We start from the raw sequence: 72,089 nt of genomic DNA, 5'->3' as shown, positions 1-72,089 counted from the left end.
GTCGTAGCGTGTTTGAGCCCACTCTGATTCTTCTAGGCCCGATTCCGCTAGTATCTTCTGGGAAGGGACCTCTACCTCAAATGGGAGTACCGCTTCCATCCCATAAACCAAGGAGTACAGCTTTGCCCCAGTAGAAGTTCGTACCGAGGTTCGATATCCATGCAGGGCAAAAGGCAACATCTCATGCCAATCTTTGTATGACTCCGTCATCTTCTGAATAATCTTCTTAATATTTTTATTTGCAACCTCCACAGCCCCGTTCATCTTCGGCCGATAGGGGGTGGAGTTATGATGCTGGATCTTGAAATCCTCGCACATTTCCTGCATCATTTTGTTATTCAGATTGGTGCCATTGTCAGTAATGATTTTCCTAGGGAGTTCGTACCGACAAATCAGTTCCCTCTTTATGAATTTGACCACCACACTCCTCGTTACATTGGTATAGGAAACCGTTTCGACCCATTTGGTGAAATAATCTATCGTCACGAGAATGAAGCGATGACTGTTCGAAGCCTTGGGTTCGATGGCCCCTATGATATCTATCCCCCACATGGAAAAAGGCCAAGGGGCGGACATGACATTCAGAGGATGTGGCGGAACATTGACATTGTCTGTGTACGCTTGACATTTATGGCATTTCCTTACATGGGTGCAGCAATCGCTTTCCATAGTGAGCCAGTAATAACCTGCTCTAAGGATCTTCCTGGCCATAGCATGCCCATTGGCATGTGTCCCAAATGAACTACTGTGGACTTCCTCAATCATGTAGTTCGCCTCTTTGGCATCTACGCATCGCAGGAGGGTCATGTCGTGGTTTTGTTTGTACAGGACGGTACCACTCACAAAGAAACCAGTAGCCAATCTCCTTAACGTTCTTTTGTCATTGTTGGAAATCCTTGGTGAATATTCTTTGCTCTTAACATACTGTTTGATGTCGAAATACCACGGTTTCCCATCTCGCTCTTCCTCCATCGCACAATAATGTGTCGGCTTGCCCCGAGATCTGAATTCAATGTATGACAGATCCCCGTGTGGGGCAAGTTGAAACATGGATGCCAAGGTGGCTTATGCATCGGCCATTTGGTTCTCTTCCCAAGGTATGTGGTAGAAAGAAATGTCGTCAAAAAATTCGACTAACTTCAAGATATAAGTTTGATAGAGTATCAACTTTTGATCCCTAGTTTCCCATTCTCCTCTCAACTGACGTATTACCAAAGCTGAGTCTCTATACACTTTGAGTAGCTTTACGTCAAAATCAATGGCAGCTTGAATCCCAAGGGCGCACACTTCATATTCAGCCATATTGTTGGTACAATCGAAACCTAGCCTGGCCGTGAAAGGAATACATTGATCATCTGGGGATACAAGGACTACCCCTACTCCATGGCCCAAAGCATTAGATGCCCAATCGAAACAAACAATCCATTTGTCTATATCCTCGTACGTCCGCTTCTCTTCGAATACATGATGTCTTCATCCAGGAACTCAGGGTGCATCGGCCGATAATCTTGGAGGGGTTGTTGGGCCAAATAATCTGCCAAGGCGCTTCCCTTTATCGCCTTTTGGGTGACGTACACAATATCAAATTCAGATAGTAGTACCTGCCACCTAGCGATCCGTCCCGTGAGGGCCGGTTTCTCAAAGATGTATTTCACGGGATCCATTTTGGAGATAAGCCAAGTGGTATGACTGAGCATGTACTTCCTAAGACGATGTGATGCCCATACCAAGGTGCAACACGTCCTTTCCAACATTGAGTAATTCATCTCACAGGCGGTAAACTTCTTGCTTAAATAGTAAATGGCTTGTTCCTTCTTCCCAGAGTCATCGTGCTGACCCAACACGCACCCCATAGACTCGTCTAACACAGTCATGTACAGGAAAATAGGTCTTCCTATCACAGGTGGCATGAGCACTGGGGGATTTGCGAGGCTCTGTTTCATTTTTTTGAAGGCCTCTTGGCAGTCGCTATTCCACATGACCGCCTGGTTTTTACACAATAGTTTGAAGATGGGCTCGCAGGTAGGGGTGAGTTGCGAGATAAACCTCGGGATGTAATTCAACCTGCCCAGGAAACCTCAAACCTGCTTCTCTGTGCGTGGCTCTGGCATTTCAAGAATGGCCTTCACTTTCTCAGGATCTATCTCTATCCCTTTCTAGCTCACGATGAAACCCAACAACTTTCCCGACTTTACCCCGAAGGTGCACTTGGCGGGGTTTAGTTTCAGTTGGTATTTCCGCAGCCTTCCAAACAGCTTACGCAGATTGAGGAGGTGTTCATCCTCGGTCCGAGATTTGGCAATCATGTCATCTACATAGACTTCTATTTCTTTATGCATCATGTCATGAAATAAAGCTACCATGGCACGTTGATAGGTTGCCCCAGCATTTTTTAGCCCGAAGGCCATCACTTTGTAACAGAACGTCCCCCATAGGGTGACGAAAGTGGTCTTCTCCACATCTTCGGGTGCCATATTTATCTGGTTATACCCTGAGAAACCATCCATAAATGAGAAAAGGGCGAACTTAATTGTATTATCTACTAGTATATCAATGTGTGGTAAGGGAAAATTGTCTTTAGGACTGCCTCGGTTTAAATCCTGATAGTCTACGCACATTCGCACTTTGGACACGTCATCCATTTATATTTATCGAAGTCTAGTACAAGACAGAGATCGGCTAAATCCAAGAAAGGATAGTTGCCGAGGCCTTCCACCGCTCTCAACCTCTCTTCAAGCAGATCGATTTTTCAATTGTCTTTTGAAATGGGAACGAGTTCCATAACGGGTGTGGATTGAGACGGGGCATGGCGGATTATGTTTGGTTGGGGCAACTCATGGGGGGCCGGTTCCTTGAGGGGAAGTAGAGGGCCTAAATGGGCATCTCCTTCATCATCTTCCTGTAGAGGATAGTCCGCATGAGGAGGGAGTTGCCCCTCGAAGGTAGGGGCTTGGCTCAAATCGTCTGGAGCGGTACGAGGACTGAAGTCTGGAGGTAAACCATAAGGGTAGGCTTGAGGACTATACCTCCGATTGAAACCCGTCGCGCTTCTATCCCGGACCAAGTTCCTCGCGGGTTGTAGCACCGGTTCTGCTTCCCTAGTTGTATTGGAAGCGGTTGCCGTAGCATTATCTTCTATTGATTTTTTAATTTTTAGCATGGCTTCCGTGATAGAAGCCATCTGATCTTTTAAGGCCATCATGTCAGCCTTCATCTGTTCTTGCACTCCCTCTTCGTTATCCATCTTACTTTTGGATCGGGTGTTATAGGGGTGCCTTTGCGCTTTTTTAGTTATGGTGAGTTCCCTAAAGAAACAAACTGTGGTGAGCATGCCACCAAATCATGAATATGCTAATGAATGATCAGCGCACTTAGATCCACCTCAAGGCCTTTTTAGACAATGTGATGAGTTTCAGAACATCTCTTTTTATAAAAAAGAACAAAAGCTTTCATCTAGCCAAGATTTTACAAAAGTGTTACAACAGAACCTAACGGTTTCTAATTATATGGGCCATAAAATCTATCATGTGTTGACAGTAATTGATTAGCCCGTGAATTTCCTCTGGGGCTGAACACACTTTGGCCATGGCCCTTGCTTTGGCTAGTAGTCGCGGGAGGTCTTGACTTCCATTTAAGGTCAAGGCGAACCTATCCATCCACATGGTCGCTTCTTGATGCAATGCATCAATCACCCTCCGTCTTGCTTCCTTCTCGGCGTATGCTTATGCGAAACCCTCTACTAGCTTTTGCTCATGGGTCAATGAATGGTTTAACTCTTCTTTGTACTGGCCTATTATAGCTAGCATGTTTTGCTCCATGGCTTCTAAGTGTCGGGCCAAACTCTTCTTGGATCTTGAGCAAGCAGCTAACTCCTCCTTTAAGACCATGCTATGTACTCGTGATTGGTCTCTCTCTTCCCTTCGAAGCTTGAGCTCATTGTTGCTGCCCCACAAAGCTCATCGGAATTTATCTCGGCCATGCTATTCCTTGTTATCCCTCTTGGTTTCTTGTCCAAGGGCTCTTGCGATAGCCGCATTTTCTTCTCGTAACTCGGCACACTTTTTCCGGACGTCTGTAACGACTAACTTGAATTTTTCTTTGGCGAGTCTTGCCTTTCCTAGCTTTGTTTTTAGAGCTCGGACTTCTTCATCCTCTTCCGGAGCTTCGAAGTTCTCCTCGTTGATATTTTTCAACTTGGAGAGCCAATCTAACCCTCATGTATGAACTTTCAGCCATTCATGATAACCACCGATGATGCCATTACAGATGCCCCTAAGTTCTTTATCTTTCCTTAACAGGCTTTCCCACGCCTTGTGGAATCTTTGAACAATCTTGAAACTTTGCACACCGAAATCTCTCACAAGGAAAGGCAAGAGGCTCTCTTCCGTTAGTGCTCCCCTCATGGGGTACCCTAACTGTCTTATAGAAAGTGCGGGATTATAGTTAATACAACCCCTCGTCCCTATCAACGGAATGTTTGGGTAGTCCCCACATGAGAAGAGAACTCCCTTCTTTCCTTCCTTCCATCAAGGAAACCAGTTGATTGTTTGGCCCCCTATCCCAGCCAGTTGGTCCCAATCTACTCTTCTCTTTTCGACACACGAGCGATAACTTCGGAGCGGACATGGGTGCCTTATGTCTTGTTGGAATAGGTGCGAAACCAACCACACACAAAGAGCGGGTAAGCAGCAAACAATCCGTGCGCTGTTCTTCTCGCACCTTCGGTCAAATGTATCAAATAAGTCCACCAAGATAGCTACCACCAGGCTCTCCTTGCTATGGTGATATGCAAGGAAAGCATCAATCGCGGCTAGGTCCACCAAACCGTCCATGTTTGGAAAGAGGACAACCCCAAAGATTAGCAAAGCTAGTATGTCCACAAACGGGACCCACTCCTCTTGATTCACCATATCCCTTGCCTTGCCTTCCAAGTACTTCCGCGGTAGGCCCACTACGCCGTTTTGAGGTTGCTTTACACGATCCAACTCTCTCGCTAAATCCCTGACCACAACTGCAATCTTGCTCAAGGAGGGAAGAAACCCGGAGAAAAGATACGGTTTTCTTCCCCCAAGAGGACATCCTAGAATCTCCTCAAACTCTTCAACAGTTGGTACTATTTGGAAGTCTCCAAACATTAAGCATCTCAATGGCTGGTCATAGTATTGGGTGAGGGATACAGCGGCTTCCGTGAATACCTCCGCTATGGTCAAATCTAAAATCTTTCCGTACGCCTTGTGGAAGGCTTGCATCTGGAGGGGTCCCATCAACCGTCCCAACTCCTTAAGGATGGTGACATCTAGGCCTATCTTGACTTGATAGAATCTTTTTCCGATTTGATTTGTCCCCATCATTTACCTAAAAAGGGGTGAATCAAGGCTCTGATATGAATAATGTAATGCGCATGCATGAAACAAAAAAAACAAGTGGTAATTTACATAGACGAGACCGAAAAAGATCCATCTTTTTTAATACTACGTTCTAGGCATTGCGGCGCCCCAATGTATGCATTAAAAAGTGACGCGTTGCTCTAAAGAGACAAGATATCACTAGATATACAGCAAAACTATAATTTATGTGCTATTCGCAGAAGCATGCATGAGAACAAATGGTACAGAGCGTGCTTGCTCCATGCCCCTATTTGGTAACCTATAGGATAATATCTAGGGGTCTCTAATAACTACTCCCAATGATTCATATCTCACATGGATGTTTTCTAGAGATATCATCACTCAAGATAATAATATTGCGGCGGTATGGAATACCAGCGACAACACATTATAAAGAGAGAAAGCTCTAGACGAGGTTTCACTATTATCAAGCAAGTCGGAGACCTAGCATGACCATAGATTCACCTCTACTCCTTAGATTTCCATGAACCTGGGTATAGGGCCCCTATTTTTACTCAAACCCGTGGGTGCTTAGAATGCAGTGCAAGAATGTGGAAAAGACAGCATTTATTATTTTTACACAGCTCAAGAAAAAACGCACACACAAAGTTACATAATTCCACACTTTCCTAAAACAGGCCTAACTCACAAAATAGTCCCTAGTGGTGTCGCCAACTGTCGCAACCTACCCTTTTGCGGGCGAGCGAGGCGAGGCTCACGGGTGCGTCTTCCATAGGAGGAAAATGCGCGGAGTCACCACCAACGTTTATTGAAAGGAAAACATTAGAAAAACCAAAGGAAACCAGTCATGAAGAATATTCCAGATTCGGGAATTGTATTTACGTTTGAGGAAGGTATTAGCACCTCTCACGTTTGTCCCAAAGGACAACAGCCTTAAATTACAATTGTGTGAAATTATGTATCTAGACTTTTTATTTCTTTTTTATTTTTGAGGTCGACAAAAGCGGGGCTCTTGCTCCTACGTACCCTCCATCGAAGAGGAAATCAGACCTACGTAGTTCTTTCACAAGATGCGGGGGAATTAAGTGATTCTTTTTTACTTGGAAGGTGGTCATTTAAGGCCTTGGACCTTAAAATGATCCATTTTTACTTGGTGAGAAAAGCTGAGGCGTTGGACCTTAAAACGTTTTTTTAGTGATTTTTGCGGACAAAACTTGATTTTGTGAGTTGATTTTAGCCTTAGTTTCACTTTAGTTATTAGTCAATTCAATTAAGAAAGAGAAATCCCAAAGAGAAACGTCCGGTTGATTTTTTTGTTTTATTTTACTAAAAGATATTTTTTTATTATTATATTATTACTTTACCTCTTTTTTGGTTTCCAACGTGGTTACGACATGACTGAACGGTCGGATTTCATTTTAACATAAATTAACGGATGTTACAATTCAAATGATCAGTGGAAATTTATTTTATTTTTTGATTAGGCGAGAAAATGACTTAAATAAATGACTAAAACACGTCAAAAGGGGGTACGGAAAGTAAATGAAATGAAAATAAAAGTATGCGAAACAAATAGGGACCACCAAGGGTACATAGAATGAATTAAAAAGTTCGATTTTGGGAACTTACCGGTTGAAGACCGAAGAACAACGAAGAACAAACGAAAGAGGGCAAAAAATCTTCACGAAATCACCCACGGAAATGTTTCGGACGCGTTACGGAAGCGCCTCAGCGTGGATTTTCTTCACGAAAACGATTTTTTTCACTAATTTCAAGTGATCCCAAGATACCAGGAGGGCTGAACGTTTTTCTCCTTCACTCCTTCCCTTATTTATAGGAAAATGAGGGAGGAGCTTGCCACCCAGCTAGGTTGCTTCCTCCAGAAACAACCGCCTTCTAGAGGAACATCTTGGAAGGCCCAAGTGGGCCTGGTTGCTATTTGCACCCCCCTGTTTACTAACTACACCCCTCCCTTTTTTTTGCTGATTCTTTTTCCGTAACGTTACGGAAATTTACAAATTCCGTAACGATACTTGTTTTCCTTCCGTAATGTTACGGAACCTTACAGATCACATAATCATCCCTTTTTTGGCTTTCAGAATGTTACGGAACCTCACAGATTGTGTAACAATACTTCCTTTTGATTTCCGGCATGTTATCGAACTTCACGTATTATGCAACAATGGGTGCCAAGTACCTCTAAGTGGTCAAGCAAAGGTTGTATGCCATCAAACAATGGTCCCCGGATGAAATTAGGGCATGGCAGGGATACAAAAGAATTCTCAGGCGGTTATTTCTTTTGAAATCTTTTGTATATGGGAAATGGAAGAATCAAATGAATTCTCAGACTGTGTCGTTTTGAATTCTTTGACAAGGGAGAAGGGAGACACAAAAGAATTCAGGCTTGTTCTTTTGGAAAAGGGAGAAGAGAGACACAAAAAGAATTCAGGCGGTTAGTCCTTGGCGAATTCTTTTTGGCAAAGGGAGAAGAGATGAAAAGAATGAATAGCACAAGTTTTCAAGGTTTAGAAAACCAGAAAACTTTTGGAATGCTTTTGGCACAAGGAAGAAAAAGAAGAAGTTCAAAAGAGACTCAGAAATCAATGTGGAAAAATTGCTTGTGTAAAGAATGAATTGATAGATTGTGAAATGCAGAACAAAGCCTTGCTTTTATAGACTCTTCATGTCTGGTTAAGAGAACCATTAGAAGAGTTATGACTTTTAGAAAAACTTAAAACCAATTTGAAAAAGTCAAAAACCATTTGAAGAGTTACATCTTTTGATTTGTTCAGAAACTATCACTGGTAATCGATTACCAAATCAGTGTAATCGATTACACAAAGCCTTTTTGTGAAAGAATGTGACTCTTCACATTTGAATTTGAATTTCAACGTTCAAGCACACTGGTAATCGATTACCAAAACATTGTAATCGATTACAACTTTTTGAAATCAATTGGAACGTTGTAAATTTAGTTGAAATATTTTACAAAAACATTTTGCTACTGGTAATCGATTACAACAATCTGGTAATCGATTACCAGAGAGTAAAAACTCTTTGGTAAACAAGTTTTGAGAAAAATCCATGTGCTACTCAGTTTTTGAAAAAACTTTTTCATACTTATCTTGATTAATTCTTCTCTTGATTCTTGAATCTTAAGTCTTGAATCTTGATCTTGATTCTTGCAACTTGAATCTTGAAACTTGATTCTTGATTCTTGAAATCAAATTTTCTCTTTGAACCTTGAAGTGTTATTGATTCAATCTTGAACATCTTGAACTCATTCTTTGATTCTTGAGATCATCACAAAGTGTTCTTAACCTTTGAGCTTTTTGTCATCACCTTTGTTATCATCAAAACTTCTTTGAATCATTCTTGATTCATCTTGAAGCTTGCTTCTACAAATTCGGGAGAGTTTGTTAATCGTTTTATACGACTAACTTTTGTATAGAAAACATTTTCCAAAACTTGTATAGTTTCCCTAGTTTATGGTTATTTTGTAAATAAATCTTGTTTTATTGTTAAAGCTGTCTCTAGAATATTTTCCATTGGAATTAATGATAAAAATCTGTGCAAATTTCATGTTAAAAGAGGCTAAGTAACGAAGTGGTAAAAGTGGCAGTTGAGCTAAGCTCTCCATTTTTGGGCTAAGCGTGCATCCCACGCTAAGCACAGCTTCAGCGCGCTTAGCGTGACAGAGAATCTTGTGTAAGGAACAACTATTCTCTACTCTTAATCTCAATTGTGTTAGGGTTTTTCTGTATGGCTGGAAAAACACTCTTGTTGGGAATTTCTAAGGAACAACTAATGTGGTTACTTTAATAACTAATTGATTGTGTGTTCTGTGTTGAATGCTTAATTTCTACATGCTCTTGGTCTGATCACCCATTTGTATGTTTAGTTAGGTGACTTTAGCATTGGGAAATGTAATGTTGCCTTAGAACTTGAAAGAAGTAGGATTGAAACATATTCTTAAATGAGGGATCTGCGGATTAAGTTGTAGTTTTCTTAATATGCTATGATGATAATGCTGTTTAATCTAAGCCTAGTCCAACAAGAGGGATCTAAGGACGAAGCTTAGATTAAATTAGTCTAAACTTACGTAAGTTGATTAAGCTAAGCCTAGTCTTAAATGAGGGATCTACAGATGAAGCTTAGTTTAAATTAGTCTAAACCTACAAGGGTTGCTTAAGTTAAGTCTAGTCCAACAAGAGGGATCTGAGGGCGAAGCTTGAGCTAAGCTAGCATAATGAGGGATCATGGTTTAGTACTTTAGGCTACAGCATAGAACACAAAAGCATGATTGATTAGAGAAATATCCTTATATGCATCAGCTTGTTTGTTAGAAAGACCCAACACTTTTACCTACTGCTTTCAATCTTACTTGCATTTTTACTGTTTTTAGCCTAGACTTAGTTTAATTATGCTCTAAACCATCCATTATCAATTTTTCTTTCAACAATGCCTTATTTTTGTATTTAACCCTATCTAATACTAGTTCCCTGAGTTTGATACTCGGATTCATCCGTTTTAAAAAATTTAAATACTTGATGATCCGGTGCGCTTTCCGATGTTTCATTTCCCTTGAATATAATTGTTGAGAATTGGAGAAAAAGGAACCATATGGGAAAATGAACAGGCGGCCTAAGAAAAAATTAGGGTTGAATAAAAATAAAATAAAATAAAACATAAATAAAAAGAAAAGAAAGAAAAAAACAATCAGGGGTGTGTTATTAGGGTTTTGTCCCAAAATCCAAACTACAAAGGGATCTAAGTTAGGATTTGAAATGACACATGGCCATGTTTCAACATCCCAAACACTAGTTTATCCTTAGCCTACCCCTCAGAGCCAAAGTATATTTGTTTTCTAAAAACAAACAAAAAAAAGCAAAATAGGAACGCTGAGTAGGAACCACCACTAAACCAGCGAGAAGAGCAATGCAAACAACACATGCATGAAGTTGGGCAACAATAAAAAGAAAAAAGGAAATAAAATCTGTGAAAGAAAAATGAAAAAGAGAGACAAAGATCTATAAGTTTTACAAGAAAGGCACAAAAGTGCCACAAAAGATTAATGTATAAGACAAAAGGAGTAGAGCCCAACCCAAGAGTTGAAAGGAACAAAAGTACAAGCAAGACTCTCAAGGTTCTTACTCAATATAACCCCCAAACAATCTTTGAGCCTATCTAATCCTTTCTTTCATAGCCCTCTTACCCCTGACCACGTTACAAGCCTAATAAAGCCCATGTGGATCAAGGAATGACTAATTTGCTTTTAAGTTGGGATTCTGGAATCAAACCCGCATACGCTTGTGATTGTAAAAAAAATATATGTAAAAAAAGAGAAAAAAAACCCCAAGGTTTCACACTTGCACGTTTGAGAAGAAAACTCATTTGACCAAGAGCTCGTGGAAGATGCCCAAACATCTGATGTTAGTCTCTCATGCTAGCTCTTTGGGATTCTTTTCGAATCCAAGGGGTAGCTTCGTCATATAAATTTTTTCGTGATCAGCCCATGTCATCAAACTCCCAGTGGGATCAACAAACCCATGGCATCACTCTATGACCTTAAATCATAAAAGTTTCACTAGGTCATATACAAAAGTGCAACGATCCATTGCCATCCTTCAATGGTGCTTACTGTGTAGAGTAATCGATGTTTTAAACAAAAAGGGGGGGGGGGGGGGGGAGGGGAAACCTCAGGATCAATATTTCAATTGGTGATTAAATGTCAAATGGCTCCATTGCCATCACTCCAAAATTGTCAAGTGACTGAATCAAACAGAACATACGCTCTGAGGGAATCCTCGAAGAGATTTGCAAAAAAAGATAAGATGAAGTTGCATGAGTTATCACATCTTTCAAAAAAGGACAGTCAATTTGTGTTTTCCAGAAAAAAGGAAAAAAAATCAAATCAAATCAAAATCACAAAAATAGGAAAGAATGTCATGAAAATTGTACAATTTTCCATTACATTGCATTGTTGCATACATAGCCTACATTTCAGGATAAAGGTTGCATGCATCTGCATCCCAAAAATCATGTTCATGTTAAGTGCATAAATGAGAGGCCCTCTCAAAGAGTCAACCTCTTGCTTTCTCATAAGGTTAAAGTCCTTTGGTACTTGTACCTATTGGCTCGCCTTCATAGGACTCAAAGTCCTCACTTTTATCCTTTATAAGACTCAAAGTCCTCGCCTTTATAGGACTCAGAGTCCTCTTTTTTCAATAGGACTCAAAGTCCTCGCCTTTTATAGGACTCGAAGTCCTTTTTTTTTCATAGGACTCAAAGTCCTCGCCTCGCTTTCATAGGACTCAAAGTCCTCTATCATTTACTTTTCGAAGACTATTACAGTCTTCTTTGCCATCCAGAGACATGCAAGTCTGTTGGCACGCAGAGACAAATTATGGTCATCCGCACCTTTTGCCATCTAGAGACAACAGAGTCTGTTGGCACGCAGAGACAAATTATGGTCATCCGCCACCTTTGCCATCCAGAGACAATCAAGTCCGATGGCACGCAAAGACAAATTATGGTCATTTTTTCCCTTTTCGAAGACTTCATTGTCTTTCAACTGAGACTATTACAGTCTCCCCTTTGCCATCTAGAGACAAGCGAGTCCGTTGGCACGTGGAGACAAAACATGGTCATCCACACCCTTTTTGCTATCTAGAGACAATCAAGTCCGATGGCACACGGAGACAAATTATGGTCATCCACACCCTTTTTGCTATCCAGAGACAATCGAGTCCGATGGCACGCAGAGACAAATATGGTCATCTGCCCTTTTGTCAAAGACTCAAATGTCTTTCGATCGAGACTATTTTAGTCTCCCTTTGCTATCCAGAGACAAATAGAGTTCAATGGAACACAAAGACAAATTATGGTCATCTACCCCTTTGTCGAAGACTCCAATGTCTTTCGACCGAGACTATTACAATCTCCCTTTGCCTTCTAGAGACAAGCAAGTCCGTTGGCACGCATAGACAAATTATGGTCATCTACCCCTTTGTTGAAGACTAAAATGTCTTTCGATCGAGACTATTATAGTCTCCCTTTTCCTTCCAGAGACAAGCAAGTTCGTTGGCACGCATAGACAAATTATGGTCATCTACCCCTTTGTCGAAGACTCCAATGTCTTTCGACTGAGACTATTATAGTCTCCCTTTTCCTTCCAGAGACAATCAAGTCTGATAGCACACAGAGACAAATATGGTCATCTGCCTTTTTTGTCGAAGACTCAATGTCTTTCAACCGAGACTATTATAGTCTCCCTTTGTCATCCAGAGACAATTAAGTCTGATGGCACGTAGAGACAAATATGGTCATCTGCCCTTCTGTCGAAGACTCAATGTCTTTCGACCGAGACTATTACAGTCTCCATTTGTCATCCAGAGACAATCAAGTCTGATGGCATGCAGAGACAAATATGGTCATCTGCCCCTTGTCGAAGACTTCAATGTCTTTTGACCGAGACTATTTAAGTCTCATTTGCTATCTAGAGACAATCAGGTCTGATGGCATGTAGAGACAAATTATGGTCATCCGCACCCTTTTTGCTATACAGGGACAATCAGGTCTGATGGCATGCGGAGACTATCATGGTCATCCACACCCTTTTTGCTATCCAGAGATAATCAAGTCCGATAGCATGTGGAGACCATCATGGTCATCCACACCCTTTTTGCTATCCAGAGACAATCAAGTCTGATGGCATGCCGAGACCATCATGGACATTCGCTTTTGTTGTTTTCGAGACTATTTTAGTCTCCTTTGCCATCAAGAGACAATCAAGTCTGATGGCGTGCGGAGACAATTATGGTCATATGCCTTCATCTACATTTCAAAGACGACAATGTCTTCAAAAGGTGACAAATTCCTTCATCTACATTTCAAAGATGACAATGCCTTCTAAAGGCGACAATTCCTTCATCTACGTTTCGAAGATGACAATGTCTTCAGTCATTACTTGCTTTCAAAAGGCAACAATGACCCTCATTTACATTTCGAAGATGACAATGTCTTCAGTCATTGCATGCTTCTAAAAGGCGACAATGACCTTCATTTACATTTCGAAAATGACAATGTCTTCAGTCATTGCATGCTTTCAAAAGGCAACAATGACCTTCATTTACATTTTGAAGATGACAATGTCTTCAGTCATTGCATGCTTTCAAAAGACAACAATGACCCTCATTTACATTCTGAAGACGACAATGTCTTCAGTAATTGCATGCTTTCAAAAGGCGACAATGCCCTCATTTACATTTCGAAGACAATAATGTCTTCAGTCATTGCATGCTTTCAAAAGGCGACAATGTTGTCATTTACACTTTTGAAGATGTCAATGTCTTCATCTCAAAGACTTCAATGTCTTTTGTCCTTGTGCTTCATATGACTCGATGTCCCCTGTGTCTATGCTTTTTTTATATATAAAAAAGAAAAAAATAGATATATAGAAAATGAGAATGAAAAAAAATAAGAAAATGAAAAAATAGAAGAACTTCAATGTCTTCATGCTTTCACGGGTTTTACTGCTTGGACTTCCGCTAGTGGCTGGTTGGATGGTGAGATCCCCCGAACAAAATTAGTGTCTTTATCTCTGCTTCCCTTTTATTTCCAAAAAAAAGATAAGTAAAGAGGGGCAACTTTCATACCCTAATTTCATCCGGGGATGATTATTTGCAAACATTTGGATTCTTGCCAGCCAAATTGAGCTGCTTAACACCAATTGTCGCACATTCCGTAAGGTTTTTCGACGTTTCAGAAGGAAATGTGCAAAATACTCAAAATGAGGGAAAAAGGGTCACTTTTGGGGCATTTTTCAGCTGTTGGGCCACCTAGATAACTTCATGATGAAGTAACCAGCTTGCCTGGGCGAGCAAGTTGCTTCAAGATGAAGTTATCAGCTCACCTAGGTGAGCTACTGATGGAAGCTTGCTTGTGGAGCTTCTATGGAGGCTGGATCTTTGAGCTTCAATGAGGTCCTTCAATGGTGATTTTCCACCATGGAGATGCAGCGGAAGGCAAAGGAGAAGAGGAGAGGGGAGGCACCATCCACTAGGGAATAAGCCATGGAAGAAAGAGCTTCACCACCAAGAATGTTCCTTGGATAAGAACCTTGAAGATGATGCTTTAATAGAGGAAAAGAAAGAGAGAAGAGGAGAGCACGAAATTGAAGGAATAAAAGAGGGAGGGAAATGGAACTTTGAAGTGTGTCTCATAAGACTTTCATTCATCAAAGTTACAACAAGTGTTACACATGCTTCTATTTATAGGCTAAGTAGCTTCCTTGAGAAACTTTCTTGAGAAAGCTTCCTTGAGAAAACTTCCTTGAGAAGCTAGAGCTTAGCTACACACACCCCTCTAATAACTAAGCTCACCTCTCTAATAGCTAAGTTCACTTCCTTGAGATGAGAAGCTAGAGCTTAGCTACACACCCCCTATAATAGCTAAGCTTACCCCCATGATAAAATACATGAAAATACAAAAAAAGTCCCTACTACAAAGACTACTCAAAATGCCCTGAAATACAAGGCTAAAACCCTATACTACTAGAATGGCCAAAATACAAGGCCCAAAAGAAGAGAAAACCTATTCTAATATTTACAAGGATGAGTGGACCCAACCTTGGTCCATGGGCTTAGAAATCTACCCCGAGGTTCATGAGAACCCTAGGGCTTGCTTTAGTAGCTCTAGCCCAATCCTCTTGGAGTCTTCTATCCAATACCCTTGGGGGGTAGGATTGCATCAGCTACCTTCATCCCAAATGCCTTGTTTTGCTATAAATAGGCATGGGAAGGCTGAAGTAAAGGATCCTAGAGTTCACTGAGGTCCAGAGGTCCAAAAAGAAGAAGAAAGAAGAGAAAACTAGGTCGAAACACTTCCGAATCGCATCCGTGATCGATTCCTACAACGTTCATCGTTCGTTCTTCACTCATTCTTCATTTGTTCTTTGTTCTTCATTCGGTTAGTGCTTGCTTTAAGGATTTGAATTTGATTTATGGACCCTTAGGGGTCCCCTTTATTGTTTGTGCATCTTCATCTCCTTCTTCGATCATCGGTGATATTTTTCTTTGTTTAAAGCAAGTTTCGACCGATCGTTCATACAATAATCTCGTTTAATCACTGTTAAAACAAAATTCAACCGATCGTTCATACCATAATCTCATTTAATCACCGTTAAAATAAAATTCAACCGATCATTTGTGTGTAATCTCACTTAATCACTGTTTAAATGAATTTCAACCGATCATTTGTGTTGTAATCTCACTTAATCACTGTTTAAATAAATTTTGACTGACAGTTTGTGTCGTAAAATCTTTTCATCAAAGTAAAATAAGTTTTAATCATTCATTAACGTTGAAAGTTATCTTTAAAAAAGGATTGAAGATTAATGAGCCAAAACCAAATAAAACCAATTCATAAACTTCTTGATGTAGCTCCATGTGGAGCTTGTAGGCCTTGGTTCCTAAAGCAATCCTACCCCCTAAGGGTATTGGATAGAAGACTCCAAGAGGCATGGGCTAGAGCAACTAAAGAAGGCCCTAGGATTCTCATGAACCTTAGGGTAGATTTTTGAGCCCATGGGTCAAGGTTGGATCCACTCTTCTTTGTAAATATTAGAATAGGTTTTTCCTTCTTTTGGGCCTTGTATTTTGGCCATTCTAGTAGTATAGGGTTTTAGCCTTGTATTTCAGGGCATTTTGAGAAGTCTTTGTAGTAGGGACTTTTTTTGCATTTTCATGTATTTTGTCAAGGAGGTAAGCTTAGTTTTTAGATGGGTGTGTGAAGCTAAGCTCTAGCTTCTCAAGGAAGTTTTCTCAAAGAAGCTTCTCAAGGAAGTTTTCTTAAGAAAGCTTCTCAAGGAAGCTACCTAGTCTATAAATAGAAGCATGTGTAACACTTGTTGTAACTTTGATGAATGAGAGTCTTGTGAGACACAACTCAAAGTTCAACTTCTCTCCCTTTTTCTTCCTTCAATTTCGTGCTCCCCCCTCTCTGTTTCTCTCCCTCTTTCTTTTCCTCCATTGAAGCATCCTCTCCAAGCTTCTTATCCAAGGCTCATCTTGGTGGTGAAGATCCTTCTTCCATGGCTTATTCCCTAATTGATGGCGCCTCCTCTCACCTCTTCTCCTTTGTCTTCCGCTGCATCTCCATGGTGGAAAATCACCATTAAAGGACCTCATTGAAGCTCAAGATCCAGCCTCCATAGAAGCCCTACAAGCAAGCTTCAATCAAGTGGTAATCAGAGCACAAGAGCTTCAAGTAGGTGCTCCTTAAACCTCCATTAATTTGCTACTTTACCTTCTCTTCCATTGTTGTTTCTTCATTTTTTATCCATGTATCTCCTCACATGTCTTGTGCTAAATGTTGTTAGCACATGAGTTTTTGACAAAACCTTTACCAAAGAGTTTTTACTCTCTGGTAATCAATTACCATATTGTTGTAATCGATTACCAGTAGCAAAATAAGTTTGAAAAAGTTTTCAAACTGAATTTACAACGTTCCAAATATTTTCAAAAGGCTGTAATCAATTACAATGTTTTGGTAATCGATTACCAGTGTCCTTGAACGTTGAAATTCAAATTTAAATGTGAAGAGTCACATTGTTTCACTCAAAAGCTTTGTGTAATCGATTGCACTTATTTGGTAATCGATTACTAGTGTTTGTTTCTGAAAAATCTAAAGATGTAACTCTTCAAAAAGGTTTTGACTTTTTCAAATGGGTTTTAAGTTTTTCTAAAAGTTATAACGCTTTTGAATGACCTTCTTGACCAGACATGAAGAGTCTATAAAAGCAAGGCTTTGTTTTGCATTTTAAAATCAATCTTTCGAACAACAATCTTGAATTCTTTTCCAATCATTTTTCATTACAATCCTTTACAAGCCTTGAATCTCTTTGAACTTCTTCTTCTTCTTTGTACCAAAAGCTTTATGAAGTTTTCTGGTTTTCCAAACCTTGAAAACTTGTGCTATTCATCTTTTCATTCTCTTCTCCCTTTGCCAAAAAGAATTCGCCAAGGACTAACCGCCTAAATTCTTTTTGTGTCTCTCTTCTCCCTTTTTCCAAAAGAACAAAGGACTAACCGCCTGAATTCTTTTGTGTCTCCCTTCTCCCTTGTCAAAGAATTCAAAACGACACAGTCTGAGAATTCTTTTGATTCTTCCCATTCCCTAATACAAAAGCGTTCAAAGGTTTAACCGCCTGAGAATTCTTTTGTATCCCCATTCACAAAGTATCAAAGGTTTAACAGCCTGAGATCGTTGTCTTAACACATTGGAGGGTACATCCTTTGTGGTACAAGTAGAGGGTACATCTACTTGAGTTTGACTGAGAACAAGAGAGGGTACATCTCTTGTGGATCAGTTCTAGTGGAGGGTACATCCACTAGGGTTTCAAAGAGAACAAGGGAGGGTACATCCCTTGTGGATCTTTGCTTGTAAAAGGATTTTTACAAGGTTGAAAGAAATCTCAAGGACCGCAGGTCGCTCGGGGACTGGAGGTAGGCACGGGTTGTTGCCGAACCAGTATAAAAACTCTTGTGTGTTTGTTTCCTTCTTCCCTACTCTTTTACTTTCCGTTGTGCATTTAATTTCCGCTTTTACTTTCTGTTAAGTTTCTCTTCTACTCCATATTCTCTTAACAACAAAAGTAAAAGCCTTAAAAGAGTAATTTTTTAATTAGTAAAGGTTTAGGAATAATTAATTCAACCCCCTCTACTTAATTATTCTGAGGCCACTCGATCCAACAATTTTGAGTAGTCTTTGTAGTAGAGACTTTTTTTTTGTATTTTCATGTGTTTTATCAAGGAGGTAAGCTTAGTTTTTAGATGGGTGTGTGTAGCTAAGCTCTAGCTTCTCAAGGAAGCTTCTCAAGGAGGTGAGCTTAGTTTTTAGATGGGTGTGTGTAGCTAAGCTCTAGCTTCTCAAGGAAGTTTTCTCAAAAATGCTTCTCAAGGAAGTTTTCTTAAGAAAGCTTCTCAAGGAAGCTACCTAGTCTATAAATAGAAGCATGTGTAACACTTGTTGTAACTTTGATGAATGAGAGTCTTGTGAGACACAACTCAAAGTTCAACTTCTCTCCCTTTTTCTTCCTTCAATTTCGTGCTCCCCCCCTCTCTCTTTCTCTCCCTCTTTCTTTTCCTTCATTGAAGCATCCTCTCCAAGCTTCTTATCCAAGGCTCATCTTGGTGGTGAAGCTCCTTCTTCCATGGCTTATTCCCTAGTGGATGGCGCCTCCTCTCACCTCTTCGACTTTGTCTTCCGCTTCATCTCCATGGTGGAAAATCACCATTAAAGGACCTCATTGAAGCTCAAGATCCAGCCTCCATAGTAGCTCTAGCCCAAGCCTCTTGGAGTCTTCTATCCAATACCCTTGGGGGGTAGGATTGCATCAGTTCCCAACAAAACACTCACAATCCTAAGGGACAAATTGCCTAAAATTATTACACACAAATGGAAGTAGGGTGACCTATTGGAGGCTCGCAATTTACTTACAATGAATGGCCTTTTTGTTACAAAATTTGAAAGCAATTAAAGTAAGTAAATTGTCAATTACAAAATTACAAAAAAGGTCCTCAATTTTGGTGGTTGTTCTCTCTTTGGTGATTCACTCAATTTGGAGTGCTTCTTAGTCCAATTGCTCTTAAGGTGTGACATCCTAGAATTTCTACCCGAAATTTTGTAAGTGTTACATCTAAATAATTATATATATATATATATATATATATATATATATATATATATATATATATATATATATATATATATATATATTGGGGGAAAGATACGCGGGTTAGACTAATTAACAAAGAGTAACCCATAACCGGGCGGTTATAGATTAATTCGCAATTAATTAGTCTAAAAATTATCCTTTTGCGTGCAACTTAAAATTTAACAAAACCAACCTCTGAACTATGCTAAGGGTCTCATTCTGAGCGTTTTGATATATATATTGCCTACTTTCAAAAACGGGCCCTGACGCGTGCAGAGAAACGCGAGAAACTGGGGTTCAATTTTTTCTTCCTTGTGGCTGAGTATGAGGTCAAATCAAAGGAAAGGGTGGCCCTTTTGCTCCAATTAAAATAGGACATGTGGCAATTGCTAAAAAAAAGAAGAAAAAAATCATTTTTTTTATAAAAAGCCCAAATCTTCTCTCTCTTTCTTCAGAAAATTTCAGCAGCTCTCTCTCCTCCCTCCACGTTACTTTTCTTCCCTCTTCTTCTCCACCATTGTTGCCTCCTTTGAAGCTCCAAATTCCTCTTCATTTACCCCAAATTGCAAGGAAAAGATATTTTCGGAGTCTTGGAGCCTACCTCTACTTCGTGGGGCTTTAAATTTCAGGTAAGGGTGGACTTCTTCTCACTTGAAATCTGTGGGTGTTGGGTTTTTGGGAGCTATAATGGGTAGTTCTACTAGGTTATTGCCTTAGGGTAGTTATTTGTGAAGGAAATTGTTGAAATTATGCTAAACTTGACATGTTGATGTAAGCAAAACTACCCATGTTGATTCAGGGTTTAATAATGATGCTTTGTGATATATGTACGCTTAAAATGTTGACATAAAACTGGTAGAGAGGATGGGGAGAGTTAACTTAGAGTTAAATGTGAGAATGGTAGTGTTGTAGGTGGAAAAGTGTGAGATTTTGAGGGTCAGAAAAGCCAAATTTGGGGTTAGTGGAAATTGGAGTCTAAAGTGAGTTGATTCTAGTTTAGAATGTCAATTAGGACTTGTAGGAAAGCTTGGGCAGAGCAAATGAGAAAAATGAGTGACAAATGTGAAAGAAAAGAGCCATTTCTAGGGTAAATTGGGTGTTGAGAGGTCAAATTTTGAATAGGAGGAGATTTCACCTTAAAACCAGTTTGAGCAAGTCTAAATCAATGTTATAAACTTGATGAAGATGAGAGTTTACCCCAAAATTACCCAATTTTCATTTTCACCTTTCAAACCTTGAGAATGCACTAAATTGGTGGGTTTTGGATACCTATATTTTGCTTTACCTTGGTTTGAAGTTTGTTTTTGGTTTGAACATGATTTATACATGGTTTAGGACTTGTAGGATCCAATTTGAGTGAAATTGGATACAAGCAAGCTAGAATTCGAAGACTACCAAATTATGCAGCAAAAGCTGTCAAATTGTGCAGCAAATTTTGCCAATTATGCAGAAAAATGGTTGTGCAGTGCTAGTCACGGGAAAGGTATCTCGTGTTCTAGATATTTTCTAGCAGACCCCAACAGTCAAAACTTAGATTTCTGTATTAAGAACCCTCAGTTAAATTTTCAAGGCGATCCAATGGTTAACGAATCAGAACGAAGAGAATGTTACTGGGGTATGTGAGTAGGAAAAAGTGTGGAATTTGAATGAGTTTTGTGCAGAGTTTTCTGCCTCCACTCTGTTTTTCTTGGTTTAGGGTAGTTTCATGACAAATGAAATTGAATTGTTTGGATATTGTGAAAGCTTGGAGGGGTTGATGGGGACCCAGTGCAAAGAGGAACGAGGATAAGGGCTACATAGGAGTGCGTGAGCTCAATTTAAAGGTGGGCAACTGGGGATTGTGTGCTTATGCCTGACTTGTGGAAATGGGAGAGTTGATTTGCGCCATCGCCCGATCACCACCTAGTACCACATATGACGGGCGCCCCATAATCCAATAAGCTTGATGTGAGAAAGCGTGGAAGAGTTAGTCTTCCTACTTTTGTTTGTTGACCACAGAGTGGTACCTGGAGATATGTCGCGGGGGTCAGGAGACCTTGGAGACGTCAGGTGGGGTGCTATTTCCCAAAACCAAGCTTGGCTAATCCCAACCCAACCCGGGCATAGTTAGTCAGTGAGAACCTGTGACGTACCTAAGCAGGCGAGCTCCTAGCAGTCAACCAATAAAAGAACAAAGTCCACGAACCAATGAGGCTTGTGTGGCGGCTGGCCAGCTATTTATCTTGGGTGTTATCTGAAAATTACCCTCTGGTAATCAATTACCATTCGTGGGTAATCGATTACAGGGTTTAAAAATGGAGACAGGATGTTAAGTAGCTTCTGGTAATCGATTACCAATTGTGTGTAATCGATTACACAGTATGATAGGGCACTGGTAATCGATTACCAGTTATGTGTAATCGATTACATAGTGCTACCTGCTACTGGTAATCGATTACCATTTATGTGTAATCGATTACACAATGTAACTTTTAGATTCCACTGTGCCAAGGCTGTGTAATTCGTTTTTGGGCACTGGTAATCGATTACCAGAGAGGAAATCCCTTGAAAAAGACATGTTGACTATGCGTAGCCGTTATGGGACGCATTGTATGGTTACCTGTGTAGTTAGATTTCTTGTGAAAGAGTCTACCCTCTTTCTTTTATCTCTTGTAGATTGCGATGGCAGTGCAGTTGATCCATGATCGCGTTGTGATGGAGTGCCTAGAGGGTGTTTGGGAGACCCTCAAAGGCAATGAGAGGTGTCGATTCCGTGGCACAATTCGACTCACTGCTACTTCACTAGTACATCCGGAGCAACCCGCACGCACACTTCAGCAGCCTGTGGAGTGAATACTACCTACACCTACTCCATATCGACTAGTTGAGCCGGTTCAAGTAATAGAGGTGTCATCCTCTAAAGAGGATCTTGAAGAGGACCCAGAGGAGTTACCTCCTGAACCTGCTGTGGATGCCCCTGACTTCCCAGAGGATGATGAGGACCCACTCCCTATGTTGATTCTCTAGAGGATATTATGTCAGCATCTGAGGTAGACTCTACAGAGGAGAGTGGCCCTGGAGGGACAGCGATTAGTGATGACTCTTCATCGTAGCAGACAGCTCCTTAGATTAGGTGTACATACTTTTTGTGGGTGGGTGTATCTGGTTCAGACTGCTAGGTTTTACTCTTTTGATTTTTGGGTGGGTAGACCTCTTGTATAGAAATTTTGATGATTGTATATATTGTGGCTGAAGCCACCACAGTTGTTACCTTTGCTCTGGATGTCACTGTGTTATTTTGCAAACTCCCATATTTTGGGAAGTTTTAGATGTTAAAAACAATTATGTTTTATCTTGTTATTTGAAAAGGAAATGTTAACGACCTTTATCTGAAAAGAGTTTCCCGACCGCATCTTATTATCTTTCACGTGACGACCTAAAATGATGGCTGGTATTTTTTTTTAAAATAGAAAAATAGTTTGGAGGTTATGAATGTTCAGAAAGAAATGAATCCGAATAGAGTTGTGAACTGGCCATTCAGGACTCTATAGTGACAGTTTTCCTTCTGAATTTAATTACCGTGAAATGAATAACAGTGCAAAAAAAAAAGAGAGAGAAAAGAAGAGAAAAAAAAATTTCCCATGGTTTATGCGATTTGATTTATTACTATTAAACCAGTCATTATTTAGGGATGCCACATAAGGTGGCTTTCCCCTTGCTTCTTGACTCAAATTCTTCAAGGGATAGCACCAATCCTCCTTTCCAATTCCCTATATGGCAACTCACAAACAAGGAAACAAAGAGACAAGCAATAACCAAAGTCCAAAAAAATGAAATGAAAGCTAAACCAATAGAGTTTTAACAAGAAAAATTTTCAAGGATTATTCAACAATTAAAGCAATGAAAAACACATAAAAGCAAGCTAGGACTCGAAGAGAAACTTAAAATGGCTCAAGAGTAGAGTAAAAAAACTATAAAAAAAAATGACTCAAGAAACCTCTAGTTTTGGAACTTGTTTTCACACTAATTTTCAATTGAAATTTCAGAACTATAATTGGTATAAAATAGCTACCAATTATAGGACAAATTCTAAGCCAAAACAACAAGCATACTTTCCTTTCACTTTTTTTTCCTGGACACTGATTTTTCTGCCAACTTGTGTGATTTTTCTTATTTTTTCCTTTAATTCAAATCGGTTGGTTCTTTTTTATTATTTTGGTCCAGATGTCTAGAAAATTAAGTAAAATTTTGCAGCTCAAAATTCGTAGTGACCAATTCCCAGTAATTTATACAAGTTCATATGTTCAAGCTGCCATCACCAGTGATTTCAACCTAGAAATCAAGAGTAGTGTTTATGTTGCTTAAGGCTTGGATAGTTACAATTTGTGTTTGCATATGCTCAATTATCTTGAATAAAAAATTTCAAGAGAGCTTAAGACTTATTTGATTCACAAATCCAGCCACAACTCAACTTCATCATACGAAACTTAGAAAACAAAAAAAAAAGTTCAACAACAAGACTACTTCTAGAAATTGATTTAGAACATGTTATGAACTAAATAACATGCATGAATTAGACTCAAAATTCAAAAGATATGCTAAGAATGACAAGAATACATGAACAAATGTATCTAGAATTCAAACAACAAAATAAAAATTCAACACAAACTTAGAACATAATGTGACAATTATTATGACTAAACATAACTCTAAGACAATAAGGATTAAGTGATTTTCACATAGATTTTTATGTTTTTTTCTAATCAATATTTTGGAACAAAATTTAGATCTAAAGGTTCAGCACAAGAAGATTATGACTGAAAAATGATAGAACCTAAAATCAACACAAAAACATGATTCAACAGTAGATCTATAGAATTTGAACCATAGAATAATATGAATAACAAGGAATTAAAGTGAATTGACCAAATAAAAGATAGAGGAAGCAATAGAACATCACCTAGATGTAAATCCCACATGATGTAGCTCCATATGGAGCTTGTAGGCCTTGGATCTTCTTCATCAATGGATTTCTTGGCTTCTTGAGGTCTGATTTCAGCGGAATGGAGAAGGAGAAAGATGAATGGAGACACTATTTGCTTCCGACAAGTGCACCGAATCGCACAAGTAGTATAAAACGGTAAGAATCGAGTATCGAACTCTCGGGGAACTTGTGTTACTTGGTAAAACTATTTCAGTGAATATGTGTCTAGTGTGAAAAGAGATATGTTTACTATGAATAGGTGTTTAACCTAACTATTAAAAGGAAAATCACGTGAGTAATGATGTGTAAAGACAAATAGACGACATGTTAGTCTTCCTAATAGGTGCTTGATGTTAAAAGGATATTCTCTACTTAACAATGCTTATGCGTTGATCTATGGTGTCTTCTGAAATGCTAAACCCCGATTCCTCATGATAGTCTAGCCTAATCCTGATCAAGCATCATCCGCAGATTCCTCTTGTTGGACTAAACTCGACTAGGACCGCATTAAGACAAACATACAACAACTAGGTTATCATACCCAGATCCCTCGTGATAGTACGACAAACTAGACCTATCCTATCAAGTTCTAAGAATCAGACCAGTTTCCACTGTTGAATGACCCTAACAAAGCATGCATCTACGTGATCAAGGTAAAAGCATACTAGAACGAAATACTGATAGCACAAAGAACGCACAAAACATCATTAAATAGATAAAAAGATATTTACATCAAGTACCTACAAGGAAGATCCAATAGAGGATTTAGCTTTCCATAACTGGGAAGCATCCTTTACAACAAAGAGAAGAGAAAGATGAAAGATTGTGGAAATACAAGTAGTGGGGATGTCTCCTCCACCTCTAAGACCTCACAATCACACACAAACTCATCTCAAGCTCTCAAGACGACTTCCTCTTCAAACTCTGGTCTCTGCAGATCTACACACAATAAAATCTCTCAAACTTTCTAGAACATGGACCTTTCTCTCTCTAGAACTCTCTAGACATGCAGAAGTTTTAAGAAAAGGCCAAAATCCTCTCCAAAATCTGATTTCAGGCTTAAATAGGTGGCCTTGTTTGTGCTCATGCGCTTAGCACAATTCTGATCCGCTTAACGCACATTAGTGAATTTTGGCTTAGTGCGGGCTTTTCTCGTTCAGCGAATGGACTGAAGCGGTGCGCTTAGCGGGATGGCCCTTTGCTCAGTGAACATGCACAACTCATCCTTCTTCCAGGTTCTTCCTCGTGCTCAGCCGAGGAGTGTTGCGCTTAGCGGATTGCTCGCTCAGCCGACAGGTTTGCTTAGCGAGAGGGTGAAGATCAGCACTATACAAACTCCCCTAATTAACCTGAAATTGAGAGAAAATGATTATTAAACACACAAAATGGAGGTAGTAAGTATTTATTACCTATCTTTACCCAAAAGTAATTACAACACTACAAAATAACCATAAATTGGAGGAGTTTGATACAGTTTACGCAAGTTTTATACACAAAAGTTAGTCATATTCATCGACTAACAGATGCCACTTCAAGTAGAAGATGAGTCTAGAAAAAGCTCACCACCATAGGAAGCCATGGATAAGAGCTTGAAGGTAGAAGAAGATGAATGAAGGGAGAGAAAGAGAAGAGTACGAAATTTAGTGCCTCTAAAGAAGTCTGAAATTTGAAGTTTAATTCTCAAATGATCAAAGTTGGACAAATGCACACACATAGTCTCTATTTATAGCCTAAGTGTCACACAAAATTGGAGGAAAATTTGAATTTCTATTCAAATTTCACTTGAATTTGAAATTGAATTTGTGGAGCCAAAATTTCACTAATTATGATTAGTGAATTTTAGATATAGCTCAGCCCACTAATCCAAGATCAAGTCCAAGATTCTCCACTAAGTGTGCCTAGGTGTCATGAGGCATGTAAAGCATGAAGGACATGCATAAAGTGTGACTATATGATGTGGCAATGGGGTGTAGCAAGCAAATACTCACCTCCCCCTCTAAAATTTAATTGGATTGGGCTTCTCCCAATTCAATTAAATTTATTTCCCAACACACACATCAAATATTCACTTAATGCATGTGAAATTACAAAACTACCCCTAATACAAAAACTAGTCTAGGTGTCGTAAAATACAAGGGCTGAAAAATCTTATATTTCTAGGGTACCCTACCTACATTATGGAGCCCTAAATACAAGGACAAAAGATAATGAAATCCTAATATGTACAATGATAACTAGGCTTATACTTAGCCCATGGGCCCGAAATCTACCCTAAGGCTCATGAGAACCCTAGGGCCTTCTCTTGCATCTCTGGCCCAATCTACTTAGAGTCTTCTATCCAATGCCCTTGCGGGGTAGGATTGCATCACTTCTTCATTTCATAAAAAAAAATCAAGAGATCGTTTCAAGGTCTAGCTCCTTAACGATTCTCTCCTTTCAAAAATCAAGAGATCATTTCAATGTCCAATGCCTTAACGGTTCTCTCCTTTCAAAAATCAAGAGATCATTTCAAGGTCCAACACCATAACGATTCTCTCCTTTCAAAAATCAAAGGATTGTTTCAAGGTCCAACACCTTATTGATTCTCTCTTTTCTAAAATCAAAAGATCGTTTTGAGGTCGAACACCTTAAACGACTTTTGTCCGGTTAAAATCAATCTTTCAAAAAAGATAAAAAAGATCTAACCAACTAAATTTCAGACTTAAAGAACTATGTAGGTCTGATTTCCTCATCGCAATTGAGGATACCTAGGAGTGAGGGAAACACCCTTGTCGACCCCAAAAAAGTAAAAAACATAAAAAGGGAAAAAGATAATAAAACATAAAAAGGGAAGATAAATAATACTGAAGTCATGATTTGCACACTCGATTAGAGGTTGTCGTCCCTTGTAACGGGCATGTGGGGAGCTAATACCTTCCCCGCGCGTAAATGATTCCCGAACCCTCATTTTCAAAATATGTAGACCGCTGACCTTTTTCCCATTTTGGTTTTTCCGATGTTTTCCTCAAATAAACATTGGTGGCGACTCCACGCATTTTCCTCCCTTGGAAGACGCACCTTCGATGGTTTTTAACAAACTTCACCAAGCTTGCCATGCCATTACCATTCCGGCCTAAACCCATTTCGGGCTCATACCCATCCCTTAGCATGACTCGCACCACCATCAAGGAGGCACCAGATAAACGTGGTTGCACCGGAGAAGCCTCCACATAAGCATTGTTCATAATTTCTAGTGCTTGAAAAGATGTTTCCAATGACTCTTCTGCAGCTTCCATATAGGGTGTAGAGGATGGACAACTCACTAGTATATCTTCTTCACTCGACACTATAACCAACTATCCTTCCACCACAAACTTCAATTTCTAGTGCAACGTTGATGGAACCACCCCAACAGAATGGATCCATAGCCGACCTAGCAGGCAACTGTATGCAGGGTTTATGTCCATTACTTGGAATGTTATTTGGCACGTGTGTGGCCCAATTTGAATCGGGAGATCGATCTCTCCTCTCATGTCACGTCGACTATCATCAAAAGCCCTTACCACCAATGAGCTTGGCCTCATATGCGATGCGTCAAATGGCAGCTTATCCAATGTAGTTTTGGGCATGACATTGAGGGAAGAGCCATTGTCAATGAATACTTTGGCCACTATGTGATCCATGCATTTGACGAACACGTGCAAAGCCTTATTGTGTCCCCTGCCCTCAACTGGCATCTCCTCGTCATCAAAAGTTAGGTAATTTTTTGCAATGATGTTGTTGACTATGCCCCATAATCCCTCCACTGATATGTCTTACGCTACATGGGCCTCATTCAAAATTTTGACCAACAGTGCCCGATGAGGCTCAGAGTTCATGATAGCCCTAATATAGAGATTCTGGCTGGAGGTTTGTTCAATTGCTCAATCACTTTGAATTCACTTTGTTGAATGATTCTCATAAATTCAGTCGCCTCCTTAGCTGATATCTCCCACTTGCTAAAGTCGTCTCCTTCCTCTATCATTTTCCCAACAGAGGCCTCATCATTCGCGGTTGGGCCTGTCTTCTCCCCCTCGCCTATATCCGCCTTTGCCTTCCCCTTTTCTTTCGACCTTGTCAGCTCGTACCAAAAATATTTGTGATCTTAGCAGCCGACATGTCATTCTCGACACGCATGATGGATGTACCCTGCCTTCCATCGAGCCCCTGTATGTCATATTTCCATGCTACTACCTTATCACTCTTGTATGGGAAAGGTGCTGGCATTTTTGCTATAGGGGGCTGGAAACCTTGGGGTATTTGAGTGGTAATGTCCCTAGTGAAATGGATCACCAAAGGTTTAGGCTTGCTTAGGTTTCTATCACCCGACTGTATGCATACCTCCCCTTCCTCCTTCTTTGCACTGCATATTTCAATTTGACCCCTGGTTATCAGTCCTTGCAGCAACTCCTCAGCTACTGGGAATGTTTCCACATCATGCAATGCCCCTAGATGCATCAAGCACAGCTCTCCTTTGTCATCGTCAAGGTTAATTACACCAGCCTCATGCAATGCATCCAATATCAACTGCCTAAAAGTTGACATATCCCTTATCTGCTTCAGCTTTCAAGACTTCCATTCTTCCACTGAGTTCACCGCCGAGCCTCCATGATTGGCAAGTGGGTTAGTCCTCACATTTGGACTATCCTCTTGAAATGTCAGCCATCCAGCATCAATCAAGCTTTGTACCTTGTGCTTAAAGGCCATACATTGCTCGACAGAGTGCCTTGGGATGCCACCATGATAGGAACATGTGGCATTAGGATTGTACCATGGGGGAAATGGAGGTTGATAGACTTTTCCGAGGCTTACCACAACCATTTGGTTACTGACCAAGGATGCTAGCAGATCGGCATATGACATTGGTATTGGGGTGAACTCTGCAGGTTTTTTTTTTCTGTGAAGTTCCTCCTTGGGTTGGTGTTTCTATTGCAGTTGGGATTTACACTTGGCTCTTAACCGGTATAGGAGCGGAGTGGTCGACGTGCTCCTCGGGCACATGTACAGCATTGGGTGGTGCATAGTTAGGAAGCAGACCATACGGTGGGAAAGGATGCTTGCTCTGGACCTGTGCGAAATAGGGGCCGCCCAAACATCCCAATGCTTCGCCTCCCTGACCTACCATATCCGGGATTGAACGACTTACTTGATTCATACCAGATGGGTGAGTCGGGTCTACCTCAGTGGCAGTACTTGTAGTGGTGACTAAAACCGTGTTGACCTCCATCATTTTCCTCATGCTCATCATGGCCTCCATCATGGTGGTTATTTGGTCTTTCATGGCATCCATGTCGGCATTCATTTGTTCTTGCACTTCCTCTATCTCGTTCATGATTCTAGCCTTGGCATGTGTTCTGTAAGGGTGTCATAAAGCAGGTTCATTCTTTTTGGTTACTATGATTACCTTTTGATGACGACAATGACTATTAAAAATAGAATGCAATGAGTAATGCAACAACTAAATAAACGTGAATGCATGACAATGATAAGTTGCTGAAGTATTGAATTCACACAGGACATTCAATAGAACATAGGGTTGAATCAAATCCCATTTTCATTAAAAACAACATTGTTTATCTTGTCAAAGCCAAAGTATAAAACACAACGCAGACGCATCAGCGATTCCTAATTATGTGGGTCATTAGTTCAACCATGTGTTGGCAGTAATCGAAAAGACCGTGAACTTCATCTGGCTAACAACCTTGGAAGCTCTTGACTTTCATTCAGAGTGATAGAAAATCTATTCATCCATTTCATGGCTTCCTTGTGCAATAACTCTATCACCCCTTCTCTTGCTTCCCTTTCAATTTGCAGACCCGACATCTTTGCCTGTTCATCTTCCAGCATCTGCCTCTCAGCCTTTCTAAGTTTGAGCTCGTTACTGCTGCCCCACAAAGCCCCCTGAAACTTGTTCCTTCTCCATTCTTCCTTTTGGGCCTTTTTTCCTTTCCCACTCTAGCACTTCAACCGTGGTCATGTTGATATTTTTCAGTTCATCACATTCTTTCCTGACCCTAGTGACTGCCACTTTCAGCTTCTCCTTCACCACTCTTGTCCTTTCAAGCTTTGCTTTCAAAGCTTGCACTTCTTCGCTCTCCTCAGGAATTTCAGCCTCTTTCCCATTTAGGCCTTTTAGCTTTGGGAGCCAAGTTATCCCTTGCTTTCTAGACTTCAACCATTTGTGATAGTCGCCTATGACGCCATTGCTACTTCCCCTAAACTCCTTATCTTTTATTTCCACTCTATTCCATACTTTACGGATTCTCTGAAGTATCTTCACATTAGCTTCATTGAACCCTCGCGCGATGAAAGGCGCGATGATTTCCTCCGTCAGTGCACCTCTCATGGGTAGCCTAACTATCTTATGGCCAGCACGAGATTATAATTAATACAGCCCCTCGTCCCTATCAAGGGGACATTTGGGTATCCTTCACATGAGCATAACACTCCTGCCCCTCCTTCTTTCCACTGTGGGAACCAACTAATGGACGCCTCCATCATGCCTGCCAAGAGTTCTTCCCAATTTGCTTTACCCTTTTCAAAGCACATGCGATGACCTTGTAGGGGACAAACAGATTGTTGCAACCTACCCTTCGGCGAGAGGGCACGAGAGACTCACGGGTGCGTCTTCCAATAAAGGAAAATGTGCGGAGTCGCCACCAACATTTATTTAAGGAAAATGTCGGAAAAACCGGAAAGGTGTAGTCTACGAACTTTAAGTGTGAAAGGTTCGGGAGTTATATTTATGCACGGGGAAGGTATTAGCACCCCACGCGTCCGTCACAAGGGACGACAACCTTTAATCGAGTGTGCAAACATGACTTAAATTTGTTTTATTTTCCCTTTTACGTTTTTATGTTTTTTTATGCCTTTTGTATTTTTTATCTTTTTGTGGTCGACAAGGGTGTTTTCCTTGCTCCTACGTATTCCTCAATTGTGATAAGGAAATCATACCTACGTAGTTCTTTGAGAACTAAACGTTGGTTAAGTTGTTTTTATCTTTTTTTGCAAGATATATTGTGACCAATACAAAAAAAGGTCGTTTTACGGCGTTGGACCCTTAAAACAATCTTTTGATCCTTTTGAAAGGAAAGAAAAACATTAAGGCATTGGACCATTAATGATCTCTTGTTTTCTTGAAAGTAGTGACAAAGTTATGTGTTGGCTTTAGGCTTTCAAAAGTCCACGTTTAACCAATAAAAGCAAAAAGGACCATTTAAGGCGTTGGACCTTAAAATGGTTTTTAGGTGATTTTTATGGACAAAGCTTGATTTGTGAGTTGATTTTGGCCTTAGTTTCAGTTTGGATATTAGTCAATTCAATTTAAGAAAAATCCCAAAGAAAAGCGTCCGATTGATTTTTTTGGATTATTTTATTCATATATTTTATTATTATTTTTGCCTTTTTTGGTTTTAAACATGGTTACGGTGTGAAAGATCGGTTGGATTTTATTCTAACAGAGATTAAACGATATTACAACTCAAATGATCGGTGGAAATTCATTTTACTATTGATTAGACGAGAAAATGACTTAAATAAATGGTTATAGCACGTCAAAAGGGGGTACAAAAAGCAAACGAAATAAAAATAAAAGCATGCGAAACAAGTGGGGACCACTAAGGGCACATAGAGTGAATTGAAAGGTTCAATTTCGGGAACTTACCGGTTGAAGACCGAAGAACGACGAAGAACGAACGAAGAACGATGAAGAATGGTGGAAAATCTTTACGAAATCGCTCAGGGAAATGTCTCATAAGCGTTACGGAAGCGCCTCGGCTTGTATTTTCTTCACGGAAACAATTTTTCTCACTAATTTCAAGTGAATACTAAATACCAGAAGGGCTAAATGAATTTGCTCTGCCCTCTTTCCCCTATTTAGAGGGGAAAAGAGGGAGGTGGTTGCCGTCCAGCTCGCCCAGGCTAGCTCAGCTCACCCAGGCGAGCTGGGTTACTTCCACCAAAAGGCACCGCCTTCTGTTGGAACACCCTGGAAGGTCCAAGTGGGCCTGGTTGCTATTTGCACACCCCTTTTCACTCAATACACCCCCTTTTGCCTTTTTTGCTGATTCTTTTTCCGTAACATTACGGAACTTTACGGATTACGTAACGATACTTGTTTTCTTTCTGTAATGTCACGAAACTTTACGGATTACGCAATCATCGCCTCTTTGACTTCTGGAATGTTATGGAACTTTACGGATTGCACAACAATGCTTCCTTTTGGCTTCCGGCATGTCGCGGAACTTCACGGATTGCCTAACGATGGGTGTTTAGTACCTCGAAGTGGTCAAGCGAAGGTTGCATCCCACCAAACAAATGGTCCCCGGACGAAATTAGGGTATGACACAGATCTACCTTCATGATAAAAAATGTGGGGTACCAACCATACATAAAGAGCAAGTGTCATACCCTAATTTCGTCCGGGGACCTTTGCTTGATGACATGCAACTTTTGTTTGGTCCTTGTGAGGTGCTTGGCACCCATCATTAGGCAATTTATGAAATTCCGGGACATGCCGGAAATCAAAAGAAAATATTGATGCACAATCCGTAAGGTTCTGTGACACACCGGAAATCAAATGGAAGCATTGTTGCACAATTAGTGAGGTTCCATAACATTCCGTAAGTCAAAAAAGGGGATGATTATGTAATCCACAAGGTTCCGTAACATTACGGAAAGAAAACAAGTATCGTTACGAAATTCGTAAGTTTCCGTAACTTTACGAAAAAAGAATCACCAAAAAAAGGCAGGGGGGTGTACTTAGTAAAAATGGGGGTGCAAATAGCAACCAAGCCCACTTGGGCCTCCAGAAGATTCCTCCAGAAGGTTGTTGCTTCTGGAGGAAGCAACCCTGCTCGCCTAGGCGAGCTGGGTGGCAAGCTTCTCCCCCAATTTTCTATAAATAGGGGGAGAAGTGAAGTAGAAAAGGGTTCACCCCCTTTGGCACTTCTCTCTCTTTCGAATTTGCTTAGGAAAATTGTTTCCGTGAAGAAAATCCAAGCCGAGGCGCTTCCGTAACGTTTCCGTGAGTGATTTCACGAAGGTTTTCGACCGTTCTTCGACGTTCTTCATTCGTTCTTCATCGTTCTTCAGTCTTCAACGGGTAAGTACCTCAAACCAAGCTTTTCAATTCATTCTATGTACCCGTGGTGGTCCACATTTGGTTTCATATATTTTTATTCTCGTTTCATTCACTTTTTATACCCCCTTTTGACGTGCTTAAGCCATTTTATTTAAGTCATTTCTCGCTTAACCTAAAAATAAAATAAATTTTCACCGATCGTTTGAATTGTATTATCCGTTAACTTTGGTTGAAATGAATTTCGACCGATCGGTCGTGCCGCAACCACGTTGGAAACCAAAAAAAGAGGTAAATAATAATATAATAATAAAAAAATAAAAAATACCCCTTTAGTAAAATAAAGCGAAAAATCAATTGGACGTTTTCTCTTTGGGATTTCTCATTCTTAATCGAATTGACTAATAACTAAAGTGAAACTAAGGCTAAAATCAACTCGCCTAGTCAAGCTCGTCCACAAAAATAGGTTTTTCGAAGTTTATCATTTCAATTTCTTACTAAGTAAAATGGATCATTTTTAAGGTCCAACGCCTTAAAATGATCACCTTTCAAGTAAAAAAGAATCACTTGATTCACGCATAAGAAAGAACTACGTAGGTCTGATTTCCTCATCGCAATTGAGGAATACGTAGGAGCAAAGGGAAACACCCTTGTCGACCACAAAAAGAGAAAAAATATAAAAAGGGTATAAAGGATATAAAAGACATAAAAGGGAACGTAAAAATCAAAGTCATGTTTGCACATTCGATTAAAGGCTGTCGTCCCTTGTGACGGACGTGTGGGGTGCTAATACCTTCCCCGTGCGTAAATACAACTCCCGAGCCTTTCACTTAAAAGTTCGTAGATCGCGTCTTTTCCGGTTTTTCCGACGTTTTCCTCAAATAAACGTTGGTGGCGACTCCGCGCGTATTCCTTTCGTGGAACACGCATCCCGCAAGTCACGCGTCGCCCTCCCGCCGAAGGGTAGGTTGCGACAGTTGGCGACTCCACTGGGGACAATTTTTAGAGAGTTAGGCCATTTAATCTTGTGCAAATGCTTTACCATGACTTACTCCTTTGTTGTTTTCCTTCATTATGTACTTGTGTATATAAACTCTTTGTTGCTTTTAGTGCGTTTTAAAATGTATGCATGAGGTAAATATTTATTCATTTGATGCACACAAACACCAACACCACTGTGAGTGAAAAAGGGCCCTATACCCGGGTTCATGGGAACATAAGGAGTGGAGGTGAATCTGTGATCATGCTAGGTCTCCGACTTGCTTGATTACAGTGAACCCTCATCTAGAGCTTTTCTCTTTGAAAACTTATTGTTGCTAGTAGTCCCTACTGCTGCAATATGTTCTTCGAAGGGGATGATACCTCTAGAGACCTTCAAGAGAGATATGACCACCTTGGGAATTACCACTAAAAGCCTTGTTAGCTCCCTCCCATATAGGTCCCTTGAATAGGGGCACGGAGCGGACACGCTGCGTGCCATTTTTCACACTCCCATGCATAATTATCACGTACCCTTTTGCTTATATTTTGTGAATATTGTCGTACTATGTACATCCCCGTATTGTACCTTTCGCATATGCATCATGTGCGGGTTCCGTCTTAATCCCCTCTCTTGGGCAAACCAACGGAGGGTCCGTGTCACCTTCTTAAATACATACATTGGGCCCTTTGCTACCCCAAGACGTTGTATCTAAGAAGGATACAATTTCACGGGCTCCCGTATTCATAAATTGCATCCGTGTCATATGCATTCCTTCGTGCATTCATCCATTCCACCCATGATAGATGTCGGAGTTTTGATTCGCACTAGATCTTGTTTCACTTTAGTAAAACATGGGATCAAGTCAAAAGCCTTCGCTTAAAAAGAGGTTTTATCAAGTCAAAATCAAGAGCTTAGAGGTCACCAGTTTACGAAAGTTGGGGCAATTAATGGATCAACTTCAACGGCAAGCCTTCCGCAAAGCCTATGGTAAGCATTTGGGACCTAGCTAGGGTAGAAGTCTCCATGGAACCAATTGCATCCCTTGCCCAGTATTATGACCAGCCCCTAAGGTGCTATACATTTGAGGACTTCCAGCTAGTGCCGACTGTGGAAGAGTTTGAAGAAATCCTGGGATGCCCACTGGGAGGAAGTTGAAGAGGCGGTTGACGACAGCTCCGGTGTTAATTTTACCCGACCCTAAGAGACCATTTGAAGTGTATTGCGATGCAAGCGGGCAAGGCCTGGGGTGTGCGTTGATGCAAGAGGGAAGAGTAGTGGCTTATGCTTCACGTCAATTACGTCCTCATGAAGTTAACTATCCGACCCATGACTTGGAACTAGCAGCGGTGGTCTTTGCTTTAAAGATTTGGAGGCATTATTTATACGGTACTCGTTTTGAAGTTTTCAGTGATCACAAGAGTCTCAAATACTTGTTCGATCAGAAGGAGCTCAATATGAGGCAACGGAGATGGATGGAGTTCCTCAAGGACTATGATTTTGGTCTTTCCTACCATCCGGGAAAGGCTAATGTAGTAGCCGACGCGCTAAGCCGGAAGTCCTTACATGTTGCGACTATGATGAGTTTGGAGCAGAGGTTGATAGAAGAATTCCGAGATTTGAATCTAGCAATCGAGATGCGACCCAAGAGCTTATTTGTGGGAGCGTTGCAGATTACCAATGAATTCGTAGATCACATACGTGAGGCTCAAGAGGATGACCCGTTTTTGCAAGGCAAGGTGTTAGATGTAATGGGGGATAAGAATGTGGAGTTTGAGAAGGACACAACCGGGTTAATTAGATTCAAGGGGAGGATATGTGTGCCATCTTTAGATGATTTGAAAGTTAAGATCTTGGAAGAAGCGCATAAAATTCATCTTAGTTTCCATCCAGGAATGACTAAGATGTACCAAGATTTGAAGAGAAGTTTTTGGTGGCATGGCATGAAGAAAGATGTAGCTGAATATGTAGCAAGATGTTTGACATGTCAAAAGGCTAAGGCTGAGCACCAGCGACCATCAGGGGAATTGAAGCCATTGGAAATTCCGGAATGGAAATGGGAGAGCATATCTATGGATTTTGTATCTAGTTTACCCAAGACTAGTCGTGGACATGATGCTGTGTGGGTTATAGTAGATCGACTTACCAAATCTGCTCATTTTATTCCGGTGAATATGAAGTATAGAATGGAGAAGCTAGTAGAGTTGTACATCAAAGAAGTAGTAAGGTTGCATGGAATTCCTTCCAGTATTGTATCCGATAGGGATCCGAGGTTCACTTCGCGATTTTGGACCAGTCTACATGAAGCCTTGGGGACAAAGCTGAAGCTTAGTTCAGCTTATCATCCTCAAACAGATGGTCAGACTGAACGAACCATTCAGACTCTAGAGGATCTACTTCAGGCGTGTATTATAGAGCAACAAGGTAGCTGGATGGATTGTTTGCCATTGATTGAGTTTACTTACAACAATAGCTACCAAGCCAGTATTGGTATGGCTCCTTTTGAAGCTTTATATGGACGAAAGTGCAAAACTCCTATTTGTTGGTATGATGATGGAGAAGCAGTACTTCTTGGACCTGAAATGCTACAACAGATTAACGAACAAGTGAAGTTGATTCGAGAGAAAATAAAAGCATCTCAGGATAGGCAGAAGAGCTATTATGATAGAAGGAGGAAGCCACTAGATTTTCAGGAAGGAGAGCATGTGTTTTTGAAGGTTTCTCCCGTAACCGGAGTCAGAAGAGCTCTCAAGGCTAGGAAGTTGACGCCCAAGTATCTAGGTCCGTATCAGATTTTGAAGAAGATTGGGCCTGTAGCTTATCATATCGCCTTACCTCCGAGTTTATCGAATTTGCATCCTATGTTTCATGTCTCTCAACTGAGACGGTACAACCCAGATCCATCACATATACTTGCAGTGGACGAGGTACAGGTGAAGGATAACCTCACCTATAAAGCACAACCTCAGAAGATCACTGACCGAAGAATGAAGTCGTTGAGAGGAAAGGAGATCGCATTGGTGAAGGTGAAGTGGGGAACCGATGAGGGTGATTCTACATGGGAGCTGGAGGATAGGATGAGAGAATTGTACCCAAGTTTGTTCATAGAGTAGTTAATTTCGGGGACGAAATTCCTAAAAGGGTGGGAGTATTGTGACATCCTGGAAATTTCTACCCGGAATTTTTGGAAACGATGTATTTTGAATGATTATATATATATAAGTATTATTCAGTGTATATGCATATATGTTCTTGGTAGAAGTAGGAATAGCAGGGGCAAGATACGCGGGAAAGCCATAACTGGGAGGTTATGGGTTAATTCTTAATTAATTAGTCTAAAAATCATCATTTTGCGTGCGACTTAAAATTTAACGAAACCAACCTCTGAACCATGCTCGGGGTTTTATTCTGAGCGTTATGATATATATATTGCCTACTTTCAAAAACTGGCCCCGAAGGACGCAGAGAAACGTGAAGAACTGGAACCAGAGTAACGGCACGCAAACCAAGGCAGGATTTCAGGTTTTTCTCACTTTTTGTGGCTGGGTATGGGTCACAATCAAAAGAGAAAGTGGGCCCTTTTTGCTCCACTCAAATGGGGACATGTGGCATAGTTTATAATAAAATAATAAGAAATGAGGAAAAAGCCTTTTTAAAATTAAAAAGCAACTCTCTCTCTCCTCACTCAGCCCCACATTTTTTTTCAGAAAGCTCTTTTCTCTCTCTCACGTTGCCATTCTCTTCTCCTCCATTCTCCATTGAAGCTCCAAACAAAGCTCCAACCTTTGGCCATCATTTCTGCTCCAAACCGCGAAAGGAGGGCATTTTCGGAGTCGTGAAGCGCGTCTCTACGTGTGGGACTTCGAAATTTCAGGTTTGGGTGGACTTCTTTCTCTCTTGATTTTCGTGGGTATGGGGTTTTGGGAGATATGATGGGTAGTTTTGCTAGTTTTCTGCTTCATGATAATTACTTGTGAAGAAACTTGTTGAAAGCATGTTGAAATTGCCATGTTTGGATGAGTTAAACATACCCATTCTGTTTTAGGGTTTTTATGATGATGCTTGTGATGTTCGTGTGCTGAAATTGCTTATGGAAAACTGTTGGAGATAAAGGGTAGAATTAACCTAGGGTTAGAAAGTGAGAATGTGGTGTTATGAGTGGAAAAAGAGTGAATTTTTGAGGGCTGGAAGGCCAAATCTGGAATTGGTAGTATTTAGAGGTTAGAGTGAGTTAATCTTAGCTTGAAATGCCATTTAGGACTTATGAGAAAGGTTAGGCTGTGCTAGAGAGAAAAACAAATGACCAAAGTGAACAAAGAGCCATTTCTAGGGTAAATTTGGGTGCTGAAGAGTCAAATTTTGATTCGGTGAGATTTTAAGCGTAAATCCAGTATAAACAAGTTTAAATTGATGTTATAGACTTGTGTGAGGTGAGAGTTTGCTTCAAATTTGTCCCATTCTCAATTTGACTTCTCAAACCTAGAAAACCCATTGATTTGAGGGGTTTTGGACACCTAGATTTTGTGTTGCTGTGGTTTGAAGCTTGGCTCTGGTTTAGACATGATTGATACATGATTTGGGACTTGTAGGATTTGATTTGGGCAAGATTGGATGAGGGGAAGTGTGGTTTTCGAAATCTGCACTTTGTGCAGATTTTTGCTGTGAAATTGTGCAGCAGGATTTTGCACAAGTGCAGAAAAATGCTATGTATTTGCTGGTTGTGGAAAGAGTAATTTAGAATGAGTTCTGGATGTTTTCTAGTAGATCCCAACGGTCAAAATGTAGGCTTATGTACTAGAGACTTCCAGTAAAATTTTGGAGTCGATCCAACGGTTAACGAATTGGAACGAAGGAATTGTTACTGGGGTCTTTAAGTGAGAAAAGCTGTGATTTTGGTTGGTGTTTTGGGCAGAGTTTTCTGCCTTTGCCCTGTTTTCTTGGTTGTGATGGTTTGTGTTGTTTGAATGTTGAGTTACTTGGATGTTGGGGAAGCTTGGGAGGATTGATGGGGACCCGGTGTTGAGAGAAACGAGGATATGGGCTACGTGGGAGTACGTGAGCTCAGTTGGAGGTGGGCAACAGGGGATGGTGGGTTTATGCGCGCTTTGTGGATGTGGAAAACTTGTTGTGCACCATCGCCTGATCGCCACCTAGTACCACATGTGATGGGTACCCCATAATCCTACAAGCTTGAGATGAGGAAGTGTAGAAGGGTGAAACTTCCTGCTTTTATTCGTTGACCACAGAGTGGTACCTGGAGATATGTCGCGGGGGTCAGGAGACCTTGGGGACGTCAGGTGGGGTGCTATTGCCCAAAACCAAGCTTGACCAATCCCGACCCAACCCGGGCATAGTCAGTCAGTGAGAACCTGTGATGTACCTAAACAGGCGAGCTCCTGGCAGTCAACAGATAAAAGGAACAAAGACCACAAAGCAAGGAGGCTTGTGGTGGCTGGCCAGCTGTGAATCTTGTGTGATATATGGGTTATGGCCTCTGGTAATCGATTACCAAGGGTGGGTAATCGATTACAAGGCTTAAAAATGAAGACAGGAGGCTAAGATGGTCTCTGGTAATCGATTACCAAGGGGGTGTAATCGATTACCAGGCTTGAAAACGAGGTCAGGAAGCTATGAGGGCTTCTGGTAATCGATTACCAAGGGGGTGTAATCGATTACCAGGCTTAGAAATGAAGGTAGCAGGTTGAGGAGGCCTCTGGTAATCGATTACCAGTCTGTGTAATCGATTACACAGAGGAATGGGTCACTGGTAATCGATTACCAGGTATGTGTAATCGATTACACAGTGCCTATTTCAGGTTTTCATGTTCTGAAGCTGTGTGATTCAAGTTTGGCCTCTGGTAATCGATTACCAGGTATGTGTAATCGATTACCAGAGATGAAAAGCCTAAAGATACCCCTTTTAGTTGCATGTAGTGGTTATGAGACGCATTGTGTTGTGGCGTAGTTAGATTCTCGTGAAAGAGTCTACCCCTTTCTTTTATTTCTTGTAGATCGTGATGGCAGCGCAGCTAATCCATGATCAAGTAGAGATGGAGTGCCTAGAGGAAGCTTGGGAGACCCTCGAAGGCAACGCGAAGTGCCGATTTCGGGGCACCATTCGATTCACGGCTACTTCTTTGGTGCATCCAGATGAACCTGCACGGACGCTTCAGCGCACTGTGGAGTGGATACTACCCACGCCTACACCATATCGTCTAGTGGAGCCCGTCCAAGTGATCGAGGTAACGTCATCCGAGGAAGACCCTGAGGAGGATCTTGAGGAGCTACCTCCTGAGCCTGCTGTGGATGCTCTTGACTTTCTAGAGGGTGATGAGGATCCACTTCTTGAGGTGGATTCTCCCGAGGAAGTCATGTCGGCATCTGAGGCAGATTCTATGGAGGATAGTGGCCCAGGGGAGATGGCGATCAGCGGAGGCTCTTCATCCTAGTGAACAGCTCTTCGGACTAGTTTTATATACTTTTTGAGGGTGGTGTATCTAGGACTGACTGTTAGGTTTACTCTTTTGTTTTTTTGTATGGGTAGACCTGATGTATAGGAATTTGATGATTGTATACATGTGGCTGAAGCCATCACTGTGGACACCTTTGCTCTGGATGACACTATGTATTTTGTAAAACTCCCATATTTTGGACAGCTTTAAATGATGAATGCATTTATGATCAATCTTGCTATTTGAAAAGAAAGCATTAGCAAATTTATTTGTAAAAGAGTTTATCGACCGTATTTTATTCTTTTATTTTCACGTGACGACCTAAAGTAATGACTGGTACATTCTTCCTTTTGAAATAGCAAAATAGTTTCGAAATTATGAACGGTAAGAAAGAAATGACTCCGAATAGAGTTATGAACTGGCCATTCAGGACTCTATAGTGAGGATTTTCCTTCTAAACCTAGTTATGGTGGAAAGAGAAAGAAATGAAAAAGAAAAAGAAGAAAAAAAAATTTACCATGGTTTTTGTTATTTAAATCATTACTATCAAACCAGTCATTAATTTAGGGACGCCACACCACTTATCTTTGTACATATTAGATTAAGGTTTCATTATTTTGGGCCTTGTATTTTGGGCTCCATAATGTAGGTAGGGTACCCTAGAAATGTAGGATTTTTTAGCCCTTGTATTTTAGGGCACCAAGACTAGTTTTTGTATTAGGGATAGTTTTGTAATTTCACATACATTAAGTGAATATTTGATGTGGGTGTTGGAAAATAAATTTAATTGAATTGGGAGAAGCCCAATCCAATTAAATTTTACAGGGGGAGGTGAGCATTTGCTTGCTACACCCCATTGCCACATCTTATAGTCACACTTTGTGCATGTCCTTCATGCTTTACATGCCTCATGACACCTAAGCACACTTAGTCGAGAATCTTGGACATGATCTTGGATTAGTGAGCTGAACCATAACTAAGATTCACTAATCATAATTAGTGAAATTTTGGCTCCAAAATTTGGCTCCACAAATTCAATTTCAAATCCAAGTGAAATTTGAATAGAAATTCAAATTTCCCTCCAATTTTGTGTGACACTTAGGCTATAAATAGAGGTCATGTGTGTGCATTTTTTTCAACTTTGATCATTTGATAATTAAACTTCAAAGTTCATACGTTTTTAGAGGCACTAAATTTTGGGCACTTCTCTTCCTCTCCCTTCATTCATCTTCTTCTACCTTCAAGCTCTTATCTATGGCTTCCTATGGCGGTGAGCTTCTTCTAGACTCATCTTCTACTTGTAGTGGCGTCTCCATTCATCTTTCTCCTTCTCCATTCTGCTGCAATCAGACCTCAAGAAGCAAAGGAATCCATTGATGAAGAAGATCCAAGGCTTACAAGCTCCACATAGGAGCTACATCATGTGGTATCAAGAGCATCTTCATCTAGGTGATGTTGTTTTTCTTACTCTATCTTTTTGTTCGTTCAATTCACTTTAATTCCTTGTTATTCATCTTATTCTCCATGTATATCCTCCATTGTCTGGTGGTTTGATGCTGTTTAGAGTAGAATAAAAAAAATAAACCAATTAAATCTTAGATCTACACTTGTTCCTGCATTTCCATGGTTCAAATTTTATATATCTACTCTTGAATCATGATTTTGTGTTGATTTTAGGTTCTATCATTTTTCAGTCATAATATTCTTGTGGTGAACCTTTAGATCTAAATTTTCTTCCAAAATATTGATTAGAAAAAAAAACACAAAAATCTAAGTGTAAATCACTTAATCTATGTTGTCTTAGAGTCATGTTTAGTCATAATAGTTGTTACATTATGTTCTAAGTTTGTGTTGAATTTTTATTTTTGTTGATTGAATTCTAGATATATTTGTTCATGTATTCTTGTCATTCTTATCCTATCTTTTAAATTTTGATTCTAATTCATGTATGTTATTTAGTTCATAACATGTTCTAAATCAATTCCTAGAAGTAGTCTTGTTGTTGAACGCTTTTTTTTCCTGTGTTCTAAGTTTCCTACATGATGCCTATGATGAAGTTGAGTTGTGGTGCTGAGTTGTAGCTGGATTTGTGAATCAAATAAGTCTTAAGCTCTATTTGAATTGTGTTATTCAAGACATTTGAGCATAAGCAAACAAAAATCATAATTATCCAAGCCTTAAGCAACATAAACACTACTCTTAATTTCTAAGTTGAAATTTTTGGTGCTGGCAGCTTGAACATACAAACTTGTAAAAATTACTGAGAATTTTTAACTACGAATTTTGAGCTGAAATGTTTACTGAATTTTCTAGACATCTGGACCAAAATTATAAAAAAAGAACCAAGCTATTTGGATAAAAGGAAAAAATAATAAAAATCATGCAAGTTGGAAGAAAAATCAGTGTCCAGGAAAAAAAAAGTGAAAGGAAACTGTGTTTGTTGTTGTGGCTCGAAATTTGTTCTATAATTGGTGCCTATTTTATACCAATCTTAGTTATGTAATTTCAATTGAAAATTATTTTGAAAACAAGTGCCAAAACTAGAGGTTTCTTGAGTCTTTGTTTTTAGTTTTTTTTTTTTACTCTACTCTAGAGCCATTCTAGGTTTTCTTTGAGTCCTTAGCTTGCTTTTATGTGCTTTTTATTGCTTTAATTGTTGAATAATTCTTGAAAATTTGTCTTGTTAAAACTCTATTGGTTTAGCTTTCATTTTATTTTTTGGTCTTTGGTTATTGCTTGTCTCCTTGTTTGTGAGTTGCCATATAGGGAAATGCAAAGGAGGGTTGGTGTCATCCCTTGAAGAATTTGAGTCAAGAAGCAAGGGGCCAACCACCTTAAAAGCTATTGGACTAAGAAACACTCCAAATTGAGTGAAACACCAAAGAGAGAATAGCCACGACAGTTGAGGACTTTTTTATCGTAATTTTATAATTGGCAATTTGCTTTGCTTTCAAATTTTGTAACAAAAAGGCCTTTCATTGGAAGTAAGTTAATACGTCACCCTACTTCCATTTGTGTGTAATAATTTTAGGCAATTTTCCCTTAGGATAGTGAGTGTTTTGTTGGGAACCTTAAATGAGGTCATCCAAACACTCTTAGGATCCGCCTAGTTTGCATTTCTTGCACTTTAATTTCTTGTTTACTTTCATAGCTTTTTTTTCCTTTACCTTCCATTGTCAAACTGCCTAGATAGCTTGCCTTTTACCAATTAGTTTTTACCTTATCTTTCACACCTCTTTTATTGTTTATTTTGGCTAGTTTCAACCATAGTTTCTTTTACCTTTTGTTTTCAAACCCCCAACAAGAAAGAACCACAACTTAGGAACCAACATGAGTCTTCATTCTTCATCTAGTGTTAATGGTGAGGGTTCTACTCTGATGCAATCCTACCCCGCAAGGGCATTGGATAGAAGAATCCAAGTAGATTGGGCTAGAGATCCAAGGGAAGGCCCTAGGATTCTCATGAGCCTAAGGGTAGATTTCGAGCCCATGGGCTAAGTATGAGCCCACTTAACTTTGTAAATATTAGAATAGGTTTTTCCTTCGTTTGGGCCTTGTATTTTGGCCATTCTAGTAGTATAGGGTTTTAGCCTTGTATTTCGGGGCATTTTGAGTTGTCTTTTTAGTAGGGACTTTTTTTTTGTATTTTCATGTTTTTTGGCATATGGGTGAGCTTAGCTATTATAGGGGGTGTGTAGCTAAGCTCTAGCTTCTTTAGGAATCTTCTTAAGGAATCTTCTCAAGGAGGTGAGCTTAGTTATGAGAGGGGTATGCGTATCTAAGCTCTAGCTTCTCAAGGAAGTTTTCTCAAAGAAGCTTCTCAAGGAAGTTTTCTCAAGAAAGCTTCTCAAGGAAGCTACCTAGTCTATAAATAGAAGCATGTGTAACACTTGTTGTAACTTTATGAATGAGAGTCTTGTGAGACACAACTCAAAGTTCAACTTCTCTCCCTTTTTCTTCCTTCAATTTCGTGCTCCCCCATCTCTCTTTCTCTCCCTCTTTCTTTTCCTCCATTGAATTATCCTTTCCAAGCTTCTCATCCAAGGCTCATCTTGGTGGTGAAGCTCCTTCTTCCATGGCATATTCCCTAGTGGATGGCGCCTCCTCTCACCTCTTCTCCTTTGTCTTCCACTGCATCTCCATGGTGGAAAATTACCATTAAAGGACCTCATTGAAGCTTAAAGATCCAGCCTCCATAGAAGCCCCACAAGCAAGCTTCCATCAAGTGGTAATCAGAGCACAAGAGCTTCAAGTAGGTGCTCCTTAAACCTCCATTAATTTTTTGCTTTACCTTCTCTTCTATTGTTGTTTCTTAAATTTTCTCCATGTATCTCCTCACATGTCTTGTGCTAAATTTTGTTAACAAGATTCTTTAGAGTTTCCACATATTAAACTTGCTATAGAAGCTAGATTTGATTTTCTATGGTTCAAATTTCTTGTTCTTGTTCTTGAACCATGAATTGTGTTGAGTTTAGGTTCCTTTGAGTTTTGTCTTGTTATTTTTTGTGGCTGAAACCTAAACCATAAAATTCTTACAAAAATATTGAAGTAGAATAAAACCTCAAAAATCTAGAGTGACTTGTTCACCTATTGTAATTTTGTCATTGAAGTCATGTCTAGTCATGAAACTTGTCACATAAGATTTCTTATATTGTGCTGAATTTTATTTTCTTGTTTATTTGTCTAACTCATTTATTCATGAGTGTTTGAAATTCTTTTAGCCTATTATTTGATTTGAGTCAAATCTTTCATGTTAATTAGTCCTTAACATGTTCATGCAAAATTCTTTGAGAGTCTTTGATTGTGAACCTTTTCTTGAACTTTTAGGTTTCCTTATGATTGTGTCTATTGTGAATTTGAGTTTTGGTGATTGAATTGCTGGCTGAAATGTTGATCCTAAGTGAATATTGAACTCCTAAAACTGTGGTAAACAATCCTAGTGAGTTCAACATACATAGGAAGGTTGAAAGTAAGCCCAAGGCAATCAATATACCATGCTTAAAAAAAAAATCGCGGGTGCTGGCAGCTTGGACATACAAACTTGTAAAAATTACTGAGAATTTGTTACTTCGAATTTTATGCTGAAATTTTTACTGAATTTTCTAGACATCTGGGAAAAAGTTATAAAATAAGAACCAAGTGATTTGGATAAAAGGAAAAAATACTAAAAATCACACAAGTTGGCAGAAAAATCAGTATCCAGGAAAAAAAAGTGAAAGGGAAGTGTGCTTGTTGTTTTGGCTCAAAATTTATTCTATAATTGTGCCTATGTTCTACCAATCTTAATTCCGAAATTTCAATTGAAAATTAGTGTGAAGACAAGTGCCAAAGCTAGAGGTTTTTTGTTTTTTTTTTTTTGTTTTTTTACTCTACTCTAGAGCCGTTCTAAGTTTCTCTTTGAGTCCTAGCTTGCTTCTATGTCATTTTCATTGCTTTAATTGTTGAATAATCCTTGAAAAATTGTCTTGTTAAAAATCCATTGGTTTAGCTTTCATTTCATTTTTTTTTGTCATTGTTTATTGCTTGTCTCTTTGTTTCCTTGTTTGTGGGTTGCCATATAGGGAATTGGAAGAAGGATTGGTGCCATCCCTTGAAGAATTTGAGTCAAGAAGAAAGGGGCCAACCACCTTAAGAGCTATTGGACTAAGAAGCATTCCAAATTGAGTAAATCACCAAAGAGAGAACAACCACCAAAATTGAGGACCATTTTGTAATTTGCAATTTACTAACCTTCATTGCTTTCTAGTTTTGTAACAAAAAGGCCTTTCATTGGAAGTGTGTTGGGAGCCTCCAATAGGTTACCAAACTTCCATTTGTGTGTAATAATTTTAGGCAATTTTTCCTTAGGATAGTGAGTGTTTTTTTGGGAACCTTGAATGTGGTCATCCAAACACTCTTAGGATTCGCCTAGTTTACATTTCTTGCTTACTTTCATTGCTTATTTCCTTTACCTTCCATTGTCAAACCCCCTAGATAGTCTTCCTTTTACCAATTAGTATTTTTACCTTATCTTTCACACCTCTTTTAGTGTTTATTTTGGCTAGTTTCAACTATAGTTTCTTTTACCTTTTGTTTTCAAACCTCCAACAAGAAAGAACCACAACTTAGGAACCAATATGAGTCATCATCCATCTAGTGTTAATGGCGAGGGTACTAGTCATAAAGACCCCTTATCTAGAATCTTAGATGAGTTGAGTTCCCTCAAGTTATGGAAAGAAAAACAAGAGAGAAAAGAAAAAGGAAGAAAAAGAGTGGAAGAAATAAGTCAAGATGAAAGAAAAAAAAAAAAAGAAGAAAAATAATGAAAAAAATGAAAAGAGAAAAACATGCCTCCTATAGTAGTCATAACTCTTGCAAGAGCCTAAGTGAAGAACTTCGTGACTATTACGAAGGAAGGCATAGGTCACATCTTAGACCTCACTCCCATAGAAGAGAAAAGGAAAGAAAGCCTGAAGAGGCTAACATTAACCTCCCATACTTCCATGGGAAGGACAATGTAGAGGCTAACTTAGTTTGGGAAATAAGGGTAGAGCAACAACTTAAAAAGAAGTCTACTTGTGGCGTCCCTAAATTAATGACTGGTTTAATAGTAATAATTTAAATAACAAAAACCATGGTAAATTTTTTTTTCCTATTCATATCTTTCTCTTTTTCACAATAACTAGGTGTAGAAGGAAAATCCTCACTATAAAGTCCTGAATGGCCAGTTCACAACTCTATTCGGAGTCAGTTCTTTCTTACCGTTCATAATTCTCTAAATTATTTTGCTGTTTCAAAAGGAAGAATGTACCAGCCATTACTTTAGGTCGTCACGTGAAAATAAAAGAATAAAATACGGTCGATAAACTCTTTTACAAATAAAGTTGCTAATGCTTTCTTTTCAAATAACAAGATCGATCATAAATGCATTCATCATTTAAAGCTGTCCAAAATATGGGAGTTTTACAAAATATATATATATAGTGTCATCCAGAGCAAAGGTGTTCATAGTGGTGGCTTCATCCACATGTATACAATCATCAAATTCCTATACATCAGGTCTACCCATATAAAAACAAAAGAGTAAACCTAACAGTTAGTCCTAGATACACCCACCCTCAAAAAGTATACAGAACTAATCCGAAGAGCTGTCCACTATGATGAAGAGCCTCCGCTGATCGCCATCTCCCCCGGACCACCATCCTCCGTAGAATCTGCCTCAGATGCCAACATGACTTCCTCGGGAGAATCCACCTCAGGAAGTGGGTCCTCATCGCCCTCTAGAAAGTCAAGAGCATCCACAGCAGGCTCAGGAGGTAGCTCCTCGGGATCCTCCTCAGGGTCTTCCTCGGATGACGTTACCTCAATCACTTGGACGGGCTCCACTAGACGATATGGTGTAGGCGTGGGTAGTATCCACTCCACAGTGCGCTGAAGCGTCCGTGCAGGTTCATCTGGATGCACCAAAGAAGTAGCCGTGAATCGAATGGTGCCCCGAAATCGGCACCTCGTGTTGCCTTCGAGGGTCTCCCAAGCTCCCTCTAGGCACTCCATCTCTACTCGATCACGGATTAGCTGCGCCGCCATCACGATCTACAAGGAAGAAAAGAAAGGGGTAGACTCTTTCACAAGAATCTAACTATGTCGCCGCACAATGCGTCTCATAACCACTACATGCAATTAAAAGGAGTATCTTAAGGCTTTTCATCTCTGGTAATCGATTACACAGCCTTGGTAATCAATTACCAGAGGCTAAACTTGAATTACCCAGCCTCAGGACATGAAATATGCAAAAATGCACTGTGTAATCGATTACACATACCTGGTAATCGATTACCAGTGACCCATTCCTCTGTGTAATCGATTACACAGGCTGGTAATCGATTACCAGAGGCCTCTACCATCTCCCAGTTCCCTTTTTAAGCCTGGTAATCGATTACACCCCTTGGTAATCGATTACCAGAGGCTTCCTTAGCTTCCTGACCTCGTTTTCAAGCCTGGTAATCAATTACACCCCGTGGTAATCGATTACCAGAGACCATCTTAGCCTCCTGTCTTCATTTTTTTAAGCCCTGTAATCGATTACCCATCCTTGGTAATCGATTACCAGAGGCCATAACCCACATATCAATCAAAGTTCACAGCTGGCCAGCCACCACAAGCCTCCTTGCTTTGTGGTCTTTGTTCCTTTTATCTGTTGACTGCCAGGAGCTCGCCTGTTTAGGTACATCACAGGTTCTCACTGACCGACTATGCCCGGGGTGGGCCGGGATTGGTCAAGCTTGGTTTTGGGCAATAGCACCCCACCTGACGTCCCCAAGGTCTCCTGACCCCCGCGACATATCTCCAGGTACCACTATGTGGTCAACAATAAAAGCAGGAAGTTTCACCCTTCAACACTTCCTCATCTCAAGCTTGTAGGATTATGGGGTACCCATCACATGTGGTACTAGGTGGCGGTCGGGCGATGGTGCACAACAAGTTTTCCACATCCACAATGCGCGCATAAACCCACCATCCCCTGTTGCCCACCTCCATCTGAGCTCACGTACTCCCACGTAGCCCATATCCTCGTTTCTCTCAACACCGGGTCCCCATCAATCCTCCCAAGCTTCCACAACATCCAAGCAAAACAACATTCAAACAGCACAAGCTATCACAGCCAAGCAAAACAGGGCAAAGGCAGAAAACTCTGCTCAACACACCAACCAAAATCACAGCTTTTCTCACTTAAAGACCCCAGTAACAATTCCTTCAATCCAATTCGTTAACCGTTGGATCGACTCCAAAATTTTACTGGAAGTCTATAGTACATAAGCCTACATTGTGACCGTTGGGATCTACTAGCAAACATCCAGAACTCATTCTGCACTAGAATTTCCACAGCCAACCACACACAAGCATTTTTCTGCACAAAGCCAAAACCCTTCTGCACCTATTTTGACAGCAAAATTCTGCATAAGTGCAGATTTCGAAAATCACACTTCCTCTCATCCAATCTTGCCCAAATCAATTCCTACAAGTCCCAAATCATGTATCAACCATGTCTAACCCAAAATCAAGCTTTACAACACAGCAACACAGAATCTAGGTGTCCAACACCCCTCAATTCAATGGGTTTTCTAGGTTTGAAAAGTGAAATTGAGAATGAGGTAATTTTGGAGCAAACTCTCACCTCACACAAGTCCATAACCTCAATCTAAACTTGCTCAAACTAAATTTACACCTAAAATTCCACCGAATCAAAATTTGACTCTTCAACACCCAATTTTGCCCTAGAAATGGCTCTTTATTCACTTTGATCATTTGTTTTTCTCTCTAGCACAGTCCAAGCTTTCTCCCAAGTCCTAAATGACATTTCAAGCTAGTATTAACTCACTTTAACCTCCATTTACCACAGAATTCAGACTTAGCCTTCCAACCCTCAAGCCTCACTCTTTTTCCACTCATAACATCACATTCTCACTTTCTAACCCTAGGTTAGTTCTACCCTTCATCTCTAACAGTTTTCCATCAGCAATTTCAGCATATAAACATCACAAACATCATCACAAAAACCCTAAAACAGAATGGGTATGTTTAACTCATCCAACATGGCAATTTCAACAAGCTTTCAACAAGAGTCTTCACAAATAACCATCATGAAGCAGAAAACTAACAAAACTACCCATCATATCTCCCAAAACCCCATACCCACGAAATTTAAGAGAGAAAGAAGTCCACCCAAACCTGAAATTTCGAAGTCCTACTCGTAGACACGCACTTCACGACTCCGAAAATGTCCTCCTTTCGCGATTTGGAGCAGAAATGGGCACCAAAGGTTGAAGCTTTGTTTGGAGCTTCAATGGAGAATGAGGAAGAAGAGAATGGCAACGTGAGGGAGAGGGGAAAAGGCTTCTGAAAAGTGTGGGGCTGAGTGAAGAGAGAGAGAGTTGCTTTTTAATTTTAAAAAGGCTTTTTCCTCATTTCTTATTATTTTATTATAAACTATGCCACATGTCTCCATTTGAGTGGAGCAAGAAGGGCCCACTTTCTCTTTTGATAGCGACCTATACTCAGCCACAAAAGTAAGAAAAATCTGACCTTTGAAATGCTAAAATCCTGCCTTGGTTTGCGTGCCGTTTCTCTGGTTCCAGTTCCTCGCGTTTCTCTGCGTCCGTCGGGGCCAGTTTTTGAAAGCAAGCAATATATATATCAAAACGCTCAGAATAAAACCCCGAGCGTGGTTCAGAGGTTGGTTTCGTTAAATTCTAAGTCGCACGCAAAACGATGATTTTTAACTAATTAATTAAGAATTAACCCATAACCTCCCAGTTATGGATTTCTCTTCCTTAATTAGCCTAACCCGCATATCTTGCCCCCACTATTCCTACTCTTACCAAGAACATATAGGCATATACACTGAATAATACTTATATATATAATCATTCAAAATACATCGTTTCCAAAAATTCCAGGTAGAAATTTCCAGGATGTCACACTACTTCAAAATCATATGGCTCTCACTCTTATCCAAAGAAAGACCAAGGTCAAGGCATCTTAGGGGTGACACCTTCTAAGCCCAAAGATGATAAGGGGAAGACAATCGAAAAGCAGGCCCCTAAGGCTAGTATGCAAGAGAAAACTAGCTCTATAAAGTGCTTTGAATGTCTTGGAAGAGGACACATTACTTCTCAATGCCCCACCACAAAAACCATGATTATGAGGGGCCAAGACATTTATAGTAGCCAAGATGAGGCTACTACTTCACCTTCCTTTAGTGAAAGTGAAAAAGCAAAAGGAGAAGAATCTAGTGAAGAAATCTACCCCCAAGAAGAAGGACAACCATTAGTGGTTAAAGAGAAGTGTAAGTAGGTAAGTGTCTCCTCCAAGAGTTTAGCTAAGAAGGAAAGTCATTTTACAATAAAGACAAACACTAAAGAAACTTTCCCTCTTAGACAACCTCCACATTTTCTCTTTTGTAAAAAGACACTTGCTAGCATTGTCACACCTCTTGGGCTTGAGTTTATTCCTCAAGTAAAGAAGTTGTTGGATGAGGGTTTGGTTCGCAAAAGCTTAAATCCTTGTGCTTTGTTGGTGCCCAAAATAGGTATTATTAGGCACCAAGTCCCTAAAATAGGTGGTATGATGAATGTTTTGAGTGGTGCAACCCTCTTTTGTTAAATCACTCATGCACCCAACATCTTCATGATTTGTGTACATAGGGACTGATTAAAAGACCTCATTGAATCTCAAAGATCCAGCCTCCATAGAAGCCCCACAAGCATGCTTCCATCAAGAGGTCCTTTAATGGTAATTTTCCACCATGGAGATGCAGCGGAAGACAAAGGAGAAGAGGTGAGAGGAGGCGCCATCCACTAGGGAATAAGCCATGGAAGAAGGAGCTTCACCACCAAGATGAGCCTTGGATAAGAAGCTTGGAGAGGATGCTTCAATGGAGGAAAAGAAAGAGGGAGAGAAAGAGAGAGGGGGGAGCACGAAATTGAAGGAAGAAAAAGGGAGAGAAGTTTAACTTTGATTTGTGTCTCACAAGACTCTCATTCATCAAAGTTACAACAAGTGTTACACATGCTTTTATTTATAGACTAGGTAGCTTCCTTGAGAAGCTTTCTTGAGAAAACTTCCTTGAAAAGCTTCTTTGAGAAAACTTCCTTGAGAAGCTAGAGCTTAGCTACACATACCCCTCTCATAACTTAGCTCACCTCCTTGAGAAGCTTCCTTAAGAAGATTCCTAAAGAAGCTAGAGTTTAGCTACACACACCTCTCTAATAGCTAAGTTCACCTCCTTGAGATGATAAGCTAGAGCTTAGCTACACACCCCCTATAATAGCTAAGCTCACCCATATGCCCAAAAACATGAAAATACAAAAAAAAAGTCCCTTGGAATCTACCCTAAGGCTCATGAGAACCCTAGGGCCTTCCCTTGGATCTCTAGCCCAATCTACTTGGAGTCTTCTATCCAATGCCCTTGCGGGGTAGGATTGCATCATACTCCTAAGGACCCCTTGTATAAGATATTAGATGAGTTGAGATCCCTTAAGTTGTGGAAAGAAAATAAAAAGAGAGAAAATAAAAACGAAAAAAAAAGAATGGAAGAAATAAGTCAAGATGAAAGAGAGAGAATAAGAGAGGAAGAAAGAAGAAAAATAATGAAAGAAATGAAAAGTGAAAAACATGCCTCCTATAGTAGTCCTAACTCTTGCAAGAGCCTAAGTGAAGAACTTCATGACTATTATGATGGAAGGCATAGGTCATATCTTAGACCTCATTCCCATGGGAGAGAAAATGAAATAAAGCCTCAAAAGGCTAACATTAACCTCCCATACTTCCATTGGAAGGACAATGTAGAGGCTTACTTAGATTGGGAAATAAGGGTAGAGCAAAAATATAAAAGAAAGTCTACTTTAAAATCTTATGGCTCTCATTCTTATCCAAAGAAAGACCAAGGTCTAGGCATCTTAGGGGCAGCACCTTCTAAGCCCAAAGATGATAAGGGGAAGACAATAGAAAAACAACCCACTAAGGCTAGTATGCAAGAAAAGACTAGCTCTATAAAGTGATTTAAATGTCTTGGAAGAGGACACATTACTTCTCATTGCCCCACCATGAAAACCATGATTATGAGGAGCCAAGACATTTATAGTAGCCAAGATGAGGCTACTACTTCACTTTCCTCTAGTGAAAGTGATGAAGCAAAATAGGAAGAATCTAGTGAAGAAATCTACCCCCAAGAAGAAGCACAACCTTTAATGATTAAGGAGGAGTGTAAGGAGGTAAGTGTCTCCTCCAAGAGGTTAGCTAAGAAGGAAAGGCATTTTGAAATAAAGAAAAATATTAAAGAAATTTCCCCTCTTAGACAACCTCCACACTTTCTCCTTTGTAAAAAGACACTTGTTAGCATTGCCACACCTCTTGGGCTTGAGTTTATTCCTCAAGTAAAGGAGTTGTTGGATGAGGGTTTTGTTTGCAAGAGCTTAAATCCTTGTGCTTTGTTGGTGCCCAAAATAGGTATTATTAGGGACCTAATCCCTAAAATAGGTGGTATGATGAATGTTTTGAGTGGTGCAACCCTCTTTTGTAAAAGCACTCGTGCACCCAACATCTTCATGATTTGTGTACATAGGGACTGATTAGGTAGGTTTGTTCTTATTTTTAGTTTCAATACAAACTTAGGTACTCATATGGGACACCTTAGGTTTTTCATACTTTTTGGTAGGAATAATCAACATGAAAATACAGAAAAAGGTGTGTTTTATTGCATTACTTTTCTTTATTTTTTAAATAGTGATCAAGGGGTTCCTATGAACCCTAAGAGAATAAAGGTCATTCCTAAGTGGCCCACTCCACCAAGTATAAGGAAAATTTGGGGCTTCCATGACTTAACAAACTTTTACAAAAGGTTTGTCCCATATTTTTCTATACTTGTAGCACCACTCATTAAGTTGGTGAGGAACCATGTTCCTTCATGGGAAGATGCCCAGGAAATGGATTTTCAGACCATACCTTACTTCAACATACCAAACACCACTAATTTATATGTTTTTGTTCTTTTTACAAGGTGTTGAGTAAAAAGCCCTAGAGTTTCAAGAATCTCGGGATTTAAGTTCAAATCCTTTTCAATGGGGAGGGAATGATGCAATCCTACCCCGCCAGGGCATTGGATAGAAGACTCCAAGTAGATTGGGCAAGAGAAGGCCCTAGGGTTATCGTGAGCCTTAGGGTAGATTTTGAGCCCATGGGCTAAGTATGAGCCCACTTATATTTGTACATATTAGATTATGGTTTCATTATTTTTGGGCCTTGTATTTTGGGGTCCGTAATGTAGGTAGGGTACCCTAGAAATGTGGGATTTTTCGCCCTTGTATTTTAGGGCACCTAGACTAGTTTTTGTATTAGGGGTAGTTTTGTAATTTCACATGCATTAAGTGAATATTTGATGTGTGTGTTGGAAAAGAAATTTAATTGAATTGGGAGAAGCCCAATCCAATTAAATTTTACAGGGGGAGGTGAGCATTTTCTTGCTACACCCCATTGCCACATCATATAGTCACACTTTGTGCATGTCCTTCATGCTTTACATGCCTCGTGACACCTAAGCACACTTAATGGAGAATCTTGGACTTGATCTTGGATTAGTGGGCTGAACCATAACTAAAATTCACTAATCATAATTAGTGAAATTTTGGCTCCAAAATTTGGCTCCACAAATTCAATTTCATATCCAAGTGAAATTTGAATAGAAATTCAAATTTCCCTCCAATTTTGTGTGACACTTAGTCTATAAATAGAGGTCATGTGTGTGCATTTTTTTGAACTTTGATCATTTGAGAATTAAACTTTAAAGTTCAGACTTCTTTAGAGGCACTAAATTTCGTGTTTTTCTCTTCCTCTCCCTTCATTCATCTTCTCCTATGGCGGTGAGCTTCTTCTAAACTCATCTTCTACTTGAAGTGGCGTTTCCATTCATCTTTCTCCTTCTCCATTCCGCTGCAACCAGACCTCAAGAAGCAAAGGAATCCATTGATTAAGAAGATCCAAGGCCTACAAGCTCCACCTCAATCAGTCATGTACGCCTTGATCAAAACATTGAACAATCTTTTGTTTTGTGCGGTAACTGGTGTCGAACAACGCAGTTCGGCTTTCGAGAATTAAAACATCAGTGAATGATAGTCCCTGGATGAAATTAGGGTCTGTCATACCCTAATTTCGTCTGGGAGTACTTGCGGTCGGTCCATGAACCTTGTTTGCTCCCTTCGGAATCCTTGAAACAAGCATCATTGCGTAATCCATAAAGTTTCGCAACATTTTGGAAGGAAAAACAAGCATCATTGCGTAATTCGTAAAGTTTCGCAACATTCTAGAAGGAAAAACTAGCGTTGTTGCGTAATCCGTAAAGTTCCGTAACGTTTCGGAAAGAAATCAATAAAAAAATGCCAATAGGGGGTGTACTTAGTGAAAAGTGGGTGCAAATAGCAACCAAGCCCCACTTGGGCCTTCTTGAGTGTTCCAAAAGAAGGCGGTGCCTTCTGGTGGAAGCAACCCAGCTCGCCTGGGCGAGCTGGGCGGCAACCACCTCCCTTTTTTCTCCTATAAATAGGGGAAGGAGGGTAGAGCAAATGGGCAGCCACTTCTGGTATCAAGAAACCCTCGAAATTGGTGAGAAAAATTGTTTATGTGAAAAAAATCCAAGCCGAGGTGTTTCCGTAACGCTTTTGAGATGTTTCCGTAAGCGATTTCGTGGAGATTCTTCATCGTTCTTCTTCGTTCTTCGATCTTCGACCAGTAAGTTCCTGAAATTGAATCTTTCAATTCATTCTATGCACCCTTTGAGGTCCCTACTGGTTTTGCGTACTTTTGTTTTCATTACGTTTATTTTCCGTACCCCTTTTTAACGAGCTTTTAACCGTTTATTTAAGCTGTTTCTCGCCTAATAAATGATAAAATGAATTCCAACCGATCATTTGTGTTGTAATGTTGTTTAATCACTGTTAAAGCAAAATCTAATCGATCGTTCATGTTGTAACCTCGGTTAAATCAAAAAAGGAAAAATAATAATAAAATAATCAAAAAAATCAATCGGACGTTTTTCATTGGAAGTTTCCTTGAATGAATTGACTAATGACCAAAGTGAAACTATGGTTAAAATCAACTCACAAATCAAGCTTTGTCCGCAAAAATCACTAAAAATCATTTTAAGGTCCAACGCCTTAAACAATCCTCTTTTCTTTTATCGGGTAACATGGACCGTTCAAAAGCATAAAATCAACATGTAACTTTACCGCTTTTGCAAGAACTACGTAGTTTTAATTTCCTCATCGCAATTGAGGATACGTAGGAGCAAAATCCCCGCTTTTGTCGACCACCCCAAGAGATCATTAATGGTCCAACGCCTTAACGTTTCTCTCCTTTCAAAAACAAGAGATCGTTAATGGTCCAACGCCTTAACGTTTCTCTCCTTTCAAAAAACAAGAGATTGTTAATGGTCCAACGCCTTAACGTTTTTCTCCTTTCAAAACCAAGAGATTATTAATGGTCCAAAACCTTAAAGTTTCTCTCTTTTCCAAAAATCAAAAGATCATTTAATGGTCCAACGCCTTAAACGACTTTTGTTCGGTCAAAATATATCTTGCAAAAAAGATAAAAACAACTTAACCAATGTTCAGTTCTCAAAACAACTACGTAGGTCTTATTTCCTCATCGCAATTGAGGATACGTAGGAGCGACGGAAACACCCTTGTCGACCACACCAAAATTAAAAATATAAAAAGCATAAAAACACAAAAAGACATAAAAAAAGGAAAATAAAACAAATCGAAGACATGATATTGCACACTTGGTTAAAGGCTACCATCCCTTGTGATGGACGTGTGGGGTGCTAATACCTTCCCCATGCGTAGAAACAACTCCCGAACCTTTCACACTTAAAGTTTATAGACCACACCTTTCCAGTTTTTCCGACATTTTCCTCGAATAAACATTGGTGGCGACTCCGCGCGCCTTCCTTCCTTGGAAGACGCACCCGTGAGCCCCGCGTCGCCCTCCCGCTGAAGGGTAACTTGCGACAGTTGGCGACTCCACTGGGGACTATTTTTAGAGAGTTAAGCCTTCTAAATCTCGTGCAATATCATGACTTCTTCTTTTGTCGGTTTCCTTTTATTTCTCTTACGCTCTTGTATATAACTCTTTTATGCTTTTAGTGTGTTTTTGAAATGTATGCATGAGATAGATATTTATTCATTTGATGCACACAAACAGTAACACTATTTGTGCACGCGGTGAGTTGAAAAGGGGCCCTATACTCGGGTCCATGGGAACATAAGGAGTGGAGGTGAATCTATGGTCATGTTGGGTCTCCGACTTGCTTGATAACAGTGAACCCTCATATAGAGTTTGTCTCTTTGATAACATGTTGTTGCTGGTAGTCCCTACTGCCGCAATATGTTTTTTCGAAGGGGATGATACCTCTAGAAACCATCAATAGAGATATGACCACCTTGGGAATTATCACTAAAAGCCTTTTAGGTCCTCCCATTTAGGTCCCTAAAATAGGGGCACGAAGCGAACACACTGTGTGCCTTTTAAACAATGCCATGCATATAACCTAAATGTCATGTACGCCTTTGTTGTATGTTTATTTGTGGATGTTGCCATACTCTGTACATCCCCGTGTAGTGCTTTTGCGTGTCTGCATCATGTCGTCATGCATGTGTGGTATATTGGTCTTGTCTTTTGTCACGGGAAGCTGGAAGGTCCATATCACCTTCTTAACTGCACACATGGGGCACTGTGCCCCCAAATGCGCAAGTAAGAAGAGATGACTTTTCGGTCTCTCGTGTTCGTAAATGCATTCATATCATGCACCGCATAAGCATCTCTTCATGGCATCGTAATGGACATATCGTTCCTGCATTTGTCACTTACCATATTCGTGCATTACATTTTTCATAAGTCACTTCATCACCATGCATCGGCATCTAACATGTTTTTTGCATACCATTTTTTTTCATGTTTACTCATGCATGATCCTTGCATTTTCCTCTACAAAACAAAAACAAAAAAAGGAAGCATGAAAATTCACACTGCATTATTAGTTGCATATGTTCGGTACCATGAGCCAACCATGTTGGGATCATAAACCCATTTCACTTAAAAAAAATGATTGAACATGGTACCTAATGCATGGTTAACTAAGAAAAGATGTTTTCTTCGGGCATCTCAATTTCATAATTACATTTGTCATGCATAGCTTAAGTATGCTTGAGTCTATGGAATTTTGTCAAATTATTGGCAATTGAAGTTGCCATTCCTTGGATTATAAGGTTGAACCAAGCTCATGCTTTCTAGAAAAGGTTCATCAAGTCAAGTTGAAGTATGGAAGTAACCATCTTGCAAAAAATTGGGGCAAAAGATGGATCGAGTTACATCGCTACTTCGTCTACTGCCAAACACATTTAGGACTGTTGATGTCCTTATTACTTCCAGTTTCACTTTGACCAAGATGTCATGGACCATGTTGAAAATCTAAATTGATTTAACTCGATGTCCTGCATAAAAATTCGCAATTCTTCAACTGTGTATCATTTGCATACATCCATGCGTTTCATTGGTTGCATTGCTCATTGCATTCTTTCCTTGAAAAAAAAACGAACTTAATCATGGTTATCAAAAAGAAAATAACACGTTTTATGGTGCCCTTACCAAACCCGTGCTAGAGATAGAGTAATGGGTGAAGTAAAGGAGGTGCAAGAGCAGATGAAGGCCAACATGGAGGCCATGAAAGAGCAAATTGTAGACAAAGGATCAAGCTGAATGTTTTGATGATGCCAAAGGATCACATGCTTCTCAAAGCTTTATTCAAGACAAGGAAATTAAAGATATTCAAGATGGAAGATCAAGACAGTCTCTAGAGTCTTAGGAAGAGTATATTAAATAGGAAGGGAATTCCTAATTGAAGTAGCAAAAGGTTTGGCCAAGAAATTTAAGTTAAAAAGTCTTTTTCAAGAGATTTACTCTCTGGTAATCGATTACCAGAGGATGTAATCGATTACCAGTGGCCAAAAATGATTTACAACAACTATTAAAATTTGAATTCAAAATTTGCACTGTGTAATCGATTGCACATATATGGTAATCGATTACCAGCAGTTATTGAACGTTTTAATTCAAATTTTAAAGCTTGTAATCGATTACCAGAGGAGATTTTTAGAAAATATTCTCAACAGTCACATCTTTTCATTTAGTTCTTGAATGGCCATCAAAGGCCTATATATATCTGACTTGAGACACGAATTTGCTAAGAGTTTTCAGAACAAAAAGGTCTTATCTTCTTAAAAAGCAAAATCATTTTATCCTCTTACAAATTCCTTGGCCAAAACACTTGTGATTCAATAAGAAATTATTTGAGTGCTCAAATTGTTCAATCTATCTCTTTCAAGAGAGATTTCTTCTTCTCTTCTTCTTTATTCTGAAAAAGGATTAAGATACCGAGGGTCTCTTGTTGTAAAGAAATCTCAACACAAAGGAAGGGTTGTCCTTGTGTGGTTCAGATCTTGTAATAGGCTTTTACAAGATAGTGGAACTCTCAAGCAGGTTGCTTGGGGACTGGACGTAGGCACAAGGGTGTGACCGAACCAGTATAAATCTGAGTTTGCAATCTCTCTTTCCTTAAACTCCTTTAATTTCTTATTATTTATTCTTTCTTTTTAGTAAGTTTATCTTGCATATTTTCTTAAGAGTTTACTGTTAAGGAATCTAGGGTTACGGGTTAAAATCAAAATAGAATTTTTTAATTAGGAAAAGTTTGTGATATCTTAATTCAACCCCCGCCCCTTCTTAAGATATCTGAGGCCACTTGTCCAACACAAATAGCCACAATGATGGAGGCCATGATGAGCATGAAGAAGATAATGGAAGCCAATGCGGTTGTAGGTTCCGCTACCAGTGTTGTTGCTAAGGTGAACCTGATGCCCCCATTTGGCCTCAACCAAATGAATCATCCAACCTCAGATATGGTAGGCAAAGATTTGGGAAGTACAGGCGGCCCCTATTATGTGAAAATTCAAAACAAGCACGCCTTCCCATAATATGGCTTGCCTCCCAACTATACACCACCCAATGTGGCATACACTCCCGGTGAGGATGTCAATAACTCCGCTCCCAAACTCATCGAAAGCTGACAACCTCAAATTGATCATGCACATGTCTCTCAACCCATAGGGGAGACACATAAAATGCCCCACCATAATCTAGCCAACTTCGAGCCTTGCCTCGAATAAGCCACTAAAGGGCAAGTAGTTGGTGATATACCCCTTCAAAACACTTTGGAGGGCCCTCAGTATCACCCACAACCACACCTCTTGCATTCCACAGTGGGTAAAAACCCTCATGCTATGGCAGAAATAGGAAAGTTAGATCATCCAGAGGAAAGGCTCAGGGCCATTGAAGGAGGCGAAGATTATGTCGTTGATAACCTAGAAGAGTTGTTCCTTGTACCCAATATCATCACCCCTCCCAAGTTCAAGGTGTCGGACTTTGACAAGTACAAGGGGACTACTTGCCCCAAGAACCATCTAAAGGTGTATTGTTGGAAGATGGGGGCATACGCAAAAGATGAGGAACTGCTGATACATTTCTTCCAAGAAAGTCTTACTGGGGTACCTGGTAAACTAACTTGGAACCTTCCTGAATCCATTCTTGGAAAGACCTAATGTTTGCCATCGTTAGGCAATATCAGTACAATTCTGATATGGCTCTGGATAGGATACAACTACAGAACATGTACAAAAAGGGGCACGAATCTTTCAAATAATAAGCCCAAAGGTGGAGAGACCTAGCAAGCTCAAGTGGCACCTCCAATGACGGATAAAGAGATGATCATAATAATAGTAGACACATTACCAGTGTTTTACTATGAAAAAATGGTGGGGTACGCACCTTCAAGCTTTACAGATTTGGTCTTCGCCGGCAAAAGGATCGAAGCGGGTCTAAAAAAATGCAAATTTGATCATCCTGCTTGGATGAATGAGAAAACTGGGGCAAATGAAGAGGATGAGAATGAGGAAGGAACCCATGTTGAGGCTGCCATTCCTACATGGCCAAACTTCCCACCAGCTCAACAACATCATTACTCAGTCAATATCAGCCCTTCTCATTACCCTCCACCCAAATCAACCACAAGGCCTACCTGCTTACCACACACCCAATGCCCAAACACCACCTTTAGCGTAAACCAAAAAGGAATTTTTCAGCAAAAAGCTTGTAGGATTCACCCCAAATTCCGGTGTCATATGCTAACTTGCTCCCATATATACTTGATAATGCAATGGTAGCCATAACCCCTACCAGGGTTCCTCAGCCTCTATTTTATCGAGGATACGACTCGAACACAACAGGTGCATATCATGGAGGAGTTTTGGGACATTCCATTGAGCACTGTATGACCTTGAAGCGTAAGGTGCAAAGTCTAATTGATGCGGATTGGCTGAAATTTGAGGAGAATCGCTTGTAAATCCTAACATTGACAAGCGACACCACACATGGGGAAATTTTGAAAGCTGTTGTTAAATGTCTCTAATGGCTCATCGGGATTTTCAAGTTTATGCCATTATTGTAAACCACAGTTGCAATGCTAAATAAAATGAATAAATTTGACATCTTTGTCCCTCATCCTCTCGTAATTACATCTTTGCTTCCACTAGAATGTGGGTGCAAGCCATTGGTTTGTTTGCTCAAGCGACCTGCACTCCTGAGTTTGGACTTCCGAGACCATTATATCAGAAATTACTCGTGCTACACATTTGGTGAAGGTGCCGTAAAATGACAAGAAAAGCGAAAAAAAGGGTTCAAAAAGTAAAAGGAAAAAAAACATTTGATTGACTATGTTTTCAAGTAAAGTATAGACGTTCATGTGACCTCATTTTATCATTCCGGAAAGTTTGTCTTTTTTAGAGAGAAGTGAGTTATCAAGAATAGGAGTCATTTGACTTAACTTGTCAACCAAAAAAATCCTTCAACTATTTCTCGTCCTTGAAAAATTCTTTTTGCGAGAATCAATCGCTTCTTTCATTCTTCCTTGCTACAAGGTTGTGAAAACAAAACAACGATGGATACCTCAGAGCCCTACACTAGGGCATTGAAAGGCTCCATGCAAAAACCTCAAGCGAACCTAGGGGCAGATTAGAAGTTCTCACCCAATAGGTTTCCTACTACAAGGTCATGACGAAAGACAATGATTGGTACCTATAAGCCCCACATTTGGGCAATGAAAGGCACCATGCAAAAACCTCAAGCGAACCTAGGGGCAGATTAGAAATTCTCACCCAATAGGTTCCCTACTACAAGGTCATGACAAAAGACAAGGTTGATACCTTAAAGCCCTACACTAGGGCAATGCGGGGCACTGTGCATGAGCCTCAAGCGAACCTTGGGGCAGATCAAAAGTTCTCATTGGTCGATGTTTTTAAATGAAAAAAGGGGGACAAACCCTGGGATTTCAATGGATTGATTAAATGGCTCCATTCCCGTCACCCCAAAATTGTTAGGTGACTAAATCAAACAGAACATACACTCTGAGGGAGTTCCCAAAGAGATTTGCAAAACATAGGATGACATTGAATGAATTATCACCTCTTTCAAAAGGACAGTCAATCTGTATTTTCCGAAAAATCAAAACAAAATCAAAATCACAAAATAGGGAAAGAATGTGATGAACATTGTACAACTTTCCATTACATTGCACTGTTGCATACGAAGTCCGCATTTATCGCATTTCAAGACAAAGGTTGCATGCATCTGGATCCCTAAAAATCATGTTAACTACATAGATTTCCTACATCTAATGTCAATTCTTTTTTAATTTGGGATGACCAGCCCTCTCAATGAGTCAATCTCTTGCTTTCACATAAGGGTGGACCATTGGGTACTAGTACCCTCGCCTTCAGAGGACTACACGTCCTCACTTTCAGAGGACTACACGTCCTCGCCTTCAGTGGGCTGCACGCCCTCGCCTTCAGAGGGCTACACGTCCTTACCTTCAACAGACTATATTCACTCGCCTTTAGAGGACTACACGTCCTCCACTTTAGCGGACTACATGTCCTCACCTTCAGAGGGCTACACGCCCTCGCCTTCAGAGGGCTACACGCCCTCACCTTCAAAGGACTACACGTCCTCACATTCAAAGGACTACACGTCCTAACCTTCAGAGGGCTACACGCCCTCGCCTTTAGAGGACTAGACATCCTCGCCTACAGAGGGCTGCACGCCCTCGCCTTCAGAGGGCTACATGCCCTCGCCTTTAGAGGACTATACGTCCTCGCCTTCAGAGGACAACACGTCCTAACCTTCAGAGGGCTGCACGCCCTCACCTTTAGAGGACTACACGTCCTCGCCTTTAGAGGGTTGCACACCCTCGCTTTTAGAGGGTTACACTCCCTCGCCTTCAGAGGACTACACGTCCTCACCTGCAGAGGACTACACATCCTCACCTGCAGAGGACTACACGTCCTCACCTGCAGAGGACTACACGTCCTCACCTTCAGAGGACTACACATCCTCACCTTCAGAGGACTACAAGTCCTCACCTTGAGAGGGCTACATGCCCTCGCCTTCAGAGGACTACAAGTTCTCGCCTTTAGAGGGCTAGACGCCCTCGCCTTCAGAGGACTACACGTCCTCACCTTTAGAGGACTACGCGTCCTCACCTTCACACTCTAATATTAGATAATTTCAATTTTTAGAAAAAGAACTCCCTTAATTTTTGATTATGAAAATAGAAGTGATTTTGTCACAACATAAATTCATCCAACAACACGCCATTACTTAAGTGAATATGCATAATTACATAGAAACAATAATTCAGTACATGTCATACACAGAACGAAAATTAAATATTTTCATATATATATATATAATTAAAATTCCAGTTTTACATCTTTAACTCAACAAAATAAAACTTAAAAACTAACTACGGAGGAGTTGATTACAAAACACAACTCTCTCCCAAAATAACGCCAACGTCATTACGTCGGCTCGGCGGCTCCTCACCAGAATCTTACTCCCTACACCCTGCCATTGTCATTCTGCTCGCACGAACAAGGTTCGTGATCATCGCAGGTATCAACCACACGATACAAAATTGCAAGGGTGAGTTTATTATAAAAGAACCAATACCAATTCCAAATAACCACAATTAGCAAGGAACACAGGCAAACATGATAAGCATACACAACAATCATTATTCAACACTCATATCCAACAAATATTCATCATTAACATCCAACAATTACTCATCATCCATCCATGGACCCAATCAAGACTGCACAGAATGATGCATGCACCTGACTCAACACTCAGATGCAATGTGGTACGTACCAACAACAACCAAATCTCAGGAAATAGCCTAAGCGTGTCCACACGACACTCTCACTTAGGGAACTGTGCTGAGTTTTTCGAGACCACCCAGTTGTGCACATAACAGCCCCCCTCCCATAGGTGATCAGCCTGGGAGCCCAAAGGTGTTCCCTACCAGGTGACAAGAGACTAGTACAAAGTACACTTGGCCACAGTTACTCTATTTCCTGTGTCGTATGAGCTATGATCACGGCCAAAAGTAAGTGCCAAAGACCACGGACCAATTAAAGCGCCTAAGCATCCCCTCGGAAATGCTTAGATTCTCTAACCACGCTAGTTACCCACGTCTGGGCCATCCGACAAGGTCAGTGAACTCTACCCCCCATGACATACACTTCATACGACGTATGATCGTGGCCAAAAGCTAGTGCCAAAGACCCTGGAAGGTCAGTGCACAGTGCCCCCCACGATCACACACAACATCCAACGTATGAACATGGCCAAAAGCTAGTGCCAAAGACCCTGAAAGGTCAGTGCACAGTGCCCCCCACGAACATACACAACATGCACATGCCAATGCATTTCCAACATCAATCAACAAATTGTATTTCCATGTCATTCACAACATAAATATCATCTCATCTCAATGACGTTATCAACAACAACAACAACCTCATTTCATATTCACATATTCATCAATAATAACAATTCATGTTGACATGGTCTTTATTAACAACATCATCTGAAATCAATATCATCATAATTATCATTATCATCACATATCAATTAAAATATTCAATAGCAACATCAACAACAGTTCAAACAAACAAAACAATATCATTTCCACACGCACGGTCTTCAAACAACACATTTCAAACAACCAAAACAATATCATTCATCACAATACATATATATATCGCATCCCATTAGTTAAAACGTAATTTTCTTTGAAGAAAAATCAGCATGCAACAGGGACAGGCAGATATCCTCATAGCTAGGTTCCCTGACCCTAACTATGGTGTTAAAACGGTAAATTTTACAATAAACTCCCCTTACCTATCGTGAGCTACCCCGTGGATTCCTCGTCGCGTCACTTGAAGATTCCTTTTCATCCTTGCTCGTCGATTCCACGTAAGCCTCTACTATGCCAAAACGAAGGAGACTTAGTATGAATTTCAAAAAACAAAGCTAGTAACAATGCTTTGGGTCAAACACCCACATCACTACTTGAAAGAGCTGAGAGCATTTCGGGTTTTACAAAGGAACATCATTTGGAAATTCCAACAACGCCAATGTGACGGGGGTTCAGTGTAGGTTACGAAAATAACATGCATTTCATGAAAGGATAACGTTTACAAAGTCTCTTTCTCAAAAGTTTTTCAAAGGAAGCATAAGACATACAATGGCGGTTCCAAAGTCAGAAAAGATGCAAAGACAAGATGAAACTAACAAGAAACAAGCATAGAACCATGGTTACCTCGAAAGAAAATGAAAGGTCAGATTAGGGTTTCGTTCTCTACCGAAACCGCAAGCCAAGTTGGAAGATTCCGCTTCGGTTGAAGGGTTCCTCTCGGTGTGGAGAACAATGATGGTTTGTGGTGGCTAATGGTGGTTGTGGGTGATGGAGAAAGTTCTTGGAACTTTAGAAATGGCTTTGGAAGAAAGAAAGAAGAAGAAATGACGTTTTTCCTAAGCTACACGAAAGCAAAGGCTGAAATGCTTAAATAAGAGATGCTCTCGGGAACGGAAGCTTCTAGTACACTCCAGACATCTTCACAAAGATCCCAACGGTAAGATCATGGACAAGTGTCTTGTGAAGTTGAAAAACAAATTTCAAGAAGATCCAACGGTGAACGAAGGCTGGGAAGCATTGTTACCGAGGCAGCTCCATGTAGTTTTCTCTAGAAGCTTCATTAAGAGGCTTCCTCCAAAAGCTTCATTAAGAGGCTTCTAGCACACTCCAGACATCTTTGCAAAGATCCCAACGGTCAGATCATGGAAAAGTGTCTTGTGAAGTTGCAAACCAAATTTCGAGAAGATCTAACGGTGAACGAAGGCTGGGCAGCATTTTCACCGAGGCAGCTTCATGTAGTTTTCTCTAGAAGCTTCATTAAGAGGCTTCCTCCAGAAGCTTCCTCGTGGTTTCTTTGAGAAGCTTTCTCAAGAGGCTTCTTTGAGAAGCTAGATCCTTATCTATCCACACCCCTCTATTAACTAAATTAACTTCCTTAAAAATAATTATGGATGAAAATAACGCAACAAATAATCAAACATCAAATATAATTACTATATATATATATATATATATATATATATATATATATATATATATATATATATATATATATATATATCAGGGTGTTACAACTCTCCCACCCTTTTAGAAATTTCGTCCTCGAAATTTACCTTACTCAAACAAGGATGGGTGAGCTTCTCGCATCTGACTTTCTAATTCCTACGTGGCATCTTCTCCTGATGCACCTCCCCAGATCACCTTGACCAACGGAATCTCTTTCCCTCTTAGGTGTTTGTTCGCCTATCCTCGATCCTCAAAGGCAATGTTTCATATGTCAAATTCTCCTTCACTTGTACATCATCCAATTCAATCACATGGGATGGATCACAGATATACTTACGGAGTTGAGACACATGAAAGACATTGTGAGGATTAGAAAGAGACGGGGGTAGTGCAATTTGGTATGCCACAGGGCCAACTTTCTTAAGAATTTGGAAAGGACCAATAAAGCGAGGTGTGAGTTTTCGGGATTTTAATGCTCGACCAACCCCAGTCCACGGAGTGACTCTCAAGAATACATGATCACCAACCTCGAATTCCAGATCTTTCCTCCTCTTATCATGATAACTTTTTTTTTGCCTACTCTGAGCAATTCTCATCCTTTCCTGAATTAACCTAACTTTCTCAGTGGTTTGCTGTACCACTTCTGGTCCTAAGGTGAGGCCTTCTCTGGACTCTAACCAACATAGGGGTGTCCTACACCTTCTACCATACAAAGCTTCATAGGGAGCCATGCCAATGGTAGAATGAAAATTGTTGTTATGAGTGAACTCTATCAATGGAAGAGAACTCTCCCAGGTTCCTTTCTTCTCTAAGACACATGCTCTTAAAAGGTCCTCCAATGACTGAATGGTTCGTTTAGTTTGGCCATCAGTCTGAGGATGGTAGGCTGAACTCAGTCTAAGCTTGGTTCCCAACGCTCTGTTCAAGCTCTCCCAAAATCTAGAGGTAAATCTAGGATCTCTATCAGATACTATGCTAGATGGCACACCATGTAACCTGACAACCTCACTTATATACAAGGTGGTCAACTTCTCCAAGGAAAATATGATATTAATGGGAATGAAGTGAGCAGACTTAGTCAATCTGTCAACAATAACCCAGATAGAATCTAAACCTCTAGGGGTTCTAGGTAGTCCTACCACAAATCCATGGAAATATTGTCCCACTTCCACTAGGGTATCTCTAAGGGTTGTAACTTCCCTTAAGGTCTCTGATGTTCTATCTTAGCCTTTTGACAGACTAGGCATGCATACACAAACTCACTAACCTCTCTCTTCATGTTGGGCCACCAAAACATCATCTTTAAATCTTGATACATCTTGGTAGCACCAGGATGGATGCTCAAATTACTCCTATGTCCTTCCTCTAAGATCATCTTCCTAAGTTCAGGCACATTCGGAACACAAATCCTATCTCGAAGTCTCAAAACTCCATCTGATCCAACATTGAAACTACTGTCCCTTCCTGACTCTATAGCCTCTAACTGAGTCCTTAGAAAAGGATCAATCTTCTGACCTTCCCTGATATCTCTTAGTAACTCACTAGTGATCCTCAAAGTTCCTAATCTTACACTATTAGGAGTAACCTCACATGCAAGACTAAGGTCTCTAAACAGTTCCAGGAGATCCATCTCTCTAACCATCAAGGAAGACATATGTAGAGATTTCCTACTCAAGGCATCAGCCACTACATTGACTTTACCGGGATGGTAGCTAAGCTCAAAATCATAATCCTAAAGAAACTCTAACCATCTCCTTTGTCTCATGTTCAGCTCCTTCTGACTAAACAAGTATTTAAGGCTCTTATGATCACTAAACACCTCGAACTTAGAGCCAAACAGATAATGTCTCCAAATCTTAAGGGCAAAAACTACAGCAGCCAACTCTAGATCATGGGTGGGATAATTCCTCTCATGAGTCTTAAGTTGTCTAGAAGCATAGGCCACCACTTGGCCATTTTGCATCAACACTCCGCCTAAACCCATCTTTGATGCATCACAATACACCTCAAAGTGTTCTCTCAGGTTAGGCAAAGCTAGCACTGGAGCGGTCGTCAATCTTTCCTTAAGGATCTGGAAACTATGCTCACATTGGGTATCCCACACAAAAGCTTGACCCTTACGAGTCAGTTTAGTTAAAGGTAGAGCCAACTTGGAAAAACCTTCTATGAATCTCCGGTAATATCCTGCTAAGCCCAGAAAACTCTTAATCTCAAAAATAGACTTAGGACTCTCCCACTTAAGAACAGCTTCTATCTTAGAGGGATCCACAGCTATACCACCCTGAGATATCACATGCCCTAGGAAACTAACTTTCTCTAACCAGAACTCACACTTGGAAAACTTAGCATAGAGTTGTCGGTCCTTAAGGGTATGCAACACAATCCTCAAATGTTCTTCATGTTCCTCTCTAGTCTTGGAGTATACCAAAATATCATCTATGAATACTACCACAAAACTATCAAGGTAAGGGTGAAAAACTCTATTCATGTAGTCCATAAACACTCTTGGAGCATTAGTCACACCAAAGGGCATGACCAGATACTCATAGTGACCGTAACGGGTCCTAAAAGCAGTCTTTGGTATATCCTCAGACTTCACTCGGATCTGATGATAACCCGACTTAAGGTCTATCTTGCTAAACACACAAGCTCCTACTAGTTGGTCCATAAGGTCATCTATTCTAGGAAAAGGGTACTTATTCTTAATCGTTACCTTATTCAACTGGCGGTAATCCACACACAACCTCATGGTTCCATCTTTCTTCTTCACCAGCAACACTAGGGCTCCCCACGGAGATACACTAGGCCTAACAAACTGCTTATCCAACAATTCCTCTAATTGTTTCTTAAGCTCAGCTAACTATATAGGAAACGTTCTATAAGGAGCTATGGATATGGGTCCAGTACCAGGCACTAAGTCTATGGAAAACTCTATCTCTCTCTCAGGTGGCAGACCAGATATATCCTCAGGAAACACTTCAGGAAACTCTCTGGCAACAGGGAGGTCACACATAGAAACCTTTGTCTCTATTTCCAGGCTAGACAAGATCATGTATACTTGAGCATCTTCCTTTAAAGATGTCACAACTTGGTTGGCAGAGATAAACATCATATCCTTACTCACTCCAGAATCATCAAACACCACACTTTTATCAAAACAGTTCAACAAGACATGGTTGGAAGATAACCAGTCCATACTAAGAATAACATCAATCAGGCTCAAAGGCAAACAAATCAAATCAATCAAGAATGTCCTACCAGAAATCTGCACAAGACAATTTAAACACACATTAGAAGTTAACACAGAACCACTAGTAGGGGTCTCTACTACTAGATCTTTATTTAAAGAAGACACAAAAAGCTTAAGTTTTTCTGCACACAAACAAAGAACCACACAACAATCATCATAAATTCCTACTCAGTTACTCTTGAGAGATGATGACTCAAGACATTAACACCCACTTTCCATCATTTGCATTTTCTGATCGCTTGCCATATCATTCCATTGCCCTTCACAAATTATACAGGTGGCCAGTCTGATAATTCGTGACCCGGCATTGAAATTCATGGTATAGCAGACATCAGAAAAACAAATTCAATACGACTACAACAATCAAATCTCTATAGCTCATTACAACACAAATATTGAGTAAGTGCTAATAGAAAACAACGAACATCAAACATCAGCAAACAACCAACACCAAGCATTCAACAAAACAACCAGAGAATGCACAGAAAAACATAGCAGACTCACAACTCACTGGCCGAAAGGTTCGACCTGCTCTGATACCACTAAATGTAACGACCCGCCTCGTCGCTACGGTATCCACACTCTAATATTAGATAATTTCAATTTTTATAAAAAGAACTCCCTTAATTTTTTATTATGAAAATAGAAGTGATTTTGTCACAACATAAATTCATCCAACAACATGCCATTACTTAAGTGAATATGCATAATTACATAGAAACAATAATTCAGTACATGTCATACACATAACGAAAATTAAATATGTTCATATATATATATATATATATAATTAAAATTTCAGTTTTACATCTTTAACTCAACAAAATAAAACTTAAAAACCAACTACGGAGGAGTTGATTACAAAACACAACTCTCTCCCAAAATAACGCCAACGTCATTACGTAGGCTCGGCGGCTCCTCACCAGAATCTTACTCCCTACACCCTGCCACTGTCATTCTGCTCCCACGAACAAGGTTCGTGATCATCGCAGGTATCAATTGCAAGGGTGAGTTTATTATAAAAGAACCAATACCAATTCCAAATAACCACAATTAGCAAGGAACACAGGCAAACATGATAAGCATACACAACAATCATTATTCAACACTCATATCCAACAAATATTCATCATTAACATCCAACAATTACTCATCATCCATCCATGGACCCAATCAAGACTGCACAGAATGATGCATGCACCTGACTCAACACTCAGATGCAATGTGGTACGTACCAACAACAACCAAATCTCAGGAAATAGCCTAAGCGTGTCCACACGACACTCTCACTTAGGGAACTGTGCTGAGTTTGTCAAGACCACCAAGTTGTGCACGTAATAGCCCCCCTCCCATAGGTGATCAGCCTGGGAGCCCAAAGGTGTTCCCTACCAGGTGACAAGCCCCCTAGTACAAAGTACACTTGGCCACAATTACTCTATTTCCTGTGTCGTATGAGCTATGATCACGGCCAAAAGTAAGTGCCAAAGACCACAGACCAATTAAAGCGCCTAAGCATCCCCTCATAAATGCTTAGATTCTCTAACCACGCTAGTTACCCACGTCTGGGCCATCCGACAAGGTCAGTGCACTCTACCCCCCATGACATACACTTCATACGACGTATGATCATGGCCAAAAGCTAGTGCCAAAGACCCTGGAAGGTCAGTGCACAGTGCCCCCCACGATCACACACAACATCCAACATATGAACGTGGCCAAAAGCTAGTGCCAAAGACCCTGAAAGGTCAGTGCACAGTGCCCCCCACGAACATACACAACATGCACATGCCAATGCATTTCCAACATCAATCAACAAATCGTATTTCCATGTCATTCACAACATAAATATCATCTCATCTCAATGACGTTATCAACAACAACAACAACCTCATTTCATATTCACATATTCATCAATAATAACAATTCATGTTGACATGGTCTTTATTAACAACATCATCTCAAATCAATATCATCATAATTATCATTATCATCACATATCAATTAAATTCTTCAATAGCAACATCAACAACAATTCAAACAAACAAAACAATATCATTTCCACACGCACGGTCTTCAAACAACACATTTCAAACAACCAAAACAATATCATTCATCACAATACATATATATATCGCATCCCATTAGTTAAAACGTA

This window comes from Glycine max, chromosome 10 (assembly GCF_000004515.6).
Source record: "Glycine max cultivar Williams 82 chromosome 10, Glycine_max_v4.0, whole genome shotgun sequence".
Classification (NCBI taxonomy): Eukaryota; Viridiplantae; Streptophyta; class Magnoliopsida; order Fabales; family Fabaceae; genus Glycine; species Glycine max.
Note: the sequence above shows the minus strand (reverse complement) of the source record.